At 37.4% G+C, this 72,089-nt stretch overlaps 3 protein-coding genes and 1 non-coding gene across 4 annotated transcripts; 2 read left to right on the forward strand and 2 right to left on the reverse strand.

Annotated features, from left to right (window-relative positions):
- Positions 1–26,043: 26,043 nt before the first annotated feature.
- On the forward strand, positions 26,044–26,150 carry LOC136221014 (small nucleolar RNA R71). Its single transcript, XR_010684807.1, has one exon. It is a non-coding gene; the product is annotated as a small nucleolar RNA R71 (small nucleolar RNA).
- An 8,924-nt stretch (positions 26,151–35,074) lies between these two features.
- LOC136218361 (NPL4-like protein 1) lies at positions 35,075–37,603 on the reverse strand. The gene is made up of 2 exons (XM_066005183.1): positions 36,455–37,603; positions 35,075–35,489 (listed from the first exon to the last, which is right to left on the reverse strand). Exons 1-2 carry the CDS (start codon positions 37,436–37,438, stop codon positions 35,238–35,240), a joined length of 1,236 nt encoding a protein of 411 aa, XP_065861255.1. The 5' UTR covers positions 37,439–37,603; the 3' UTR covers positions 35,075–35,237.
- A 12,886-nt stretch (positions 37,604–50,489) lies between these two features.
- LOC136220746 (peroxidase 27-like) lies at positions 50,490–51,605 on the reverse strand. The gene is made up of 3 exons (XM_066008531.1): positions 51,411–51,605; positions 50,981–51,338; positions 50,490–50,896 (listed from the first exon to the last, which is right to left on the reverse strand). The coding sequence occupies exons 1-3, from the start codon at positions 51,603–51,605 to the stop codon at positions 50,490–50,492; spliced, it is 960 nt and encodes a 319-aa protein (XP_065864603.1).
- Positions 51,606–68,177: 16,572 nt separating this feature from the next.
- Positions 68,178–71,150, forward strand: LOC136218362 (rho GTPase-activating protein 2). The gene is made up of 4 exons (XM_066005184.1): positions 68,178–68,614; positions 69,316–69,436; positions 69,521–69,871; positions 70,009–71,150. The coding sequence occupies exons 1-4, from the start codon at positions 68,292–68,294 to the stop codon at positions 70,642–70,644; spliced, it is 1,431 nt and encodes a 476-aa protein (XP_065861256.1). The 5' UTR covers positions 68,178–68,291; the 3' UTR covers positions 70,645–71,150.
- The last annotated feature ends 939 nt before the right edge of the window (positions 71,151–72,089 follow it).

The following is a 72,089-nucleotide window of genomic DNA, read 5'->3' on the forward strand; positions in this document are numbered from 1 at the left end:
TGGGGGAGTTTGTTGAAACACCTTTCCACATAATTTTGATTTGACAAAATTGTTTAAGTATAATTGAAAAACATATTCTAAACACACTAAGTTTAAATGCTTTGATTTATTCTACTAATGTGTTTGTTCAATGTTGAGTTAAATTGTTTATAAGACACAAGAATTAAAAGGCCCAAGCCCAAGTCAAACAACTCAAGACAACTCGGCCCGCGTTTATCAAAACGATGTCGCTGTGTACAAAACGCAACTCAGCAAGAGAAGGATCTAGAAGACCTTCAGGGAACAACTTCGGAACGAAGCTGCTGAGTTGATTCGACAAAGCGTACAAGACAGCAGCTGGCTAAGGAAAACTTCCAGACAAAGTATTTCCACTTCGGGTAAAGTTCAGACGACACAGTATGCTGTCCAGTTGACTTTACCATAAATAGTGAGACACTCTGCCGAGCTGACCAAAAGCTGACCGAGGACAGAAGATACACAAATCTGATTGGCCGAGAGCTCTGAGCAAGTCAGGATGACAACGACAGGAAGCCGTTTCCCTCCAACGGTTATTTCGAAATTCGAAATAACCGATGCCTCAAGACATCTCTATAAATAGTGCCATCAGAAGCTTCATTCTACATAGAACTTGATCAAGCCATTACGCTGACCAAATTTCTACGCAAGTTCTGCAAGCAAGAAGCAAAGCAAATCTTACACTACATTTCATATATTTGTGTAAAAGTCTAGAGTGATTATTCAATCATCTAAGGTGTCTTAGCAATCATTGTTTAGGACACACACTTATCATTTCTAGAGATTAGAAAGGAGAGGCTGAGTACTCGGTTATAGTACTCAGCGAGAGATTAGGATTGAGTAGAGGTATAGAGGAAGGTACTCTTGTTATACTCAGTTGCTAAGATTGTAAAAGGTTTGAGGCTCTACCTTTAAAGAGCTCAGTAGAGGATTCAAAATCTCGGAACGTGTTCCGGGGACAGGACGTAGGCTTAGAAGAAGCCGAACCTGGATAAATCTGCTGAGTAACGTATTTCTTACCTTAAACTCCTTATATATATTGCTTGCTTAAATAACCAAAAACTGACCAAGTAAAGAGGTCAAGCTGAGTTGTGTGCATCGAACATCTGAGCTCAGGAATAGACTTTAAGTGCTATCTCCTGACTCAAGTCAATAAACTGACCTAGTCACTAGTTGACTAAGCCAGTATCTTACTGATTACTCAGCGCCGCCGTTAAACCTTCTCTCTTGAGAAAAGAAGTCTGCTCTAAATCTTTAAAAAGTTTAAATAGTTCCTAACCCCCCCCCTTGGAACTATACTTGTAACGTTATAAGGGACCAACAAAGACAATATGCACTAGCCCTCTCATGAAGAATCATCGCATTTCCATGCAAATGTAGGCTCAAGTTCTCACATTTCAGGGCTTTTGCATTGGAGCAGGAGATTCTTTAAGTGAGGATTGAGTTAAAACTTGAAAATTTTCAGAACTTCACGATTTAAAAGGGAGCTCAAATAAAACAAAACTAACACCTCACATTTGCAATCACAAAAGCACAATCAGTTGCGAAAAGGAACAGAAAGTGAAATGACTATATAAACACATTATGCGATTTGCTTACGAGGACGTCAAGATTTTATCAGAAGGAAATTTGCTTAAACTTATCATACTACAACAACAACATGCTTCATCTTTCTTTATCATGTTATGCTCAAGTAGTTTTGCAGTAGTTTAAACACATGCAATCCACCCCCAAATAAAAATTAACATTGTCCTCAATGTTACTCTAACAACAGGATAAAAGAACCATAACATGATAACATGGGAGTGTAACAATAAAAACAAAGAAGGGTTATAAGTGTTACCGGATGCTTGGATAGCGACAAGTTTGAGGTTTTTAGACAAGAGGGGAACGAGAGGAATCAACCTCTCGATCCTTAGCAGGAGCAGCACCATCCCCTTTCGAGGAGGTAGCGGCATTTGTTTCAGGGACAACATATTTCGCTCTTACCGGACTTTTAATCGAGGCACCCGAAGGACTTTCCCGCCCATGCTCTTCTACACAGAGGTGCTTCAGCATATCCACCTCACTTTGTAGAATAGCAGTTTTATGCTCAAGAGCATGGATCTGGTCTCAGTTAGCCACATTCTGTGCAAACAAAGCATCGAACCTACAAATAATATCATCATTGGTGAGCTTTGCACATTTCTTGTAAAAAGCGAGGTCTTTTTCGGGCGCAATCTGCTCGGACTCAGAGGAAACAGACACAGTAGGTTCACTCTTTCTCTTGCGGTTTTCAACTCTCATTGATTCAACAAAGTCTGCCATCCAGACCCACTTCCCATTCACCATTTTCCCAAAACACATGCTCTGTAAACTCCTTAAATCAATCTGGTCAGGGTGGTTTACAACAGTGAGCCGGGTGCGGTCCTCTGGCTTAAAGACTCCAATTTCTGTTGCAATCCGAGTCACGATGCTCCCACAACAGATGACCGAGGAATTATTCTTCCCAAAGTTGGCAATGTTCTCCCCAAACCAATAGCCTAGATTCATTCTGGGCCCAGTTGTCATGCTCCATAAAGCCGTAAGGTCGGCATGGGGAATAGTGGCCTGGTTTTCACGGGCAAAGATGGTGCCAGAGACCAGTTTATGGAGGTACTGGACGACATAGTCATCAATATTTGAAGCCTTGGAAACACTACCGTCATACCTCGGCTGGTTCGCAATAGATTTCCAAAAGGCATGTGGGTCAAATACATCTGGGGTTTGCGTGAACGCCTCCTTGTAACTCTCCGACTCAAGGTCATCGTCATCCGTGGCACCTAATAGACTGTTGAACATGTTCAATGAAGGCCGCTAAGTGTGAGTCATTAGCCTGAAGCTAAACTTGCCTTCCTCGTCCGGGTCAGTAATCTCGGAATGGTGCTTAAATGTAGCCAGGAACTCCAGCGTGAGTTCTTTGTAGGCCGGCTCAGTCATATCAAAGAAGCAACCGAAATGGCCTGCCTCCATGAGGTTCCGCACCCGCTGGTCAAGTTTGATCCTTTTCAAGGTGTCCCAGAAAACAGTCCTTACAGGCCCGAATTCTAATTGCGCAAGTTCCTCGTAGTATTTCTACGTGGCTGCATCCTTGAACCGAGCAAGATTTTTCACCAATTTTTCATCCGGAACGAAAGCAACTGATCCTGCCCCCGTCATTTTTCCTTTAGCTTTTTCTTTCTTCGATGAGCCCTCGATTTTTACTTGCTTACCAGAGCCACGAGTTCTCATGTTGTGTTGAAGTTTAAATAGGGTTTCCCAATGGTAAAGAGCACAGAGCATGTGGTGACTAATGAAAAGAAATATATGAAAAAGAAAACAAATCGAGCAAGGGACCGTAATGAGATAGGTCTCCTTAAGTAGGGAGAGATGGAACGGTCTGTTGCCAACTCGTCTTTATGAGGGCGGTTGTAGACACCGAGTCGGAGGACCTGTGACGAAAACCTGAAAACAAAACAGTTGAAGCGATTGGTTCCGGAAGTTTTTGAAAAAATATAAAGAATAATAAGCAAAGAAAATTAACGGCAGGGCACGGGTGCTTAGCGGCATCCTGCACGCGGACGACAATGGTCGAACGCCCGCTCGGCGGCACGGGACGTGCGCTCGGCGTTCGTCGGACGCATCGCGAGTGGCACGCCCCTGACGTCCGAATAATGCCCGGGTCTGGTGGCACGGTGCGCGCTCTCGTGGGCCATTGAGCGTGCGCGCGTTCGGCGGTCGCGACGTGTGAGCGTCCGACGGTGCGAAACGCGCGTTCGGCGGCCGCGGGGTGCGCGTGCCCGACGGCGCGAGGCGCGCCCCGAAGGTCGTCGGGCGAGCGCCCAACGAACGTTGGGCGAACGCCCAACGATGGTTGGGCACGGGCGCCCCAACGTTGCGTTGGGCGCTCGCCCAACGCCGTTGGGCGGTAGCCCAACTTAGTGTTGGGCGGCCGCCCAACAACTTTGGGCGACGCCCAATTTTATTTGGGCGTCGCCCAAAGTTCCGAGACCCGTTTCCCTATATAAGGGCACGGATCCCAAGGCAAAAAGGGGGGGGATTTTTGAGAGAGCTTTCTCACACTAGATATTTTTCTAGGGAGAGGAAGTGGATTTTTTGGGAAAAAATATTTTTTTTCCTAAAAATTGAAAATCTCTAAATTTCCTAAGTTCAATTTTTACTAAATTTTCATTAAAAAACGGAAGCTCGCGGTTCGTGGAATCAATCGGCTTCGACTGTCAGATACCGAATTTAAAGGTATTATCCGAGGACTAGACTCTTTATTTTATTTAATTTATTTCTCTCCTTCTATTTATTTTTTATGCTATAGTTTTTATTCCTTTAGTCATTTATTTATTTTGTCGCGTTTTATTTAGTTAGCGTATTTATTTAATTTTCGTTTCGTGTTAAATAAAATTCGGTTTTGTTTTAAAATAAAAACCTCGTTTTGATATCCCAATACGAACCGTGATCCGATAAAAAGGTAGTTCGGGTATCGAAAACGTTGTAATTATAAGTTTTTAATTTGAAAGATGTTTCCAAATAACGTTTTAAAATAAAAACATCGTTTTAGGAACTTCCGTTTTCGACTATGATCCATCTTTGGTAGTTCGGAGGTCCAAAACGATTGAATTAGATTTAATTTAAAGCTTTTGAACAAATCTGGAAAATATTGGAGTGCTGCTGTAATTTGCCAATTCTGTCTAAAGGCTGTTTACCTACGGATTTTCCGTCGGTAAATCTGCCAAAATGTAAAAAATGCCATTTCCGTCCCTTTTTCTTAACTTTTAGACTTTTAATCCCTAGTATATATATATATATATAATTATGTAATACATGTTTTTCAAATTATTAAAGAATTTTAGTATATATATTTATTTTAGAATATTGGTATATCATTTTTATTTTATTTTATAATATAAGTATAAATATATATATAAGTATTTCCTTTTTATTAACTTAGGCTATGTTTAAATATTAGTTATTTGATATTTTGAGAAACAATGGATGGATATTAGTATATGTCATTTTTGGTATTTAAACTATATTAATTATGTATATATATGTATAGTTTTGGGAACGTTTGGGTTATTTTGTTGATTATTATATGAAGTTATTTTGGATAAAGGTTATTTTCTTATTTAGGAGATTTATTTACTATTTTCACATCTTTAAAATATAAATGTATTTTATCTAGCATTTTCATATATGTATTATATAGTTTCCTTTTATTAACTCTTATTTTCTTATCTTCTCCTTTTTGATTTAAATGTATATATATATATATATATATGTCTAAACTATTTTCTTTATTCTTTTGGCCCATTCATGGGTCCATGTTCCAAGAAGGCTTTATTTGAGTGTGAATATTAGTTTAAATAAGTTTATTGTTGTAAGTATAATAATTAGAGAGTCCATTAAATAAGTGGGGAAAATAAATCACAAAAAAGAGAGTTTTCAATTGAATTGTTTAAACTAATGAGTTTTTTTTTAGATTTCTAATGTAAATAAATAGAATCATTCTTGTTAATATTTCAAATCATCTTCAAAACACCACGTTTTAAAACCTTAATCCGTTCCAAAGGCGGATTAAAGGATCATTGTAATTAAAACCGCTTTCGTTGTGAATAATAGAATTTTCGAATCACTTTCTTAAAGAATTTGTACAAAGTAAAATTGACTTGTATGTTTAACCATGTTTTCTCATTAAAAGGTTTTCATCTCAAACGTTTTCAAATACTCGAGTCGTTCCAACGGCGATTCGGGTAAACTTCATCAAACGGGGTTTTAAAACGCACCTAAATCGTTCCAACGACGATTAAGGTGCGAACCATGTAAATAAATCCGTTTTGGGGAAGTAAGTTAGTGTAGAATAGACACACAACATAACCTTTAAATACGGTGGTAAATAAATCACTTCTTTCTCCCCCCTCTCTGTGTATGTATAAACATAAATGGGTGATTCTTTACTGATATGGCTTTTCAATATCATATGCTCAAAACGGTTTCCAAAAAGAGAAAGAAAAGGGTTTCAAATGAATTTTAAACTTAAAGAAGTATACGATTAGTCCATTATCGCCTAACATGCTGAGTAGGAGGCCGGTGGTTCATAACCGGGCGATGTCGGGGTGCCTAGTAGCCTTTCTCCGAAAAGGAGCTAGCCTTCTCGGCTCGTACCTAAGTTTCCCGAACCCACACCGGTCTCCCGCAAGGGATCGGTGTTCATTTTCCCATTCGTGGGTGGCGACTCTTCCATATCTCCGAGCTCCGGTCCTGCCGAGCAGCTTGATTCCACGATTGGTTGCTTTCGGCGCCAATCACCGCTTACGTCGCCATGAGGTTGTCCACCCCCCGGTCCGCCCGGGAGATTAGGCCGCGACACCTCGTCTAAACAAGTGGCGACTCTGCTGGGGAAGCGAGAAATTTGATTCCGGAAGGCGTGTATTAAGCCCTTAACGGGGACGGATCGTTTTACTTCTTTTCGTATGCATACATGTGCATTATTGCAAACCCTTTGGGTAATTTCCGCGAAACCTCTAGCGAGAGTCCATTCGTCGCTCGAAAGAGGCTAGCGTAAGTTCCCCCTTACAGTAAGGCGCCAGAGGGTCCCCATCCATTCGTTAGGGGCGAATCTGTGCGGTCCTGTGAGGTCCCGTGGTCAGCCGTGTCAGCATATAATAGCCTTAGAAGTTTCCATAGGATTACCCGTTACTATTTTTGATGTGATAAATGAATCGGTTCGTGTTTTCAAACCGCCATGATACGTGTCTAATCCTAAATTATGTAAAGAAAATGAGACGATGCGTTAATATATACTCATGAATCGACATACTAATTACCCTAAAACATCGAAACGATTTGAACTAAAGACGACTTAGTCATCTCGCATGAATGAACACGTGCGACCCGCTTTGTCCCTTTCGGTGTCCCGACGAAGGCACATGTTCAGGAAATGCGTTATGACGTAAGCACGTATTAGTATGAATCGGTTTGGTATTAAGGATAATTACATTTCGATACAAAAGACTGTATTAACAGTAGCCGTTATTCACATTCTTTAAATAAATTGGGATGAAACAAAATCATGACGAAACGAAAACAAAGAACATTTCTGTTTCGAACAACCCTGTTGTAACGTAAAAAGTTTCGCACAAGTAGCCCGTCCCTTCCGAATAAAAGACAAGCTTTTACGTTACACCTCGAGTTGTTCTTAAGAGAAATGGATGTGTCCGTACAGATGACTAAGAAGATAAAAGAAAAGAAAAATGAACTAAACGACCAAAATTCATTCCGAATCTACGATATATATCAATCCCGAGGGTAGTTAAAGAAGATAAACCAATGCCGTTGAATACGTGCCTCGAACGAGTGTATACCCCGTTTAAAATCTCGAAGCCGAATTGAGCCAAACCATGTGATTGCGCCATATGGACGAGACTGTGGGTTTTGACTAACGACTCGATCATTTCGACCGTTACTAAAACTGCAAGAAATATGGCCCGATGTACGAGTTTGCTTAAATTCGCGCCTAAAGGAAAGAGAACGGTGATATCCTTGCTTCGAATAAACACGCGATTCAACGAAACGTTGATTTTCTATAACCACACTAAGGTCATATATCCTGTGAATTGGAAAGAATAAAGTATTGTTGTTAGCCGAAAGATTACCGTGCGCTCAAATAAGACTCACCATCTTTTCACGTAACAAAATGAGCAAACGAATTCTCGACGCTAAAAACAAACACGTTACGCGATGAATCCGTTCCCTAAAATAAAATCCAAAAGTGATTCTATCACTAAATAAACGCATGGTTACGTCTCTCGATAGATCCAAAAGGATCCCGTTGTAATCCAAAAATACGAATCCATGTGAATAAAAAGGGAACGAATCATAGACGATAACGAACGATTGGACTGAAAAGAACAACTCGAACCACATCTAAAAACCGAGATGCGCTCAAAGGGAGTCAAAACCCGAATTAATGAGTCTCGCAAAAGGACGAAAGACGAGTTATTCTGAAAGGACAATCCGACTTGGTCGGTTTCTTAGTCACTGAACGTGGATACGTCAAAACGAACTGTATTGTCTGATGGATAATTTATTCTTCCGCAATAATCGATGGCATCACGTGTCCTCTGGACCACGATGTGAGCCCATACCAAAATCCTAGGAAAGAGACTTGGACCAACGAGTGTGTGGAGAAATAAGGATGGAAGAGAGATAATGTGATGATTGTGATTGTTATCTAACGTTTTCTTTCTCTTATTGCGATCTACTTACGCATTATGTACGATTTTCGCTAACTAGTTTGTTTGTATAGATTTATGTCTTGTTGTACATCAGTCGAGTCAGATTTAAGTTATAATGTGTTCTCTGCTTAACGAATCATTGCAATCCTACCATATAGAGCATTGCATGCTAACCGCATTGCGTGCAGCCATTCTAGGTTTCATAGATTTAGGACGTGTTTATTAGGAAAGTGAGAAAGAGTCGACCCCAGCGTCGCGTGTCATTCAGGAGGCATACTAGTTATGTCGTGACGTATCCCCTACATCTTTGCCTTGTCATACCTATGTGTTGGGACGCATCCTATGCGTCCTTGGCACGTCTCGCGCGTCTTCACCGTGTCGTTTGTATGCTAGCTAGGAGGCATGTCCATTATGTCGTGACGTATCCTATGCGTCTTTGCCTTAGCATACCTTATGCATGGTAGCGTACCTCATATGTTTCTTCAGTGTCGTAGGCACTAGTCGGAAGGTACAACCCTTATGTCATGGCATGTCCCATACGCTTTTGTTTTGGCATACCCCGTATGTCACGGCACCTCCAATATGTCCTTACCCTGTCAAGAGGCGTACTGTTCTCTCGTGACGTATCCCCTATATCCTTGCTGAGTCATATCATCACGTGTCCACCCGTCGTGAGTCCCACCTGTCATGGGATGATGTATTCCTTGCATCTTTACTTTGTCATACTCCATGAGACGTAACGCACCCCATGCATCTTCCATTAATCATTCAGACACCGATCAAGAGGCGTACCCGTTATGTCGTGACATATCCCATATGTCTTTTCCGTGTTGTGCCTCGTATATTATGACCCATTCCTTGTGTCTCTACCATGTCATTACACACCAGTCAGAAGGTGTACTATATGTGTCATAACGCATCCTGTACATCTTCACCTCATTCCTTGTGCCAAGCGAGGGGCATGAGTTGCATGCCCCATATGTCAGGGCATGTCAGGTGCTTGTTCACCATGCTATGTACGTTAGATGAAAGGCATACCATTTGGGCCGTGACATATCCCATACGTCCTTACCTCGTCCCATCTTCCATATCGTGAAAGGTCCCATGCGTCTCCATCACATCAGCTATAGACCAATCAAGACGTGTGCTCGATGCACAACTGTGCATCATGTACGTTCGGGTATTGTCAAGGTCGTACATCACGATAGGTCGCATATGCAGCTTCCATATCAGATACACTAGTCCAGAGCCATATCCCGTGTAACAGAAGACATACCCCGCATATTGTGATGTGTCTCATATATTAGTCCGAAGGAGCACCTTTAGACCTTTAGGTATTCCCTATGTCTTCGCCATGTTATACTTTGTGGGGGATACACCGCACATGTCTTTATCATCCTGTTCATACCATTAGAGAGTGTACCTGGTGCATCGTGACATGTCACATGCGCCTTCACCGTGGTGTTTACATCATCCGGAGACATATCCCATATGTCGTAATGTATCCTGACATTCGCATCTTGGGGAAAGTCCCGTACACTGTCTGCACGGTCAACTCAAGACGTACTAGGTGTGTCGCCATGTCACCGACAATATATCGGTTGTTCAAAAAAAAAAAAGAAAAAAATTATCACGACGTCGGTTCCCTCGAGACTCGAATTAACCATTCATCACATGTCTCACACACGTCCTACTTACGCCTCAAGACATACCATGTATGTCGCTATGCCTTAGCCAACACATCTCAAGATTATGACTGGTACCTTGATCTCAAATAGAACCATAATCTCACGGGTCGTCGTCACCTCCCTTTCGTATCTCAAGACATACCCACGGATGTCGCCACGCTATACACCATGCCTAGGTGATTCCAAATTACGTTGTGGTATTATCCATGCCCCTCACCTCGTAGGTTGCCATCATGACCTTCGCACGCTAAGACATGCCACGTGTGTCGGCGCGCCGTGCACCTATACTCCAAAGTTACGTGGTTGTAAGATCGAAACCTTAGGTGCATATCCCACGCTAAGACATGCCACGTGTATCAGCTTTCGGTGCATATCCCGTATGTCACCGCTTGTGCCTTAGTCATACGTTGGGCCTTGTCAAAATGTGCCCCACATGTCGTCTTGTCATTGACAATATTTGTAGCCCACGAATATGTCATTAGGCTATCCAATTCTGGACCGACCTTTGACGCGTGTTCCGTATGTCATCCCTCGCACCTTACTCACATATCAAAGACTGAGTCGTTTATACCATCCAGTCAGGGTTAAGCTTGTGGCACACACCCACATACGCGGTTCGGTACGTCCTATTCGCATGACAAATGTCGAGTCACTCATGACATTGAGTTCCAATCGAATCTGGGGCAAGTTCATATATGTCATCACGTGCATCTTGCTTACACCCCCAACGTCGAGTCATTTGTATCGACAAGTTCAAGTTGGACTTTTGGCCCGTACCTGTCATATAGAGTGATTCATGTCATCGAGTCCAAGTCACACCCTTAGGCACGTACCCTATGGGGCCGTCTCGAGCATCCCGCTCATACCTCGACACACTGAGTCGTTCATGTCGTGAGGTTCCTATCAAACTCTTGACGTACGCCCTGTAAATTGTCACTCATATCTTGAGTACGCCTCAAACAGCGGTTTGTTTATGTTGTCAAATCCTCGACACGCTCCCCTTACACCCTTGGTATTATTGTCTATGCGCCCCAAACTCTGAATTACCTTATTTACGAGTCTGAGACATATGCCCTATGTGTCGCTATTTGGGTCTCGCTCGTATCAGTAGTATCGAGTTGTTCATACCGCGGCTAAATCCAACATTTGGCACTTACCTTGAAGGTCTTGGTGTGCGTCCCCGTTGCTCCTCGAGTTGTTCATAGTAATAGGTCCTAGTCATCTCAAATATCGGTGATGAACCCTATACGTCGTAAATATCCACATAAGATCTTTAGGGATTCTCATAAAACATGTCATCATCAGGTTTGCGCTATGAAACAAATTGACCTTCGACACGTACCGGGTAAGTCGTCGTTTCCGTCTCGTTGATACCTCGATCGAATTAGGACACTTCTCATTCTACCAAACACACCGATGTCCGCAAATTCATCGAGGTATTTGGGGTCTCTAGCTTAAGTTAATCCTTAGGCTGCACCATGCGTGTCGGTATCGTGTGTAGCTGACACTTCCAATGTTGTTAGAAGGTACCCCTCGAGTCATCTCTGTGCTTCATCTATACCCAGAGTTGGTCAGATAATACGTGTGTCGTATGTGTACCCTATTCGTGTCTCGTACCTAGCATGTTGGATTTCCCCCACGATGGTCGAAATCCCAAAATCAAGCCATCACATCATTCGTCAGTTGCGTATAAGTCAATCGTGGGGGCATATTAAGTGGGACTCCCATCCGGCCGTTTGGCTACCTCTAAGGCATACAACGTACGTCACCGCATTTCCTAAATGCACCATGTTTCGAACCACTCTGCCCAAGCACTAGTGAGTCGAGTAGGAATTAATAATTGGCACATGCCTCGATGTTGACATATGCATCCTATTCGAACCTCGAGTATCAGGTATTCCGTGTGCATTATCCCGTCAAATAATACCCGTCATTGCAATAGTTGCTTTCCAAGAGAAGCTGACAATTGGCACACATCACGTATGTCACTCGCGTCCTCCTTATGCCTTAACCTGTTTGAGGCACGCCCCGTGTGTTACCACTTTCTGCATAGCCCGCCAAGGTTCCGTTGGTACGTCTACGCATTTGTGTCTTGGGTTTAAACTAACCATCGACCCACACCCCATATGTGGTGGCCTCGTCCCGCTTGCTTCTAGTTTAGGACACACCCTCTATGCCGGCCTATTTCAGGAAACTTGTGATTCCCAGAAAGACGTTTCCCTGTTATCAGTATCAATACCAAGTAAACTATGGACAAGTGCCCCGCATGTCTCCGTCACGGTCTGTTTGAGTCTCGGACATACCATGAGCGTCATATCAGTCCATGTAACACCGCGTATCTTCGAAGTACGTCATTACTACCAGGGAGGGCAATCCCTCACCTACACCTCATGCATGATCGCTTAGGTTGTTCTTTTTAGATCGTGAGTCGTATCAATGTACCAAGTATGTCATTCCCACCGCTCATGTCGCTACCCCTCCAATGTATCTACACGTCACGAATATCATCGGGGTACACTCTCATTTACCTAGCGCCCTAGGGAATTTTACTTATCATGAGGGTCTCTCAATCTCACAAGTGTCAGTCGTGTCAAGCGTCATTCAACATTGTACATCTTATAAAGCATTGCAAGGTAAACTTGTAGGGTTCGTACTAATGTGTGTATAACAGTTGAAATGGTTTCAAGCATCGGCACTTCCAAACAGGTAAGTTAGCACAAACGATCGAAGTACTGCCAACGGCTCTGGTAAATAAAAAGAAAAAAGAAAAAAGGGGTTTAGCTCCAGTCAAGTCGTGTTTATGTTGTGAGAAATAAAGCGCAGATCACGAATCATGCATACATCCATCTATAGGAGGCACAAATAGATAGCTTTAGCATTCGCATCGCACGTGCATTGCATCATCAAAATTCATAATGCCTAAAAAGCTCCACTCATCGATCCTTTCTCTTTCCTTGTTAGAAACCCAACTCATGGCCCAGTCCAACAATTCAAACCATAATCTTGAGAGCCGTGTGCAAGGGGCTTTAGCCAAATACATCTTTTCTAATGAGTTCAAACGTGCTCTTAATGATCCGGAGAATGTTAAGCATAAGGGGGTTGAAAATTCCCAGGAGATGATAGGAGATTTTAATCTCAGAGTAGAAATCGAGCGAGTTCTTCCTGATATCCTTGCTTCAGATGAATTCAAGATAGAGCTGAAAAGGTTGTCAGGGAGGTCCTGAGCGAGTCACTAGTCGCGGAGATCCCGAAAGCTGCTATGGAGAAACCTATGTTCCAGCTCACGTCACAAGTTAATCCACAAACATTCACTCCACCAAGGGTAGTCTCACACCATATTTCACGAACACAACAAGATCCACACCATCGGGGACATGAGATTACCAGGGTTGTTCGCCCTCCATCGCCCACTCAGTATAGGAGAGAGGGAAGGGAATTCTCCACTTTCGCCCAACCCTTGTTTGAAGTGTTGGAGGGTCTACGAATGCATGACATACTTCATCCTCTACCAGCCACGAGAGATCAAACCACTGAATTAGTCAAACGCAGGGGATACTTCCACTTCCACCAGAAATATGGTCACGAAACAAGCACTTGCATGAGGTTGAAACATGAAATCCAAGATCTCATTGAAGCTGGAAAGATAAGTGATCCAGATCTTTCTCAACAGATAAAGCCTTCGACTTGTTCCTTGAATGGCAAAGTCTACAACGGATCAGGATAATCTAAAGAAGAAGTTCCCGAGATTGAGGACACTTATGAAGCAGGAGAACTTGAAGCTTCCTGAAGTAGTATGAGAGAGAGGATTGCACTTGTAGTCTTTATCCTTGTCTTTTATTTTATCTTCTATTCCACAAGATGTTATTAACCTCCTTTTGAATTCAATGAAATTTCGTTTCCGCAAATTTATCCTAAGCATACGTACTTACATTTGATATCTACTCAATTGAGATATCCCCGCTTCTATCATGGCACGGACGTAAGATCTAGAATATACTTATTGCTCAGTACTTAACCGCTGAAGAGAGAAAATTAAGAGGGTAAAAAAAAATAAAAAATAAATAAGTCAGGAGAAGCGATTCCTTGACTCTATGATGATAAGTCGGGCGTAGACCCATCAAACGAAGGGTTCTCACCGGCTTTTGCCAAGAAGAAGATCGAGCGACAATCAACAAAGTCCAAAAGAGAGAAAAAGAAAAGAAAATATGGAGCAAGCGACAAGCCCTCAGAGCCATACTTACACTGAGGCACCGATAAAGATTTCTCCCTCCAAAGGGATACACAAATACAGGAGTGCGCCATTCAGAACGAGGCAGGGGCAACTAACCTATCATCGATAAAATATTTCGTTCCAGGATCAACGAAAGTGTTTAGACCTATGATGACTCAAAGTTAAACAAGGAAAGAAAAAACGATGCTAAAAAGGCCCAGCGGCAAAGTCCAGTCAATCGGAAGTAAAAGAAAATAAATCAAAAGCTGACGCGATCAGCCAAGAGGCGTCAAGGTGGCAAGAGCGGTTGACATTGCCCAACAAATGTGTAATCAAACAGAAGCTCACTGTAATGAAGGAAGATCAAAGACGGAGTCAAGTGAAGTCGAAGGCGGCGATAAAGTTCAGATCTTTAATCAATCTCAAGGGAACCGAGGAATCCTTCTCATGAAAATTTGAAAAAAAAGAAAGAAAGAAAGAAAGAAAATCCCGATAGGTTGAAAATCCGCAAAGGGCGGCCTATGCAACAATAAGGGACATCCCAATAAGTGAAAACCCCACGGGGCGCTTGTTTGAAAATTCCGGGGTAAAAGGAGAGAGTTAAAATAATTGAAGTGGGAAAACCCGAAAGGGCATACTTCGGTGACAGTGGTTAATAAACTGAGCAGTAAACAATTCAATGTATGTTTGCCAAGTGCTTTATTTAAGCTAGACGGTTGCATTTGCAATAAAAACACCCGCATCAATAGACACCCCATCTCAACTAAAGTCGCCTCGACACCCATGAACCGATCCAAAATCTATAAAAAAAAGACTATTCTTCTCTCTCATGCTCCATGAAGTTTTGTTCCTTTGCTCCTCTGTTGTCCTCTCACGAGTCAAACTTCGACCGAAGCAACTACTCTCGAACGGCAATATCTCTAGCTTGAGCGCACGTGAAATTTCACCTCGAGTTGGCAGGGGCATGCGCTCGCATCAACTTCTAACTCACACCAAGACGGTAACTCCAATCGCAGGCACGACCATACAATCAGATCACCATCCATCTTGCTCCGAAAGCTTCTCCATTAACGAAGGCATCAGGCATGAACTCATCATCAAATGCTCAGCATAGAAGCGGCCCGTGGATATGAATCCCCTGTGCTATCCGGTATCATTCACAATAAAAAAATTGAACAAAAAGGTTGGATTGAAAACCTCAAAAGAGGCGATCCAAGCAAAAGGAGAGATAGAGAAAATCAGTGAGATATAGAAAAGATAAATCGAAAACCCCTAGGGGCGATTCATGCAAAAGGAGAGATAGAGAATATCGGAGAGATCCCGTTGAGTTGAAAACCCGAAAAGGGCGGCTCAAGCAAAAATTAGGGAAAAAATGAATACGTCAAACTCTGGTTAAAGGCGAGAGCCCCTTGATGCAAGCTCATCAAAACCAAATCCCCATCCTTATAACCATTGGCTTCAAACCTGTACTCGCCCTCATCCTCGCCCTGAAACATCATTTCTCGATCTAAAGCTACCGAAATCCTTTAGTCTATGAAAAGGGTATTCGCCCGACCACCTCATCCATACATACGTAGTCTCCACACGCACGTACGCCCACATAAAGCTAACCACATAGGTCACGCTTACGCGCATACATAGTTTGCATACACACATACATCCACGCATCTACATGAAGCAAAACACATAGGTCACGCATACGCACAGTCAGACACACGCACGGTCACCTGCACACACACACATAAGTGTTTACATGCATCCATAGACTAGGCTACATTCACCCATCCATATGCATCACTACACGCCTGCGATCGATTTAGGGACTAGGGTCGCTAGAAAGAGCTATCTTACCTGCGGTCGATTTAGAGACCAGGGTTGCTTTTGAGCCATTTTACCCGCGGTCGTGGACCAGGGTTGCTTTTGAGCCATCTGACTCACGGTCTCAGACCGGAGTTGCTTTTGAGCCATCGGACTCACGGTCGCAGACCGGAGTTGCTTTTGAGCCATTTGACTCACGGTCGCAGACCGGAGTTGCTATTGAGCCATTACGCCTGCGGTCGATTTAGAGACCAGGGTTGCTTTTGAGCCATTTTACCCGCGGTCGTGGACCAGGGTTGCTTTTGAGCCATCTGACTCACGGTCTCAGACCGGAGTTGCTTTTGAGCCATCGGACTCACGGTCGCAGACCGGAGTTGCTTTTGAGACATTTGACTCACGGTCGCAGACCGGAGTTGCTTTTGAGCCATCCGACTCACGGTCGCAGACCGGAGTTGCTATTGAGCCATTACGCCTGCGGTCGATTTAGAGACCAGGGTTGCTTTTGAGCCATTTTACCCGCGGTCGTGGACCAGGGTTGCTTTTGAGCCATCTGACTCACGGTCGCAGACCGGAGTTGCTTTCGAGCCATTTGACTCACGGTCGCAGACCGGAGTTGCTTTTGAGCCATTTGACTCACGGTCGTAGATCGGAGTTGCTTTTGAGCCATCTGACTCGCGGTCGCAGACCGGAGTTGCTTTTGAGCCATTTGACTCACGGTCGTAGATCGGAGTTGCTTTTGAGCCATCTGACTCACGGTCGCAGATCGGAGTTGCTTTTGAGCCATCTGACTCATAATCACAAACTAGGGTAGCTATTTAGCCATTATCCCCGCAGTCGTAAAACAGGGTAGCTATTTAGCCATTATCCCCGCAATCGTAAAATCAGGGTAGCTATTTAGCCATTATCCCCGCAATCACAAACTAGGGTAGCTATTTAGCCATTATCCCCGTAATCTTGAAATAGGGTAGCTTTTTAGCCATTATCCCCGCAATCTTGAAATAGGGTAGCTATTTAGCCATTATCCCCGCAATCTTAAAATAGGGTAGCTGTTTAGCCATCATCCCCGCAATCTTGAAATAGGATAGCTGTTTAGCCATTATCCCCGCAATCTTGAAATAGGGTAGCTTTTTAGCCATTATCCCCGCAATCTTAAAATAGGGTAGTTGTTTAGCCATTATCCCCGCAATCTTGAAATAGGGTAGCTGTTTAGCCATTATCCCCGCAATCTTGAAATAGGGTAGCTATTTAGCCATTATCCCCACAATCTTAAAATAGGGTGGCTTTTTAACCGTTATCCCCGCCATCTTAAAATAGGGTAGCTGTTTAGCCATTATCCCCGCAATCTTGAAATAGGGTAGCTGTTTAGCCATTATCCCCGTAATCTTAAAATAGGGTAGCTGTTTAGCCATTATCCCCGCAATCTTGAAATAGGGTAGCTGTTTAGCCATTATCCCCGCAGTCGTAAACTAGGGTAGCTGTTTAGCCATTATCCCCGCAATCTTGAACTATGGTAGCTATTTAGCCATTATCCTCGCAGTCGTAAACCAGGGTAGCTATTTAGCCATCATCCCTGCAGTCATAGACTAGGGTAGCTATTAAGCCATCATCCCCACAGCCGTAGACCAAAACGCGTTAGAGCCATTCTCATCGCAGCCAGCCAACGTAGGCCGGAATCGAAAAGTGGGATATTCGCTAGCAGCCGATTCAGAGGCAGCACGGTGCAACCCAAAGCAGAGCCTGAAGGAATCAGAGGACAACGCCGGAGCGCGCAGCGCAAAGGTCATGTATGCTCCCTCCTACTCTTTACGTGTCTTTTACTTTTATATGTTTTACATTGCATGTGTTGCGTTAGCAAAAAACGTTTTCGAAACACACACATCACTGTCAAAATAGAAAAGTAGGGGCAACTGTAGACACCGAGTCGGAGGACCTGTGACGAAAACCTGAAAACAAGACAGTTGAAGCGATTGGTTCCGGAAGTTTTTGAAAAAAATATAAAGAATAATAAGCAAAGAAAATTAACGGCAGGGCACGGGTGCTTAGAGGCATCATGCACGCGGACGACAATGGTCGAACGCCCGCTCGGCGGCACGGGACGTGCGCTCGGCGTCCGTCGGACGCATCGTGAGTGGCACGCCCCTGACATCCGAATAATGCCCGGGTCTGGTGGCACGGTGCGCGCTCTCGTGGGCCATTGAGCGTGCGCGCGTTCGGCGGCCGCGACGTGTGAGCGTCCGACGGCGCGAGGCGCGCCCCGAAGGTCGTCGGGCGAATGCCCAATGAACGTTGGGCGAACGCCCAACGATGGTTGGGCGCGGGCGCCCCAACGTTGCGTTGGGCGCTCGCCCAACGAATGTTGGGCGGCCGCCCAACGCCGTTGGGCGATCGCCCAACGATTGTTGGGCGGTAGCCCAACTTAGTGTTGGGCGGCCGCCCAATATGCCTTGGGCGGCCGCCCAACAACTTTGGGCGACGCCCAATTTTATTTGGGCGTCGCCCAAAGTTCCGGGACCCGTTTCCCTATATAAGGGCACGGATCCCAAGGCAAAAAGGGGGGGATTTTTGAGAGAGCTTTCTCACACTAGATATTTTTCTAGGGAGAGGAAGTGGATTTTTTGGGATAAAACATTTTTTTTCCTAAAAATTGAAAATCTCTTAATTTCCTAAGTTCAATTTTTACTAAATTTTCATTAAAAAACGGAAGCTCGCGGTTCGTGGAATCAATCGGCTTCGACTGTCAGATACCGAATTTAAAGGTATTATCTGAGGACTAGACTCTTTATTTTATTTAATTTATTTCTCTCCTTCTATTTATTTTTTATGCTATAGTTTTTATTCCTTTAGTCAATTATTTATTTTGTCACGTTTTATTTAGTTAGCGTATTTATTTAATTTTCGTTTCGTGTTAAATAAAATTCGATTTTGTTTTAAAATAAAAACCTCGTTTTGGTATCCCAATACGAACCGTGATCCGATAAAAAGGTAGTTCGGGTATCGAAAACGTTGTAATTATAAGTTTTTAATTTGAAAGATGTTTCCAAATAACGTTTTAAAATAAAAACATCGTTTTAGGAACTTCCGTTTTCGACTATGATCCATCTTTGGTAGTTCGGAGGTCCAAAACGATTGAATTAGATTTAATTTAAAGCTTTTGAACAAATCTGGAAAATATTGGAGTGCTGCTGTAATTTGCCAATTCTGTCTAAAGGCTGTTTACATACGGATTTTCCGTCGGTAAATCTGCCAAAATGTAAAAAATGCCATTTCCGTCCCTTTTTCTTAACTTTTAGACTTTTAATCCCTAGTATATATATATATATAATTATGTAATACATGTTTTTCAAATTATTAAAGAATTTTAGTATATATATTTATTTTAGAATATTGGTATATCATTTTTATTTTATTTTATAATATAAGTATAAATATATATATAAGTATTTCCTTTTTATTAACTTAGGCTATGTTTAAATATTAGTTATTTGATATTTTGAGAAACAATGGATGGATATTAGTATATGTCATTTTTGGTATTTAAACTATATTAATTATGTATATATATGTATAGTTTTGGGAACATTTGGGTTATTTTGTTGATTATTATATGAAGTTATTTTGGATAAAGGTTATTTTCTTATTTAGGAGATTTATTTACTATTTTCACATCTTTAAAATATAAATGTATTTTATCTAGCATTTTCATATATGTATTATATAGTTTCCTTTTATTAACTCTTATTTTCTTATCTTCTCCTTTTTGATTTAAATGTATATATATATATATATGTCTAAACTATTTTCTTTATTCTTTTGGCCCATTCATGGGTCCATGTTCCAAGAAGGCTTTATTTGAGTGTGAATATTAGTTTAAATAAGTTTATTGTTGTAAGTATAATAATTAGAGAGTCCATTAAATAAGTGGGGAAAATAAATCACAAAAAAGAGAGTTTTCAATTGAATTGTTTAAACTGATGAGTTTTTTTTTAGATTTCTAATGTAAATAAATAGAATCATTCTTGTTAATATTTCAAATCATCTTCAAAACACCACGTTTTAAAACCTTAATCCGTTCCAAAGGCGGATTAAAGGATCATTGTAATTAAAACCGCTTTCGTTGTGAATAATAGAATTTTCGAATCACTTTCTTAAAGAATTTGTACAAAGTAAAATTGACTTGTATGTTTAACCATGTTTTCTCATTAAAAGGTTTTCATCTCAAACGTTTTCAAATACTCGAGTCGTTCCAACGGCGATTCGGGTAAACTTCATCAAACGGGGTTTTAAAACGCACCTAAATCGTTCCAACGACGATTAAGGTGCGAACCATGTAAATAAATCCGTTTTGGGGAAGTAAGTTAGTGTAGAATAGACACACAACATAACCTTTAAATACGGTTGTAAATAAATCACTTCTTTCTTCCCCCTCTCTGTGTATGTATAAACATAAATGGGTGATTCTTTACTGATATGGCTTTTCAATATCATATGCTCAAAATGGTTTCCAAAAAGAGAAAGAAAAGGGTTTCAAATGAATTTTAAACTTAAAGAAGTATACGATTAGTCCGTTATCGCCTAACATGCTGAGTAGGAGGCCGGTGGTTCATAACCGGGCGATGTCGGGGTGCCTAGTAGCCTTTCTCCGGAAAGGAGCTAGCCTTCTCGGCTCGTACCTAAGTTTCCCGAACCCACACCGGTCTCCCGCAAGGGATCGGTGTTCATTTTGCCATTCGTGGGTGGCGACTCTTCCATATCTCCGAGCTCCGGTCCTGCCGAGCAGCTTGATTCCACGATTGGTTGCTTTCGGCGCCAATCACCGCTTACGTCGCCATGAGGTTGTCCACCCCCCGGTCCGCCCGGGAGATTAGGCCGCGACACCTCGTCTAAACAGCGGTCCAAAGGACGCCACCTGGACAAATTGGCAAAAGGCGCGTACCTTGGAATAGACCACTGGGTGATGAACGATCACGTTTCAAATTTTTGAATTTACTTCGCCCTATCTGTTCGATTGCATCGAGAAAAAGAGAGCAAACGAAATAAGAGCCTAGTGACATAGGATTAGACGTTTTTACTTTTCAGGCTTTTATTTCGCTGCCCAACTTCCAATGATAGCCCTGTTTGATGGGAAATCAACTCCCTATTTGAACAAGTAAGGTCGTAAAACTTGACCCTTATGAGAAGGTGCAAGTTTTACAACTGTGCTTATTCCGGAGATACTCACTACGGACCACTGCAAAACACAAAATGGATCTAAACTACTTTTGACATTACTTAACAAAATTTGAAATTGAAACTAATTTAAATGCAATGTTACTTGTGCTACAATTGTTGTTTGTAGCGAACACCCTGTTTGTGCTTCTACTGGCTTGGGGGGTCTTGGAAGTGAACTGTATCGATCTTCCTTGTGTGATCGTTCTCTAAATAGGGTTTCAATCTTTGCCCATTCAACTTAAAAGGTTCCTGACCTTCCTTGCCAATTTCAACTGCACCATGACCAAACACCTTGTTCACCAGATAAGATCCCGTCCATCTTGATTTCAGCTTCCCAGGAAACAAGCTGAGTCTCGAATTGTACAAGAGAACTCTTTGACCTTCGTGGAACGTCTTTGTCTAGATTTTTCTATCGTGCCACACCTTTGTTTTATCTTTGTAATTCACGGCATTTTCATACGAGAACAACCTGAACTCTTCCATGTCACAGAGTTGAAGTTTTCGCTGATCTCCAACAGCCTGTTGCTCAAAATTTAAAAATGTTAATGCCCAAAAAGCCCTGTGTTCCATTTCAACCGGCAAGTGACAAGACTTTCCATATAACAATCTAAACGGAGACATCCCGATTGGTGTTTTATAGGCCGTCCTATACGCCCAAAGAGCATCGTCAAGCTTGTTTGCCCAGTCTCTCCTAGAACTGCCAACAGTCTTTTCTAAAATTCTTTTGATTTCACGATTGGAAATATCCACCTGTCCACTTGTTTGTGGATGGTAAGGTGTGGCAATTATGTGAGAGACTCCAAGCTTGCCCATTAGCTTCTCAAATTTGGCATTGCAAACGTGGGTTCCTTGATCACTAATGATCGCTTGTGGGACACCGAATCGGGCAAACAGCCTTTTCAGGAATTTTACAATCACACGGGCGTCATTGGTGGGACTAACCATTGCTTCAACCCACTTGCTCGCATAATCTACAGCCACTAAGATATATTTATGCCCAAAAGATGTAAGGAATGGACCCATAAAATCTATTCCCCATATATCAAAAATTTCACAAACAACTATGTTGTTGAGGGGCATGGCATTTCTAGCTGAGATATTGCCTGTTCATTGGCACTCATTGCAAGTGCGAACGAACAGATTGGCATCCTTAAAGAGTGTTGGCCAGAAAAAACCTAATTGAAGTACTTTTGCTGCAGTTCTGCTGGCGCTGTGGTGTCCTCCAGCTTCTCGGTCATGACAATGGCTTAGAACAGCCTGTCCCTCCTCTTGAGATATACATCTTCGAATAATTTGGTCGGCGCATAACCTGAAAAGATAGGGGTCCTCCCAGAAATAATATTTAACTTCAGCATAGAACTTCCTCCTCTGATTAGTGGACAGGTTGTGAGGCTTAAGCGAACTTGCTAGGTAATTAGCAATATCGGCAAACCATGGCGCAGGTTGTGCGGCGTATAGACGCTCGTCTAGAAATCTTTCCAAAATCTCTGGTTGTTCCTGGCTGCTTTGGTGAGAAATTCTTGACAAATGATCAGCCGCGACATTTTTCGTTCCCTTTTTATCCCTAAATTCGAGATCAAACTCTTGAAGCAGCAATAACCAGTGGATTAACCTAGGCTTAGCATCCTTTTTCGCGAACAAGTAGCGCAGCGTAGCATGGTTTGTGTGCACAACAACTTTGGACAGCACCAAGTAAGGTCGAAATTTGTCGAAGGCATACACAACTGCAAGAAGTTCCTTCTCTGTAGTGGTGTAGTTCTGTTGGGCCTCGTTCAATGTTTTGCTTGCATAATAGATAGGCCGAAATTTCTTCTCAACCCTCTACCCCAGAACAGCTCCCACACAAGTATCGCTTGCGTCACACATTATCTCAAACGGCTGTTCCCAGTCGGGTCCTACCAGTATAGGTGAGTTGATCAGCTTGCTCTTTAATAGTTCGAACGCCTTTAAACAGCTTGCATTAAAAGGAAATTCCGCTTCCTTATGAAGTAATGCTGACAAGGGTAGCACAATCTTTGAAAAATCATCTTTGATAAGCCTTCGGTAAAACCCTGCGTGCCCCAGAAAACTTCGCACATCTTTTACATTGGCCGGAACAGCTAGCTTTTCTATCACTTCCACCTTCGCTTTGTCCACTTCCATCCCTTTTTCTGAAATTTTATGCCCGAGAACAACTCCACCCGTAACCATAAAGTGGCATTTCTCCCAATTCAAAACCAAGTGGGTCTCCTTGCATCGCACAAGTACGGCTTTGAGGTTGTTTAAACAGCTCTCAAAAGAGTTTCCATAAACAGAGAAGTTGTCCATGAATATTTCTACGGTCCGCTCCACCATGTCATGAAAAATGGACATCATACATTTTTGGAAAGTGGCTGGAGTGTTGCACAGTCCAAACGACATTCGTTTGTAGGCATAGGTCCCGTAAGGACACGTGAACGTTGTCTTCTCTTGATCCTCACTATGAATTGCGATCTGGTTGTATCCTGAATAACCGTCAAGAAAACAATAGAAGGCATATCCCGCTAACCGCTCCAACATCTGATCAATGAAGGGCAAAGGGAAGTGATCCTTCCTTGTGGCTTCGTTGAGCTTTCTGTAATCCACACAAACTCGCCATCCTGTTATTGTTCTCGTGGGCACCAACTCGTCTTTCTCATTGAGGACTATGGTTGTTCCTCCCTTATTTGGTACAACGTGAACAGGGCTGGTCCACACACTATCAGAGACTGGGTAAATAATGTCGGCATCAAGAAGCTTGATCACCTCTTTTCGCACAACCTCCTTCATGTGGGGATTCAGTCTGCGTTGCGGCTGGACAGATGGCTTGTGCTCCTTCTCCATCAAGATTCTGTGGACACAGACTGCCGGACTGATACCTTTGATATCATCAATTTTCCATGCGATTGCGTCCTTGTTTCTTCGTAAAACTTCCATGAGTTGCGCTTTCTGATCAGGAGTTAACTTTGAGGATATAATAACTGGACTCCCACTGGGTGGTTCCAGGAAGGCATACTCGAGGTGTGCAGGTAACGGTTTCAATTCTGGTTTAGACACTGGCACAGTTGGTATCTCCGATGGTTCTAGATGAGTAGGAACAGTAGGATCGAAAGGAGGTGTCGGTAAGTTAGATTCAATGGAACAGCCTGTTCCTTCACATAAGTTCACTTCTTCTCCCAATAGAGTCTCCAGAGTGTCATGTTCCTGCAAAGTAGAAAGACTTTGAAACTCATCCAAGAAACATCATGTGTCATCATTATTGTTTGCACGTCTCATTGCCTCGTTCATTTTGAAAATGACTTCCTCTCCATTAATCCTCAAGAATAATTGTCCCTCTCCTACATCTATCAATGCTCTACCCGTGGCTAAAAATGGTCTACCTCGGATAATAGGAACATGCAAGTCTTCATCAATGTCCATTATAATGAAATCAACAAGCAATATGAATTTTCCTACTTTGACTAGCACATCTTCCACAACTCCCCTAGGATAGCATACTGAACGATCGGCCAACTGAATTGACATACGAGTAGGTTGGGGTTCTCCTAATCCAAGTTTAGCATATACCGAATAAGGCATTAAGTTTATGCTAGCTCCTAGGTCACATAGTGCATTTTCAATATTTAGCTTTCCAATTGAGCAAGGAATAAAAAAACTCCCTGGATCTTTTAGCTTTTTAGGTAGCTGCTGCTTGTTTTGGAGTATTGACGAACAATCTCTGTTGAGTTGGATCATGGAAATGTTTTCCAACTTCTTTTTGTTTGACAGGATATCTTTGAGGAACTTTGCGTATGTCGGCATTTGTGCCAATGCTTCTACGAAAGGAATGTTGATGTGCAACTTCCTTAAGATGTCCAACACCTTAGAATTCTGTTCTTCCAGCTTTTTGTTGATCAACCACGTTGGATATGGCACATGTGGAACATACGGCGGAGGTGGCTTATACATTCTTTCACTTTCCCCCTGATCCTGCTTACCGGTAATGGTTGTTTTCTTGGTTTCTTCTTCACTGGGAACAACTTGTTCCTGCTCCCCTTCAGCTTCTTTGGATGTTCCTGCGAATTCAACAATTTCATCAGTAGAAATAATGGGTTGGGTTTGCTTACCAGATCTCAGAGTTATCACCATGACATCGCCCTTTGGATTCGGCTCTGTGTTGCTTGGCATTATTCCCTTCCCTTTTGACGTAGATGCAGCTAACTGATGGACTTGTGTTTCCAGATTTTTAATCGAAGCTTGTGTCTGTTTCATGAACTGCATCATCATCGTCTTCATATCTGGCTCTATATCTTCCTTTGGTGGAACAGGTTGTTTGTAATGCTGCTGAGGTTGTCTCTGGTAATGTCCTCCTTGCTATTGTTGATATCTCGGTTGTTCCTGCTGGTTCGGCTGGCCTGTCCATCCAAAATTCGGATGGTTTCCTGTGGCAGGATTATACGTGTTGGAATACGGGTTATGTGGATTCCTCTGATTATACCCTGCATAATCACATTCTGCCTGTGTGCCCTTTCCATGCTTAACTCCGGGACAGTTGATGCCAAAATGAAGGCCTCCACAAAAATCACAAATGTCAATGAATGGTGGTTCGTTGTGGATCGAGGACACATTTATCTTGCCGAGCTGTCTAGCAAGCTGTTCTACCTGACTTGTCAATTTTGACACAACATCTTCATTTCCCGCTCTTTTTCCCTCACTTCTAGCAGAGTGCCAGTTATAACTTGTGCTCACTACTCTCTCAATAAGGTCGTACAAGGCCTGAGGTTCCAGATCTTCGGGATTTCCATTGGCAATAGATTCGATCTGGATCTTATAGATGTTGGTTACCCCATTGTAAAAGTTCTGCATCTGCATCCACATAAGAATGCCATGATTGGGTACTCTTCTTAGTAGTTCCTTATACCTTTCCCATGCTTCGGCTAGGGATTCATCTTCTTCTTGCACGAAATGGGAAACCTCGTTTCTGAGCTTAATGGCTTGTCGTGGTGGGAAATATTTCATTAATAACGCACCAGCCATTTCTTCGCAAGTGGTGATCGTTCCTGGTTGCAAGCAGTTTAACCAAGTCTTCGCTTTGTCCCTTAGGGAAAAAGGGAATAGCTTCAGTCTGATTACGTCGTCAGAAACGTCCCTGTTTGATCTGAACGTGTTGCACAGCGTGATGAATTTGAGAATATGCCCATTTGGATCTTTTGATTGGTATCCGTTGAACTGTACTGCGGCTTGTAACATTTGTATCATCGACGCTTTTACTTCGAACATATTGTTCCCCTCGTTTGGCAAGACGATACATGATGAATGTCCTTCCGTGGTTGGCCTTGAATAATCTCTGATTCGCATGACAGGAGGGTTGTTATTCTCCCCTTCTTCTTCTTGGTTTGGTTGAACTGGTTGTTCGGGTGGTACCCTTCCAGCCATTCTTCTCTCTCTTTGTCGTTCTCTTTGTCGTGCACGTCGAGCTCCTGCTCTGTTTCGTCTACACGTTCTCTCTAATTCGAGATCGATAGGAAAAACAGGAGGTCCAGCCCTGCGCATAAACTGATAAAGATTCCTTCTGACTGCACTATTTAACAAACAGATTAAAAACACCTTGTTTCACAGAAAAGTTCGTATAAACTTTGTTGCTTTCAATCCCCGGCAACGGCGCAAAAACTTGTTGTCCTCAGAATAGACTCTAGCAAGTGCACTAGATACAAGTAATAAAATGATAAGTCCAGTATCGTATCCACAGGGATTGAGAATCAAAGTTTACAAGAAATACTTTGTAGAACAGGGTGTGGTGTGTGTCAATTCTTTAATTTGAGAGGTGTTGTTCAAACATAAACAAGATCAAATCTTAAGTTGATTTCAAGGAGTACTTAATGATAAAAAGGCAGAATAGGTCAAGCACAACAGAACAGGTTACTTTCAGTCTCTAAACACCCTATTTATTCATGAATGACGTAAAGTGATGTCAAGGTCTCTGCTTTAATGCTCACTTAAGTCAACTCTCGTGTGTTCTTAAGATTCTAAGAGGTACTACAACTTTCAGCGTCCCTACAGTTGGTTCATTCTTGCATTACGATTGAAACATCATTTCTATTTAAGAAAACCCTTGATACAACCTCCTGACATCTCTGTTTCGAGGTTGAATGCTTGATAAATAGTTCCGTGAAGATGAAAGCAGTTTCCTATCATGCATCTAACACCAACATGCATGCCTTAAGCAATGGAGTTAAAAGTTTATCAAGCACAACATAATATATCACCATTCATTCATAAATAATATAATAGAAGACTTACATAACCGGCCCTAACTGGCCAAACCCATTCAAAATGACTACTCACTCATGGTAAAGAGTGAATAGCCTGAGTTAGTTCCACAGACCTCCATTGGAGGCGTCATCGTCCTAAGAGAGCTTCGACTCTCTTCAAAAGTTCTCCTAAAACTAATTGTCTTTCAAAATAAAAAGGTGGTCCTTTTCCTTCCCTCGACTACGTCTATATAAAGGAAGAAAAACGAACCATGCACCAAAATATTACAAAATAAGATTGTTTTCCTACAGCTACTAAAACTAGGGAATGATTAATTTAAGTTGACCCTTGAACATTCAAGGGGTGATCCATCTTTTTATCATGTTGCTTTCCTGCCTCCCTGCGTACTCTGCTCCTGCAACTGCTACCACGCCGCACCTGTCACTTGTTTAGTCGCTATCCTTCATCGGGTACACAGCGAAAATCCGCTGGTTCAAAGGGCGCTCAACTCCTTATGGTTTGTTGCAAAACAGGCTGTGTTATCGCCCATTTTGACTTGATCAATACAATCTGCATAAAACACTTATAAGACCATATATTTCGGAATATTTTGCCTGAAATGCACATAAAATGTTATTAAAATGCTGTTTAATTGTAGTCATATTCATGCCTAACAGTCACTCTCCCAGCCATAGACAAACAATGCCCTTTCCATTTAGCAAAGTGAGCAAGCACCCTATCCATCAAACTAGTCAGATGTCGTGTCTTTAGTAAACCAAAAAACAAAGGGACTCCAAGATAGCGAAATGGAACAAACCCTTGACGAATACCAATAATATCAACAAGATGATTGCCACGTCGAGAAGAAACAAAGGAGCCCAGAAATAATTCAGATTTGTTCCAACTAACACACTGACCCGAGATAGATCCATACAACTCAAATACACCCTTAATAACAGCTAGATTACCCGAAGAGGCCCTGCAGAAGAGAAGAATGTCATCAGCATAAAATAAATGAGTCGGAAACACCTTTGCAGAAGTATATTGCATTGGAGCAAGTCGCCCAGTATCCACGAGGTGAAGCAACCAACGGCTAAGAAACTCCTCGGCAATACCAAACAATATAGGAGACAGCGGATCGCCTTGTCGAACCCCTCTTGAACATCTGAAATATCCACTAATGGCTCCATTGTTCAAAATTGAAATCTGAGATGCAGATAAAACATTCAGAATCCAGTCTCTGAATTAAATAGAGAAACCAAAAGCGTCCATCACGACAAGTAAAAAATTCCAATTTAAAGTGTCAAAAGCTTTCCTGATATCAACCTTCAAGGCTAAGTTCCCTCCAAAACACTTTTTACGAAGCATATTAGTGCCTTCAAAAGAAAGCGAAATGCATTGGTGAATATTTCGTCCATGAATAAATGCAAATTGATTCTGAGAAACAATACGAGATGCAATAGAAGCGAGTTTATCAACCAAAATTTTTGCAATTATTTTAAAACTAAAGTTGCTCATTGCAATAGGCCTATACTGATCAAGAGATATCGCACCCTCCACCTTCGGGATAAGGACCATAATACTAGAGCACAGGCCATGATGTATCATACCACTCATAAAGAAGCTTTTGACAACAGCAAACACATCAGCACCAACAATATCCCAGAAAGACTGAAAAAAGACCCCAGAAAACCCATCAGGTCGAGGAGAACTACTGTTATCCATTGCAAAGACTGTCATACGAACTTCATTCATATCCGGGCAACGAGTAAGCAAATCATTATCCAAGTCAGAGACAAGATGTGGAACAACCTCATAAACTAGATCATAATTCTGCGGCAAGACCTCATCATTTTTAAAAAGACTTGAATAAAATTCAGCAATATAGTTAAAATTATACTATGTTATAAGATTAAATATGAATAGAAATATAATTTGCACATGATTTTTGAATACTGGTTGAACCCCGGTTAAACCTCAAACCCTTAACATTTTATCTTTTCCGGTTCTTTGATCGGTCCGGTTTTGACAACCATGATTTGTTCATGTGACAAAAAAACTTTTCGGATGAATGTTTAACGTTTCACTCCAAACCATAGGAAATATAGCATTGTATTAGGTTTATATAACTGAGCATTTAACATTTTCTCTGAAAATTACAACGTTAAAGAGCTTTTCATGAAAAGCTCGTTTTGAAGTTTTTCATGAACAACGTTTTGTAGTTATTTGTTATTGACAAAATTATCTTTCTTATTTCCATAAAATATGTTTCTTCTTTAACATATTTCTATTTCTATAACATAATTGCCGAAAAAATAAGGTTTTATTGCGTTTAATAAATTTTTTTATTTTTTTATTTAGATAAGTTTTAGAGAAAAGTACAAAAATAAATCTTGTGGTTACACCCATTTTCGAATAACACCTATATGGTTTAAAAGTTTGCAAAGTGGTACCATGTACTTCATTCCGTTAGCAAACACATACCAAATTGACTAACGGTGTTAAAAGTCAAAGGGAAAAGCGTTAATTTGGTCCTTATATTTATTTATTTTTATAAATTGACCCTCTTATTATCTAATTATCACAAACAAACCCCAAAATAGAAAAATAAAAATTAATTATACCATCTTCTCTATCTCTTTAATTTCTTATTTTGTTTTCTTCTCTCTCTTATCTCTTAATTTTTCTCTCTCTAACCAAACAAACACCCCGTTATTCTACCTCATTATCCCCTCTAAAACTCACCCATCTTGCTTGGCCAACTGAATTTGAATACGATTCTTATTTTACAATTGAGAATTCTAGCAACAATTCTGAATCAGTTATGTTTTTCAACCAATCATCCTCTGATATCTACTTGATGACACAAATGGAGAGAGCCTTATTACACTCCCATGGAAGAACGAGAATGTAGCACCTAGCATAGCTGCGAACTATTACCAAGCAACACTTGATTATACCGGAGTTTTCACTGTCTACACGTATCCTAAAGGAGCCATCGGTAATCAAAGCTGGTCAATTGTGCAGTACCTTCCTCAAGATATTTGTTCTGCTATAGGCGATAGGCTTGGAAGTGGTTCATGTGGATATAATAGCTACTGCAACATAATTGAAGGGAGGCCTACATGTAAATGCCCACCTGGGTACTTATTTATAAATGCAAATAACCAGTTTCGAGGATGCATACCGAATTTTCTTGTAGGATGTGGTGTTCAAGATGAATCTGGTAATCTAGAAGATTTATACGAACTTCAGTCAGTTCCGATTCAATCTGATTCAATTGATTTCAATACTTAATCTCAAAGGGACCAAATGATGAAATTTCAGTTCCTATCAGCTTTATTTCAAACAAATTTCACAAGCTGTTATTCTTAATCTGCACAGTAATGTGGCAGAAAGTTGAAATTAATTATAGATTTTAGTAGGAATCTGCTCCACAACCCCACCTTAATTCGCTTTAATTTGCGTTAATTGAAAACTAAAATAGTTATAAGACATACCTTTGTAGCTGCTACTGAATGAGCAACTTCGATTTCTTTGCAATCTTCAAGAAATGCAGGGATATACACAATGAGCATGAAGAAACGATATTAAGCAACCATTGGAAACTGATTTTCATAGGTTTTGATAGGATTAAGGGTTTGGAGAGGTTAGAATGAGAGAAGTTGCAAAGGTTAAAGAACAGATTTTATAAAATTTATTCTAAAGTGTTCAAATTTATCTCTAAATAATGAGGTGGAATAAAGGGGTGTTTGTTTGGTTAGAGAGAAAAATTAAGAGAGAAGAGAGAAGAAAAAAATAAGAAATTAAAGTGGTGGAGAAGATGGTATAATTGATTTTTTATTTTTTTATTTTGGGTTTTGTTTGTGATAATTAGATAATAAATGGGGTTAATTTATAAAATAAATAAATATAAGGACCAAATTAACTCTTTTTCTTTTGACTTTTAACACCGTTAGTCAATTTGGTATGTGTTTGCTAACGGAATGAACCTCAAGGTACCATTTTGCAAACTTTTAAACCACATGGTGTTGTTCGAAAACAGGTGTAACCACAAGGTTTATTTTTGTACTTTTTCCTAAGTTTTATTAATTTATGTAATACATTTTTTACTTTATAACTTATTTGTTGATTAATTTAAAATATATCCATACCACACAATTTAAATACTAACAACATCAGTTCAATATAATTTTACAAAACACTAAAACATCTAATAACAACGACAGCTCTTAGCTAACAGCTAAACCAAACATACCCTTAATTAAAGAATATCTTAATTATACAAGATACACTTGTCATTTATATAAAATTTATAGGTATAATAATCAAATAGTTAATTTTGTCAAACCTCAAACTCTAAAGCTTGTTTTTAACTCGAACTCTAAAGTTTGTTTTTAAAAATATATAAACTAATAAATTATTTACCCCGAAAACAATTTCAAGGGAAAAATACAAAAATAAACCTTGTGGTTACATCTGTTTTTTATTGTAACATTGTGGTTTAAAAATTTACAAAATGGTAACCTGAGGTCCATTCCATTAGTAAACACATACCAAATTGACTAACAGTGCTAAAAGTCAAAGAAAAAAGAGTTAATTTGATCATTATATTTATTTATTTTATAACTTAACACCCCTTATTATCTAATTATCACAAACGAACCCCAAAATTAAAAATAAAAATCAAATACATCTTCTCCATCCCTCTCAAATTTCTTATTTTTCTTGTTCGTTCTCTCTCTTCTCTCTCTTCTCTCCCTAAAAATACACTAATCAACTTCATAATCCCCCAAATCGTATTCGGTGCTTGATATACATTTTTAGCAGCGAGAACATGTTACCGATTCTAACAAAAACAGACAGGGCAAACACCAAAAACAATACAAATCGTAAATCTCGGCTTTAAAAGTCTATAAAGCAGTAAGAACCACAATCTTGAAGAAGAACTAACAGTATATTACATCAAAATAACTAAGAGAAAAAGAATCCGCGTAAAAATAAAAGTGCATGAACTATCATGATCCAACGCAGAAAATCGAAGAGAGTAAAATGAAAAAACAGAAAGCACTGAATCAAGCTCGAAAGAAACCCTCGTTTACAAAACAATATAAGGCATAGAGTGAAGGAGAGCAGAAACCGAACCTGCTCAGGAACACCGAGAGGAGAAGCTGTGATGTATGTAATTCTTAAATCATAAGAGACAAAGGGGTCAGCCGCAAAACAGAGGCTCGAAAACAGGGAAATGTGGATCAGAAAGAACAGGGAGAAGCGAAACTGAGCCATATATAAGAAAATGGAACTATATATTAAATGTACCGATGTATGAATTCGAAGTTCTGAGAATTCCTGTAGCGGCGATGGACGCTTGAATGGAAATTTTTACATATTCGAAATTTTTTTGAGTTGATTTTGTATTTTTAGGGAGAGAAAGGAGAGAAAGAAAAAAAAAATTAGAGAGAGATGGAGAAGAATATGTATTTGATTTTTATTTTTAATTTTAGGGTTTGGTTGTGATAATTAGATAATAAATGGTGCTAATTTATAAAATAAATAAATATAAGGACCAAATTAACTCTTTTCCCTTTGACTTTTAACACCGTTACTCAATTTGGTATGTGTTTGCTAACGGAATGAACATCAAGTTATCATTTTATAAATTTTTAAACTACAAGGCTGCAATCGAAAACAAGTATAACCACAAGATTTATTTTTGTATTTTTTCCTAATTTCAATTAAGAGTACAAAGTTTGATAAAATATCTCTAGTTGATTTAATACAGAAAATATCTTGTCCCTAAAAAATTATGGTATATATATAGAGGTGCCTTCTATATTTACTTTGTTTTTGACAAAATAAGTGTTACTTTATTTATTTTTTTTTACCATTAGATGATGGTGAAATTTGACAAAATAAGTTTATTCAAAGATGTCAAAAACAAAGTAAGGTTTACTTTATAAAAAAACAAAATAAGCATAGTGTAATCATATATATATATATATAAATTTCATCATTGATTCCATCAATTTTTGTGTTTTGAACTTAGCAAATTAACTTGCAAGCATAGATAATCTTATATAAACAAACATGTTGACATTCTCTAGGTAGGAGTTTGTTTGGTGTAGAAGATGAAACATGGGGAAAATTATAAAATTTGGTCCAATTTGACATATTTAACTCATTTACTCAATCTACTACATATTTAAATTGATTTTGTGTGACTTTTCCAAAATACCCTTAACCTTTCATCTCCCCCATTTTCCTTTCTCTTCCTAGGCGAACGGTTTCTCTTCCCCGTATGATTTCCAGACCTTTGATCTTCATCTCTTCCTTTATATTTCGCGAAATTTGCACCATTTCTCTATATCATCATGTCTTTCTGTTATTCCTCTCTTCATCTCTTGATTCTTCATATTCCTATTGCTAGAAAACGAAGCCATGGTTCTTCATCTTCATGTTTCTGCTCGTCTCTTGGTTTCTTTCTTCTTGTGCGGATTGAAGAAATCGTTATTCTACGTTATTTTCATCGTTTTTCCCAGTTTATCATATGGTTATTGACGATTTTAATGGTGAAAGGCGGAAAAAATGTAAGTATCTACTGTTTTCTCTTCATTTTTTTTAGAAAATCACTTCGTGTAATCTGGTTTCGCGAAGGTCTGCGAGGAGAAAGACCTGAAACATGACGATTTGACTTCGCAAAAACGGATTACACGGAGTCTGCGAAGAGAAAAGTTCATGATTTTTCGCGAAGTAAAATCATCATGTTTGTTCTCGCGGACTTCGCGAAATCATCGTTTCGTGAAGTAAGATCATCATCTTCCTTGCACATTTCTATTCGCATACTTCGCGAATCCTCTTTTCGTGAAGTCAAATCATCTTTTTCTATCTAACACGATTAAATTTTTCTGAAGGTGGTTGAATACATAACATCCCTTTCACGGTGTACCGGGATGCAGAGGAGATGACTTTCCTTCTGATACAGGAAGAAAATCTCATCAAGATTGGTCGCATTGACTTTGAAATGATTTGTTAAGAGTTTATTGTGGCAATCTTGTTATGGAACATGTGAAACATCCATCCCAAAAGGTCCGGACTTCCATTTCTCGTCCCAAAAGGTCTGAACTTTCAAAACACATCCCAAGGTCTGAACTTCCAAAACAGGGAGAAATTTCCATCAATATTAAGCACAATGACCTTAAAATGATTTGTTAGGAGTTTATTGCGTCAATCTGTTGTAAATTTTGATAATGTTATGATTTTAATGTTAGAATCCTTTATTGTTGTGCTTTTTTTTGTTATAAACCATTTTGCAAATTTTGTTAAAAACACGTCTTTTATCTTCACAGACTTCGCATATTGCGAAATCTGTGAATTAAAATCATATAATGAACCAAACATTATCTTTGCAGACCTCGCATATTGCGAAATCTGCGAATTAAAACGGGAGGAAAACAGACGGGACGTAAAATTACAAACATATTAAGGGTATTTTGGGAAAGTCACACAAACATAATCTAGATATGTAGTAGGTTGAATAAATGAGTTAAATATGTAAATGGGTCTCTCATTTGACCCAATTTTGTAATTTTTCCTATTGAGTATGATGATGCTGATGCAGCCATTTTATTCCTGTTAATCTCTGAAACTAGTGCAAATACCTCAGATCTAGAAATGGGAACACTATAAACATCAAATCAGATATCCTAAAACACTTAAATATGAAATTGATAAAGTGGCAAGTACATATAGACAGTGTATGAATTGAGTCAGAAGCAGAAATAAATGCAGATTGCTCCAGACCTAATCAGACAATGCAGAGTTTGATCAACAAGTAGTGGCCATGGATTCAATTAGGAGCTGGTACCCTTCTGGTACTGCTGTTTGTGTTTGAACATACTGTGCCAGTGCAGGAACATCCGAAACATCTAATAGCCTGCCCACAAACAGCAGCAGATGAAAATCCGCAATTCTTTTCACAAATGGAAGACTCTTTGTGCGGTCTAGATGATTCTTCAGTGCCCTTGTTGTCACTTGCACTATCCTGTTCTCTATCGGAAAGGATGACGTAAGAGGACCCTGCAACAATGCATTCAAATAAGTAACACATAATGAACAGCTCAGCTCATTCAAGCTCTGCAACATGCAAAGTACATTCAGTATTCTCAATTCTCAACCCAAGTGAATGCAATCAACTATACTATACAAGTTTGCTCGCCTTCCTATTGAAAATTACAACAAAAATGTCATTAGCTCAGTATTTGTAGCAGTATCATATGCAGGAAAATGTACTATGGATGCAGGTGAATTTCAATGCAAATCCAGAGAGCTGCAACCAACTTTATTAGACACGATCAAATAGCAACAAAACCTGTCTAGGTTAAGATGCATCCTGAAACATCATTATTGAATTATGATCCTATCTATACAGTTCTTAATGCAGAGATTGGATGCTTCTAAAGGCAGCAGTTGCTCATGTCAAGGGCCAATATCCAGCTTAATTTGCCCAAAGAACTTGATTTCTTCTCTACATGGCAGCTAAACATATTTGTGCTACATTTATGAATCCAATTCTGCTAATAGCACAATGACAATTTTCAACAACACAAATTTTGTCATGCATCAGCCTGTCATAATAAGGGCCAAATTTTTGTATGTGATTCCCAAACCAAGAAATGAACTCAAATAGTTGAACATGAACTGAGATGATCTTGGCTGTAAAACAATATAATCTACATACTGAAACAGAAGTTGCAAACTATCATTCCTAAAACTCATGTGTCTTTAGGAATGTAGAACTTATAACCCCCAAAAAACTATTAAATTCCAACTCATTCTAGGCATGCTCATGTTAATCATCTAGCCCTGAACTAATCTAAAAATAGGATATTATTAATAACAGTTGATTATCTCAATGAAAGTGGTATCTACCTCTATCTTAATCATCATTAATCTAAAACTACTTATCATCCTAAAGAACATCAAATAACCATGGACAGCAGAATTCAATTGCAAAAAGAGAAGCACAGAAAAGTAAAACATACCAGGTGATCCAAAATCTTGACGACGACCAAGAAAAAATCATTATCTACTTCCCTAACATCCTTAACTCCAACAACAACTTCCTTGTTCATTTTAGACAATTTAGGATCCATATCCTCTCCAATCTCAGTCTCAAACCACTTTTCCTTAAACAGTCTAATGCACATATCACTCATCTGAAAAGCCTCAAAATGAACATCGGCGCCCCCATCCTCATTCACTTCCAGCTTCACCAGCGCCGTTACCCACTCTTTCAACTCACTCTCGGCATGAAGTTCCGCTGCCTGGAGAACCTCACGGTTCGACAATGTATAGTCTTTTTTGTCCTGAGTAATAGTTTGAGTAAATATAAATCCCACTTTCCTCATCCCTAAACCAACTGCGATTGCATCCACCAGTTTCTCTTCCTGCGGATCCCTCAAAAGCATCAAATTTTCTTCTGTTCCCTGCTGCGGCGGCTCATATATAAAATCCACCTCCACTTTCCCCTCATCCGACACCGTTCCGTACATAAACCCACCCCTTTTCACCGCAAAAGCGAGCGTCTCATTAACATACTGCTGAAACGCATTAGCACTATCTCGATCAAAAGACACCGACTCACAATGAGGGCTTTCTTGTCTGCTAACTCGCATTTGTTTCGCAATCAGGTCGTCCATAGTCATCTTCCGGCCAAACGAACCCGCGGGCTGAACGGCAGGTCCGCGAATCGTCCTCTCTCCTTCGTAGGCCAAGAATATAATGGAGCCATGAGCGATGTTGAGAGCCGAAATAGGGATAGTAGGGTCAGACATGTCGGTGAAATTGAGGAGATCGGAAGGGGATTTGGATAAGAGGAGATTCTGGTTAGTAGATAGGGTTTGGTTATGGATTGGGATTTGAAGCTGGTTTTGGATGAGGGTTTTAAGCTGGGAGATGGTGATGTTAGGATTATCGAAGGAGACGCGCTCGAGGCCATCTCTGCTACGGATTCTGAGCATCATCATGTTGGTGGTGGAGATGGAGAGATGGAGAGATGGAGATGGAGATGGAGAAGCGAAGAGACTAGAAGAGAAATTAGGAGGGTTTTATGGAGAAAATTGAATACAAGTGGTTCCTAGAGTGCAGAGTAAGAGAAGTTATTGCTATGGAGTTTGCTTGATGAGGAAGACGAGAGGAGGACACGGAAATTATATTATTTTCTTTTCCTAGTGAATCAAGGAAACGATACCGTTTCCGATTGCGATTGGTATCTTGCTATTTGCTATTCTCGTAGATAGAATAGAAGGGTAAATTACACAGTGATCATAATTAATAAATTATTTATAACTGTGTCAGACTTTTAAATAAATTTATTTAAATGTCAAATAAATTTATTTAAATGTCATATTTGGTGGTTTTTTTAAAACTGTTTTTATTTCCTGCAACTGAATAACTGAAAATTTGATAAAAATAGAAATAAAATTATGATATTTTGATATTTTAAAATTTAAAATCATATAATGATAAAATACATAAAAGCGATTTTCATAATTGTAAATAGTTTTTAAAATATGAATTTCTGTGTAATTTTCTCTAGATAGAATTCCTTTTAAGCCCAATCTCTTGAACTTCGAATCGGATCCAAAATGAAGTTTTTTTTTATGTGTGCATGAGCCCTCTTATTACCTTAAGGGCTTGATTGGATGAAGGGTAGAGAATAGTTAATAAATGAATGGTAAAGAATGGTATGAAAAGGTAAGGAACGAGAAGGAAGGGGAATGAATGGTAATTTCTAACCCTTCCAAACCCACCAAATTGGAGGGTTGAAAATTGGATGAAATTTCTTAAAAAGAAACATTTTAAAACCCCTCCAAACTTTTACCCTTCTAATTTTTGTGTGTTCCAAACATGAATTTATAGAAACCCTTACTAACGCTTCTCCCTCTCAAACAAGGGTTTCTATCAACCCTTATTAACCTAACTAAACCCTCTATCCAATCAAGCCCTAAAGAGGGTAGAAAGATAAATGAACAGTGAAGTAAACAAATGAAATTTAACATCCATAATATATTAAATCTTTAAGTTTAACTAATTATAACAAATTAATTTAATTAGAACAAAAGTTATAGAGGAATTTCAGTATACATTTCAAAGCAATCATCAGTGGAGACTTCTGAACTCTGCCTGACACCCTTTCTTCATCATTATGGGTTATGTCTGTGTTCCAGCATCTCTACACACTTCTTGGATTCTTCTAAAGGATAACTATTGATGCTTTATAACTCTTAATATTTTCAAACTAATATGCTATACGGAAGTGAAACTTAAGTATTTAACAACTATGAATGTTAAAAGGGGGAGTTTAGAAATCCATGGATATAGGAGAGAAAGATAGAGTTTATTACTCAAAGCAAGTTATGTTTCATATATTAGATGTCTTCTCTTTATATAGGTACAATATCAAAGGATAAAATTACCAAAAGGAAGATTACATCATTACAAAAGTTAAAAGTACAAAATTTTAGACTACACTTGTCTAATTCTTCTTATCTTGCTCTTTCACCTCATGCTTTACATCTTGGCACATGTTTCTTCATATCTTCATGTCTTGACACATGTTGATCTTATTGCCACCTCACTCTTGGTTATTGCCACATCGTTCTTATTTTCCTTATACATTTTTATCTCTTTTTCTAAATAAATGGATCCTCCTCTTTTCCTTGATGGGCTTTTTCTTTGGGCCTTATAGAGTCAATATTCATGGGCTCAATTCTAATTAAACATGATTTCCTTGGTCCATATACGGATTCATAATGGGCCAATGTTTCTGAACTATGCTTATATTTCTTATCCATTAATTTTATATGCATTTATGTCAAAATCTGTTGACTTGTTTCATCACCTATTTCCATTAAATAATTGATAGTTATCATTTCTTCAACTTCTCCATGATTCGATCTAGCTATTATCGCAACCTTTTTTTATTTCTAATATAGTCTTCTAGTCTGCACTTGATCGTATGGATCCCATGTGCTCGTTTTTCTCCTAACCAAGATTTAAAATTTTCTAATTTGCATGGAATTTCCTATTGATGGTCCGAATTATCTACATCAATCTTAGTATTCCTACCAGTTTTAAAGATCTTAGCAATTATTCTAAGTCCATAGCAGCGTTAAAAATTTGAACACAAAATATTCCTCTCCCAAATCTTAATCTAAGTTCGTCAATAGATCTAGGTATTATAGATGGTAGTTTTGAAACACTATTAAGGTTCTCATCAGTCATGACTTTGTCCAGAAATCCATATCTAAATAGTTTCTGAACAACATTTGGACTGCAGTCTTTTGAGCATATATACCTAGGGTATTTAGTCATTTTAATGGTTCTATATACGGTTTGACTCTTCTTATATGTAAAAAATTTCATAATATTCTTATATGCTTCTGTCATTTCTGGAGGAAATTGTAACACCTGAGAGGTTGTGATTTCTGATGACTTCTAATTAATCAGCTTAGAATGGTTCAGGGTGGTGGCTCATGAGAATCCACTCGATGAAGTTGGTATATCAATTGGCTTCTTATGAAGATCTCCTAACAAATCATAAGACGGTCTAGGAGTCATGGTTCTTATATTCTGATTATTCTGAGACTGGAGTTTCTTGAGTTCTTCCTCAAGGTTGTCCAGAAAGTTCTCATGATTTCTAATCATTGCCAGCATCTGGCGGTTCTGATTTCTGATATTCTCTGGAAGATTGTCTCCATTCATGCTCAAAAAATCAGCTAAGATATTTCGTTTTCCAGAAATAGGCTTAACAACAAAATTATAGCAATTGAAAAAACTCTGCCAATGCCTTCTTTTGTTAAGTTCTGGTATGGGATCTATTTTATTTCTGATAAATGCTCTTACTTGTGTATTATTTGTTCTTATTATAAATTCTATGGGTAACAAATGATATCTAAAGCCTTTAATTCCATTTTTAACAGCTAGTGATTCTTTTTCATTAATATGATAAATGATATCTAAAGCCTTTAATTCCATTTTTAACAGCTAGTGATTCTTTTTCATTAATATGATAATTTTTCTCTGATGGTTTCCAAGTTCCTGATCTATAGCCACATATTAAAGGAGTTTCTTTGTCGATATCTTCTTTTCTATATGCTATGAGGATTGCTCCCCATCCGATATCACTAGCATCTGTATATAATTCTAATTGATCATTATCTTTAGGTAGTCTCAATTTTGGAAGAACTTTTACTGCTTCTTTTATTTTTCTTATAGTATCAGTATGAGTTGTCGTCCATTCAAATGATTTATGTTTCTTAATTAACTCTTGCAAGTGTTGTCGTAATTTTGGTAAGTCTTTTATATAATCTAATGCATAATTTATTATTCCTAAAAATTGTTGGACTTCTTTCTTAGTATCTAATTTTTCTTTAAAATTTTCGATTCTAGTTATTATATGATCTTGTAGTTGTAATCCTTCACTATCTATTATATATCTTAAATATTCTATTTTATTTTTAAAGATTTTTTATTTCTTTTCGGATAAAAGGATTCCATGTTGTCTTACCGTTTTTATAAATGCATCTAGGTGTTGTCAATGGTCTGCTATATTATTATTGTAGATTAATATATCATCTACATAAACTACACATAATTCATTTAATTTTTTAAATATCGTATCCATTCTTCGTTGAAATATCTGGGGTGAATTTTTGAAACCAAAAGGTAACACAATCCATTCATAATGTCCTTGTGGTGCATTAAATGCTGTTAAAGGTCTTGATTCTTTAGTAAGTTTAATTTGCCAAAATCCACTTTTACAATCAAATTTACTGAACCACTTTTTTCCTAATAATCTATTAATTAAATTTATCTTATAATGTAAAAAATATCCATCAAAAATCATTTTCTTATTTAGTTCTCTATAATCTATTACCATTCTCGCTTTGCCTCTCTTTTGTTCGCTATGTTTTCTTACTAAGAATTCTGGGCTTCTATGAGGGCTTTTACTTTTTTGAATTAATTTTAAGTCTAATAATTCTTTTATTTGTATTTCAAATTCCTTTTGATCACCAGGACTATATTTGATTGGTCTGGTTCTAACAACATCATTAGGGTTTATGAGTTCTATCTTAGCATATATATTTTCTTTTTCCCACAAGGTTATGGGGTTTTCTCCAAAGTTTATTTTTAAATGGTCTAAATATTTCTGTTTTAAAAGTTCTACATTAATATCTATGTTTGTTTTGATATTACGTATTGTTAGTGGATATAAAGATAGGACTCGCTTAAGGATAATCCATTTATTACAAGGAGTTAAAACACTTATTGTTTCAGGTTTTATAAGCTAGATTTTAAAGAAATCTAGGAAATTATTTTCTAATAATATATGTTGTTTCATATTATTTTCTTGATAAATTATGGATAACCTAAATATTGTCTTATTAAGTATTAATCTCATATTTTCGGCTATAATATCTAATTCTTTAACTTGTTCATTAAATCCTGTAACTCTGACCTTATGACCTTTAGATCTTTTCCATTTATGAGAAACTAATACATCTTGCTTAGCTAAACATATACCAGCTCCACTATCTATAAATATACGGCGTTTTATAGTCTTATTAGGTTTATATTCTACTGGTGCTTCTACATATATGGCTACCATTAGTTATCAGTTTCACTATCTTCATATTCTATTGGTTCTAATTCCGAGTTATCATCTTCTATTTCAGTAATATAAAATTCATCTTCTTTATGCCATTTATATCACTTGCTCTTATTTGTTCTAGACTCATTATAAATTCTGTTGTTCCTATATATTTTACACCTTTTTGTTTTGATTTAGGACATTTATTAGCATAATGTCCTTTCTCATTACAGTTCCAACATTTACATTCTGTAAACTTAGTATTTTTATCCCTTAGCGGTCTTTCTCGTCTTTTCCTAAACTTTCATTTATATTTAAATCTGTTCCTATTTTCTGGATTATTTTTATATCATCTGAATCTTTTTCGTCGAAATCGTCCATAATCATACTTTTTAGTATAAGACTTCTTATATGTAGGATTATTTCTATAATTGCGATTAGGATTATATCGTCTATATTTTCTTCTAATTTTATCATCACAACCAAAAACTAACCGCTTTTCAGTGAATCCACATATTTCACGTAATCCTAGTTTCTTATCCTTTTTAACCTTTTGTTGAACTCTATATTCTTCACATTTTCTCATAAGATAAGCTCGTAGCACTCTAATTCTTTCTCCTAATGTATTTTCTTTTGGTTCTAATTGAGTATATTCTTTTGAAACTTCTTGTTATATGGGTTTGGTAAGTGGTCATAATATAATTGTTGATATATCAATCCTTCTTGTGGTAAGAATCTAGCTTCATAAAAGAACTTAGTAAAACTGATAGTATATTCTGGTAATTTACTAATTTTACAACATTTCATGTTATTCAAATTCATTATTATTTCAGCTTTTTTTTCAGCAAATACTGTTTCTCTAGCCACTAACCATCTTTCTCCTAAAAATTCTCTTTTTAATACCATATCAAATAATAATAACATTGATTTCCAATCATGAGCACAAGCTTCTATTTGTGGTCTTAACCGATGAGTTATTGATTCCATCCAAAATCCTACTTTTCCTATCATTGTTTTAGATATTAGGTCATACATATAATCTAAATTTTCAATATGAGATGAATTCATTAAGGTTATATACATTCCTAAATTCCAATCATTTATTCGTCTACTTATTTCTTGTTTTGGGGTCTATCATTTCTTCTTCTGGATAATTATCGGCATCTTCGTTTACTATATTTTCTGATCCTATATCTGATTCTTCATACCTAGTGTATTCGTTATTTTCTATATCACTTTCTGGTTCTTCTTCTATTATTGCATTAATGTTTTTCATTTCTTCTAATGCTTTCATTATCTGATAATTTTCTTCTATTAATTTTGTTTCATCTTTAGTTTCTTCTATGTATCCAATGATTTTTAGTTTATTTTCACTCTGATTATCTGAACTATCGGAACTATCACTACTACTATTACTGGTGTGAATATTTTTCCCTTTTACTTCTTTAACCATTATTATTAAGACTCTTACTTCTTCCTTTAACTCTTTTAATTCATCTTTAATGTGGATTAACTGTGTTTTTGTTTGTTTTAGTTCTAACTTTGTTTCTTTTAATTCTTTTTAGTGTGTTTAAACTTATGTTTATATTTTTTTATATTTTTTGACCCATTCTGTATTCGAATTTATGACTAATTTTATATTTTCTTTTTGCATGTCTTTTATTTCTTGATTTTGTTTTTCTATTTTTAGTTGAAGATATTCTACTTCGGTGTTTACGTCTATATTGGATGTTTTCGCATCATGTTCTTTGAGTTTTCTATTTTTTAGCGGTTCATACTTTTATCTTTCTTTTTCAATAATTTCTCAGGCGTGATTTTTAAGAAATGTTATTACACTATGTTCTTGTCATTAGAATTGTCCTTTTTTGTGTAAATGTGTTAAAAGATCTAAGGTTTTATTTACTTTTTCAGGGATTTTAGGTTTTATTTCACTTATATCCATCATTATGGGTTTCTTGCTTCGTCTCCAAGCATCTATTGGTACTATTTCTGGAGTTTTAGTCTGTGTTATAGTAACGTTTAGATTTTCTCCTAAGGTAATGCTAGAGCTTTCTTCTAAGGGTCTCTTTCTTTTGTCGATATTTGCTACTAACATGTTTAATTTTTCCAAAATTATCTTAAACGTTGGTATTTCCAATGTATTCAATAATTTTGTTAATTCCTGTGTTATCATTTCTTGGATTTGAATCTGATTTTCTTGTATTAAACTAAGAGTATCATTCAATTGTTCTTTTACTACAATTTCTATCCATATTTGGTCCAATTTTTTGTTAGGATCGCTCATCTTTGTAAATTCTTTTTATCCATCCGTCTTCAAGTTTGATCCATTCTTTCTTAGGTTTCTCTAATAAAGATTTTAATTGTTTGATCTCACATTCTAATCGTTGTTGTTTAGATTCAATTTCTAAATATTTTAGTTCAGATTCTATTATTGTTTCCGCCATAATAGTTTTTATTATTTGTAATTTTCTTTTTTTTATCAAGTTGTTGTCGTATGTTCATATTTTTATTTATATACTGTATTTTGTTTTGGTCTTCTATCGTAATTTTTTCATTATTTATCTTATATTTTATTTTATTTAAAAAGTCGTATCCTAATAATAGTGCATATGTACTATCATATTCTGTTACTCCTACAATTATCTCATATTCTAGATCTTGAATTTTAAATCTAATTCTTATGCTTCTAGTTATGATTATTTCTCTAGTACTATTCGACAATTATAAGTTTGTGGTTCTATTAGTTCATATTTATTTTCATTTATTTTGCTAATATGTACTAAACTTTTAGTTCCAGTATTAATTTCAGCTATACATTCAGTTGATAGGAGCTCATTAAATAATATTACTTTTATTCGTAACTTATCTTCATAATATGTATGTAATAAATCTAAGGTTCTCGGTTGTCTTATTATTTATTTCTTAAAACTTAACCTTCTTCCTTCTATCTTAGGTAATAATTTTTGGATTGGTTGTATTTTTCTACAATTAAAATATATACATATTTCTTCTGGGATTGTTATTAGTGAGTTTTCTTTATGTTCTAGTGGTTCTAATATTTCATGGTATAATTTTGGTACTAATATATCCCTATATTTTGTTTTCTTATATGATGATTACCTGTAAGGGCATATATCATTTTTGTTTCTATACTAATTACTTTACTTCCTGGGGGCATTCTTATTCCTTCGAATTTATAATATAGAGTTAAAGCTAAATATTTATGTTTATCTTTTAATGATACACTAAAATCTGGTTGAATTGTGAATTTAAGTTTCTGATAAATTAAATTTCCTCTTACTAATGGTATTAAGGCATCTTGTATATTATCTAATAATGAGGGTTTTCTATATAAAAAAACATAATTAAATATAAAATTATAATTTTTTATTAAAAGAAAACTCATGTATTACATAAAATCATAATACAAGGTTTAAACAATGAAATCTGGAGGACTAGTATGCCACTTCATCAGTCCTGGCATATAATAAGATGCCCTTGCAAGTTCATGGGCAACACTATTCGCAGAACGACGAGCAAAAATGATACTAATGAATCAACCTATTACAATCATCAATAACAATGTCGTAATAAGACTTGAAGGCATGTTGATTAAAATTTAAAACCACCATCTTTGCATCAGTTTCAATAAGACAGTCGTCCATACCCTTTCTGTTGAGCCAAGTTAGAGCTTCCTGAATGCTCATAGCTCGCACAAGTGTGGAAAAAGCTCCACAAAACTTGTCGTTGCAGTCCCGTAGCATCGCCCTTAAAACCAGAAGACCTGACCCCGAGATAATAGAGGCATCCACATTCAGTTTAAAGCAAGCTAGAGGATGTCGTAACCAGCAAATCGCACCCCGAGCAGACCCTGCCCCACCTGGAACAACCTGGGAACCAACATTCATCCCCTTTGATTGAGTATCCTGCCACTCTTTCAACCCAATGCACCCTAGACGAAAACAAACATCTACATAATTCCTTGAATTATTCCAAATAGAATTGTTTCTATTCAACTACATATTCCACACAACCATAGCCTACAAAGATCAATTCTCAGCACTAAAATTCGTAAGAATGAATGCCAACCAATCTTTAAAGTAAAGAAAATCGCCACCCAATACTCTACCCAAACAGACTGAGCATGAATGCAATCTCGAATACAGTCTCCCATACAACACCAAGAGAGGTTAGAAGACGAAGACAACATCCTTAGAAGATTTCAAGAATCAACACGCTTTGATCTTCCAGGGAAACCGTAGCACCCTGTAAATCTCCATGTTTGATTCACACAAAGGTGTATCTCTACATCAATAAAATTGCGGCTGGAATCCCTAATATTCACTATCCTCTCTTCAATCCAAATAAGGGTCAGGTATGTGTTGGTCCCTTGTGAGATAGAATCTAGTTCCAAAGGGAGGGTGAATGGAACTATTAATGAATTTAAAACTTTATAAAATTTCTCACAATTAATTCAATAGCACAAGGCTGCTCGGAATCATAGGCAAACTTTGTTTGTTGTATTCAACAGGAACAAAGCTTGATTCTGCTTCTGAACGTTATGCACTAAGCCACACAACTGGGGTAGCCTCTGTGTGACTTGATTAAATACACTATTGAGTACAATAGTCAGAAGTGCAAGTTATATAATTTTAAGCACAGAAGCAAGCAATATAAATATATCAAAAGGAAAGGGTTAGAGAAATTGTTACGCAGTGATTTATATTGGTTTGGCCTCCTGCCTACATCCAGTCCCCATAATACCTTCTTCCAGGTTTTAATCCACCAATGAACTTTTTCCAATAGGTAGAGCATAAACCCTTACAATAGATACAAAGGCTCTGTAAAGTACATTCCTTTACACTCAACACTCAGCTATCTATCTACCTCTCTTGCTGTTCACTTATAACCGAAGCAAACAGAAGAGCTTCTGAACTTTTCTAAGTTATTAATGGTTTTGTTCTTACTCATAACATAATTAAAGAACTTAGAGTTATTACACAAATGAATACAATGAGTGTGTATAGATTTTTGATTTGCTTTTTGGAACTTCAATAATGATTCTCTCTTGAATTCAACGTTAATGATCAAGTGCAAATGAAGCAATTGATGGGGCTTTTATAGTGACACTTTGAGACTGATTATTTCGAAATTCAAAATAACCGTTGGAGGGAAATGACTCTTCTATCACTTTCATCCTCAGTAGCCAGTGTACTTAGCCAATAGTTATTCTGCTTTTTTCTGTTCTATCTTCGAGATGCCACGCTTCTGAATCTAGACAGAGGCAGTCTGACTGTGTAGCCAAATGAGGCAAAGATTCCAAGTTGACCAGGGGACAAGCTGTTTGAAGCTTCTACTTCTTTCCTTATTTGGTGATGCATATGTTAAAGGTCCAGAGTCAATGTTGATCTTGTCTCTTGTGCCTTTATCTTATGTCTTCCGGAATCATTCTTTATTTAGGCATGGCTTTTAACTTCTGGATCCTTCTAGCTATTGGGTTGAAGTTCATCTTTGGGCCTTTGATCCATTCTTAAGGCCTTTGATTATTTCTTTCTTAAATACACTTAACAAACGCCTTAGTCCAAATAAATCAACATTTAATTTTAATGTGTTATTAATTTTGGGAATATTAATTTCTTTAATTTTTTTGTCATAATTAAAATTAGTATGAAAATTATGTTTCAACAAATTCCCCCATTTTGATGTTGGAAAAAAATCAGAGGTTAAGAACAATATGATTAATCTCCCCCATAATAGTTGGACTTACTTTGCTTCTGGATTCTCCCCCATAAGGTTTGAGCTACTAAAAAGAATTTTACTTAAGATTGAAAAGATGTTAGACATCATAAGTTCAATAGTAAAATTAAGTTCAAAGTCAGAAGCATGGTAATCATAGCGAAATATATCAAGGGAATAGAATGTCATAATGATACTGAGTTATGGTCCTTGACAAGGAATCAAAGTTACATTAATAGGATATTAGAGTTAAGTAGTAACGTCCTTAGTATTATTTATGTATCAGAGCATTTTATGTCTCGGAGCATCTTTTATATCGGAGCATCTGAGTTCAAGTACTCAGGGCGTTTGTTCAGTGATTTATTTTTGTTTAAGTGTTGGTTGATCAGAGCTGGTAGATTATAAGTGTGAAAGTTATTAAGTCAGAATGAAAGACATATATTAGAAGCAAGTAATAAGATAGAAGCAATATTGGAAAAGATAAGAGTATATATAAACATCTCAACATACAACAGATACGACTTAATAGTCTATAAGCACAAAAGAAAGCTAAGCATACAAGTTCATATCTACTTAGGTGGTTTAAGGTTCACTTGAACTACATTAGACTTTCTAGTTTTTGATGGATGTTGTTGCTGAGTTGTTGCTACTGAAGCTTATCCCCTAGAGGTTGCGGCATTGTCTTGTTTGGCTTTTTGTTCAGCCTCAGAGGTTTTCTCCCCCTTTTTGTGAGCATCAGTGATGAGGAAGGAACAAGGAGGATGGCCATGTCTAGCAACGCTTCTGGAGTTGAGTTGTTCAGTATATGTCTGAGGTCAGAACATTGAAAATTACAGGACCAGTACGAGCAAATTCTGTAGGCACAGAACCAGTGTTGCACATGTTTTTGATGAGAAATTTGAAGGCTTTGGAGCTCCAAACAACAACGATAGTCATATATACGTCCTGTCAAACAACAACTATAATCATATATACGTCATGTCATCTGATGATTATGTACCTTTTTAATTAAAATCACATTTTTTAGGATAACAAACATGTGTCATCATAATGCCACGTGTAATTTGAGGTTGTTTGCATTTTAGCTTTCAGATGATAAAATTTTAAAATAGTGTCGCGAAAAACATTCAGATGACACGTAAACAAATGTTTGTCATATATCTTGTGTCATGTAAAAGGTAAAATGGCATAGTGTAGCTGCCAACATCACACTAGTGCACTTGAATTCTTTGGTCAACTATTTTAGCACCAATTGAGAATCTCTCGTAAAAATGGCCTCCTTTGAACATAAGTCTTTCAATATCTCCAGTCCAGTAATGAAAGCTTCATATTATATTAGATTGTTAGTGCAATCAAAATCCAAATAAAAAACAAAGTTGTTTTAGTATTAGAGGGAGAAATGATTACAACATGTGCACCTATCCCTTTATCTGTACTCGAACCATCAAACTTCACATCTCTTACTCTTAACTTATATCAACACCTGCACCTATTCTTGCTTCTTATCTCTTAATTCGCATATTATCTCATTTCACTAGATTCTATTCTTTTTCAAGAAGTTCACCCTCAGCTGAATTCAGATATATGGGTGGACCTGCATGGTTTGGGAGTGCCTCTATATGACTCCCGAATCATCTCAGACATTGAGCGTTTAGCTACCTCATAGGTCAATAAGCAAAAACATTTTTGTAAGGAGGTAGAGAACAATATTGAAAATTCTTGCAACAGATGCTCTTTGTAAGTCTATTTTGTCTTTCGTCTTCATTCTTTTGAATATCCTTTACCAAATATAACTTTCTTTATTGATACATGCTCTTCCTTATGCTAAGGTGGCAAGGGGACATATATGTTTCCATGAAGAATATGGTTGCTGAGTTGGAGAAAGAAGCTAAGAGATGGAAAGAGGACGAGGGATGCCTTACTTAAGATTTAAAAGGGTGTTAGATTTGAAGGTGCCCAAGGTTCGAGCCAAAAGGGAGGCGTATGACCAAATATTAGCTGATGTGACCTGCATGAGTGCTGAATTGACAAAGGCAAAGAAGCTTCATGTTATCAATTTTGGATGACATTACTAGTTTTGCTTGTATTTATTAATGATTCAAACACATTGTATTTATTTATAAAATTGTAAAACCACCTGGACCGTGTTTATATTTTCATCAAATCATATTTTTTTTACATTTCCCCATTTTGTATTTAGTAGCATCCTTTATGTAGTAGTATAAATTAAGTATTGAGATACTCTGAAGTTCAGTTTCAAAAGGTTATGTTGTGATATGGATCATTAATTACAAAATTAATACTAGTTAAAAATTTAATTGCTAATTAAATTTCATAAATTAATTATTTATTTATTAAGTAATTAAAATGTCAATTGTTGATTTTTTAATTAATAATGTAGATTTATTAAATATAATCCAATGGTGAAAATACACCAAGTAATGGTTACTTTGTCAAAAACAAAGTAACCATAGAAAGCATCCAAGTTGAAACCCAACATAATAATAATAATAATAATAATAATAATAAGACACAAATCCATAAATTAAATACTCAAACTCATATAATTACCTAATAACATATTCAATCCATAGTGATAAATAAAGTTTTATTAAGCAACAATAAAAAAAATTAATTGAGAGAAAAAAGAAGGGAAATAATCATAGTCTTACATAAACCTTGGGAAATCATGAATTAATAAGATTGCATTTGTTCCTGATTTCTCCTTGAGTGCCAGTAAGAACCTGAATAGCTCCCATTCTGACCATTGACTGTGCGAATTCAGTGAAGAATTTAGCTGAATTGGTTAATTCTCCCACTATATTTCTAGAAATTTTGGTGGTTAGAAGGGTAGCATCAGATTGCAATAGACCCTTGTTCTGTTTTAGTATAACGTAGTAGTCCTTGTCAAAGGTTAAGGGGGTTCGAGGATCCAAGTCAACAGTAGTGGTAGTATCAGTTAGGGTTTGGCATTTGGTCTTAAGGAAAGCAGCATATTTTGCATCTAATGAAGGGTCTTGGTCTCCCCTCCCTGTGAAATTGTATAGCCTGTTGCTGAACACGTTGCAGTGTGCTACTCCTATGCTGTGTCCGCCTGTTCATTCATAGTATAGTATAGTAATTTTATTATGATCCGGGTCCATTGAATATTAATTAATTATAAAAGTATAGAATATACCTGACAAAACGACAAGATCATGAACGGTGAGTTTCTTGTTCTTGAAATCTTGTAAAAGGGTGGAGAAGTTGGAGAAGGGCGAAGGAATATTACCGAATACCTCTGAAGCAAGTGATATTTTACCATCTCTTCTTCCGGTTAGCACTTTCCACAATGGTTTTTTCCCCATGAAAGAAACAGAGTCCCTAGCAGCCAACGCCAATATGTCAGCACAAGAAACTATTCCAGGGCATGCCTTCTCAACTGCTGATTTAATATCCTCAATGACATCAAATCCAGTCAAACTTAGGTTTGGAATTGAATCTTTCTCTGCAATACTGTTCGTTGTTGAATCTATTAAAACCGAACCATCGCATCCCTGAAATTCAACATCAATTTTAAAAACATATATATGTATGCATGGAGAAATAGTATTAGTATAAATACGTACCCTAACAAAACAGTCATGAAAATGCATTCTCAAAAACTTAGCAGGCAAGACGGGATTGGTTGCCACGTGGCTCCATGTTATGTTTCTAATGATATCTTCAGCTTGGGGACATGTTTTTCGATAGAAATGCTTCCTCAGGTTACCTCCTTCACAAACCCCAATCACCAACACTAATACTAGTAATAAAGCCTTCATGTTTCTGTTTCTGTTTCTGTTTCTGTTAAAATGAACACAAGTGCTTCTTCCTTTTATACTTGTGTGTGGTGTGGTGCCAGCTTTCCATCAATTATTCTCTGAAAATTTCAATCATTTGTTTATTTCCACACCATAACCATTACTACTTTTTCAGCCTAATCATGAGTTGTATTAATTTCAATTCAATATATACATATCCGATAAATGATTCATCCTAATTCATATTCAAGTATTCTACTGCTTTACAGTTTCTTCTACCTCGTTAAAAGGCAAAACTTGAAACCCTATAATACTCATTCATTGCTTGCATGTTCTGTCACAAATTCATTTTATAATTAATGAGAATGTTGACCTTACTAAAATATTCTCCCAAATTATCAACAAATATAAGTCAAACTGGCACATGGAATATTCTTTCATTTCTTAACGGTTTTATAAGCAGCAAAATTATATTTATACAAATTAATATGTCCCGGAATTTCAGCACTAAACTATTGCCTTTAGTCGGTGCCTACCTATATATATATATATATATATATATATATATATATATATTATGATATTTTATGTGAATTTCCGTTATATAGGTCTTCAAAGTTACTTGCCATCCGAATGCTTTCATATAAAATTTGGAAGATGTCGGTTAAAGACAGTCAAAACACGATAAAACAATGAAAACTCCTCTTAATCATTTATTGATAGTCTCTAATAGAATTTTAGGATGTTATTTTCCTATTAGAGGATTCATATCCCAATAGGAGGCCTCCCCTGTATCACATTTTTTTGGTTGTGTTCACATTGAACCTAGACGTATGTCTTTTCACCTTCATTCGTGGTCAATTATCTGAATCCCAATCAAGTGACAATGAGACATTCAGATGATCGCTTATTAGTTATTGTTCGTATCCTTGACACACGGTCTAGCTATACATGGACATTCCTTCATCGATCTTATTATCAGAATTCATGTCGGGCGATTCTAAGACATCCGGCCAAAACCTCCCACTGAAGTTTCAAGAATAACATTCGTGTAAGGTACATTGTCGTTGCATACCCTAATTTTGTACTCTATAGTACCATTCTCCTTTCGCTTTGCTAACTTAAACATCTGAATGTGGATCTTTCTATCTTATCTCAACCACAAGAAGTGTTGAAAGTAGTTGGTTTGAGTTAGGATTTGTCTGTTAGAATAAGATCCTATTGTTTAGGATAATTTGATTTTGAATTTTCTGTTTTGCTGTTACCCAAATCACGTTGTGTATTTGGTTCCTATTTTTTCTCTGTTTCAGTTTTCTGTATGGCTATATAAGCCTTTGGTATTTATTAATAAAGCTCAGATGATTGAGTCAAGTGAATTCTCTTCTATTTGTCTCTACAATTGGTATCAGAGCCTAACCAGGGCCTGATCGTTGAAAATTGAGTGTGTGAGGTTAGGAACTGCAGTATCCTAACGTAAGGAGAGTGAAAACACCTTTGAGTGAAACACATGTGTGTGAAACATTGAGAGATGGCAACAGAAGCAAATGCTAGCTTTGTTCAAGCCAACATTCCTAGGTTTGATGGAGATTATGATCACTGGAGCATGCTGATGGAGAATTTCCTAAGATCAAAGGAGTACTGGAATCTCATTGAAACTGGGTGTGATGCTGAAAATGAAGAGGGGACTACTGCTGCACAGAAAAATACGTTAGATGAGCTCAAACTGAAAGATTTAAAGGTAAAAAATTATCTCTTTCAGTCCATTGACAAATCAATCCTGAAGACCATCCTTCAAAAGGATACATCCAAACAAATTTGGGAGTCAATGAAGAAGAAGTTCCAAGGGAATGAAAGAGTAAAACGTGCACAACTTCAAGCACTTCGACGGGACTTTGAAGTTTTGGAGATGAAAGTTGGAGAGACTGTCTCTGACTATTTTTCAAGAGTGATGACAGTCGCTAATAATATGCGAAATTATGGAGAAGACGTGGCTGATGTTAAAGTAGTCGAAAAAATTCTTCGCTCTTTAACAGAACAATTTAATTACATTGTTTGTTCCATTGAAGAGTCGAAGGATATCGATTCCCTCTCGGTTGATAAGTTGCAAAGCTCTTTGATCGTACATGAACAAAAATTTCGAAAGAAAAATGGTGAGGAACATGCTTTGAAAGTAAGTTCAGCTGGAAATTTTTCCACTAGAGGACGAGGCAGAGGCACCTTCAGAGGACGAGGTAGAGGAAGGGGAAGACATGGCTTTAATCGAGCCACAGTTGAGTGTTACAAATGTCATGATCTTGGGCACTTTCAATATGAGTGCCCTTCATGGGACAAGGAGGCGAATTATGCTGAGGTTGATGACAAAGAAGAGATCTTGTTGATGTCATACGTGGAGATGAACAAACCCAAGAGAGATGAGGCTTGGTTCCTTGATTCGGGATGCTCAAATCACATATGTGGAGAAAAGTTAAATTTCAGTGAGATGGATGATTCGTTCAGACATATTGTAAAGCTTGGGAATAACACTGAAATGCAAGTGCTTGGAAAGGGAAATGTGAAGTTGATGTTGAATGGAATAGCTTATGTGATCACTGATGTGTTTTACATACCTGAACTTAAGAATAATCTCTTGAGTTTGGGCCAATTGCAAGAACGAGGTTTGGCTGTCCTAATTCAATCAGGGATGTGCCGAATTTATCATCCTCGCAGAGGTTTGATTATTCAAACGAAGATGACAGCAAATAGAATGCTCGTATTGTTTGTTCAAACCCAAAGTCAATCATGTTTCAATGCTACTGCACCAAATATCAATGAACTATGGCATCGTAGATATGCTCATCTCAGTTACAAAGGCTTGAAGATACTGCAGACAAAGGAAATGGTTAAAGACCTTCCTGAATTTCCAGATTCTGCAATAGTGTGAATTGACTGCATAAAGGGTAAACAACATCGTGATTCCATTCCCAAGAAGAGTACATGGAGAGCAAATCAAAAACTTCAACTGATCCACGCTGACATATGCGGTCCTATTACTCCAGTTTCAAATAGCAACAAGAGGTACATATTATGCCTTATTGATGATTATTCGAGAAAAGCATGGATATATTTTCTGTCAGAAAAATCAGAAACATTTTATTTCTTTAAATGTTTCAAAACTCTTGTGGAAAAGGAAACCAGTTTGCCTGTTAAGTGTTTGCGTACAGATAGAGGAGGAGAATTTAATTCTCTGGAATTCAATGAGTATTGCCAGCAGAATGGGATAAAAAGGCAGCTAACCACAGCTTACACTCCGCAACAAAATGGAGTGGCTGAACGCAAAAATCGAACTGTGATGAATCTTGTTAGATCAATGTTGTCAGAGCAAAGATTGCCAAAAAGTTTCTGGGCTGAGGCAGTTAGATGGGGCGGTGTATGTATTGAATCGTTCGCCTACGGTAGCTGTGAAAAACCAAACGCCAAAAGAGGCTTGGAGTGGTGAAAAGCCTTCGGTAAGACATTTTCGAGTATTCGGATGTGTGGCACATGTCCATACACCTGATGCTAAGAGAACAAAGCTCGACAACAAAAGTGTTAGCTGTGTGCTTCTTGGTGTGAGCGATGAATCCAAAGGGTACAGATTGTTTGATCCCATTGCCAAAAAAATTATTGTGAGCCAAAATGTAAATTTTGAAGAAAATAAACGATGGGATTGGGATGCAAGTTATGAAAATGAGATGTTGATGGATATAGAATGGAATGACAACGAACATGTGGAGGAGGAATATGGAGAAAATACAGAAGAAGAGGAGGCTGGAGCAGGAGAATCTGAAAGTGAAATTGAAGGAGCTGAAGCAGACGGCACTGAAAGTGAAACTGAAGGAGCTGAAGCAGACGACACTGAAATTGAAGAACTCATTGAAGCTGAACATGTCCCTACCAGCACCAACAATGAAGAAAGGGTAAAAATAAATCAACGTCCTCCCTCGTGGATGAAAGATTATGTTGCAGGAGAAGATTTATCTGAAGAAGAGGAGATGAATTTGGCATTTAATGTATCTTCAGATCCATTGAATTTCAATGAAGCAGTAAAAAGTTCAAAGTGGTGTTTGGCTATGGATGATGAAATTAAGTCCATTGAGAGAAATCATACTTGGGAGTTAGTCGATTTACCAGCTGGAGCGAAAAAAATAGGAGTAAAATGGCTCTTTAAGACTAAACTCAATGAGCTTGGAGAGGTTGATAAATACAAAGCGCGGCTGGTTGTTAAGGGATACTCGCAGCAACATGGAGTAGATTATACAGAGGTTTTTGCACCTGTGGCCAGAATGGACACTGTCAGGCTAATCATAGCACTTGCTGCAAATAAAGGCTGGAAACTCTATCAACTAGATGTCAAATCTGCCTTTCTACATGGAGAGTTAAGTGAAGAGGTTTACGTGGAGCAACCCTTGGGATATGAAAAGAAAGGAAGCGAGCAGAAGGTCTACAGGCTACGCAAAGCTCTTTACGGACTAAAACAGGCCCCAAGAGCTTGGTTTAGTCGAATTGAGTCTTACTTCATCAAGTAGGGGTTTCAGAAAAGTCACAGTGAAGAGACTTTATTCATCAAAAGGAACAAAGGTAAAATTCTCATTGTGAGTATTTATGTTGATGACCTGTTGTTCACTAGTAATGATGAAAATATGTTGTGTGAGTTTAAATGCTCCATGAAAAGGGAATTTGATATGAATGATTTAGGGAAAATGAGATTTTTCCTTGGGATTGAAGTGCTGCAAAGAACAAATGGCATTTTTATATGTCAAAGAAAATATGCAGCTGAAATATTAGATCGTTTTTGTATGAAGGAGTGTAATTCAGTCTGCAATCCAATAGTTCCAGGTCACAAATTATGCAGGGATGAGAAGGGAATCAAAGTTGATGAAACGTTGTACAAACAAATTGTCGGAAGTTTGATGTATCTCACAGCAACACGGCCCGATCTTATGTATGTTGTAAGTTTGATTAGTCGCTTTATGTCTAATCCAACTGAGTTACATCTACTAGCAGCAAAGAGAGTTTTGAGATATGTAAAGGGAACCATGAATTATGGAATCCTATACAAGAAAGGAGGAGATGATAATTTAGTGGCTTTCACAGACAGTGATTATGCAGGTGATATGGATGATCGGAAAAGCACATCTGGCTATGCCTTTTTGATAAGTAAAGGTGCAGTAGCCTGGTCATTAAGGAAGCAACCCATTGTTACTCTATCAACAACTGAGGCTGAATTTGTGGCAGCAGCAGATTGTGCATGTCAAGCAATTTGGATGAGAAGAGTGTTGAAAGAACTTGATCACCCACAAGAAGGAAGCACTGTGGTGCAATGTGATAATAGTTCTACTATTAAGCTTTCAAAGAATGCAGTGTTACATGGTCGATCTAAACACATAGATGTACGATTTCACTTCCTCAGAGATCTCACCAAAGAAGGGGTTATTAATTTAATTCATTGTGGAACCCGAAATCAAGTCGCAGACCTGATGACAAAACTGTTGAAGCTGGAAGATTTTCAAAGATTTCGTGAAGAACTTGGAGTTTGTATAGTTCCAGATATGAACTGATTGTTTTAGAAGCAATAAGTTCAAGAGAGGGATTGTTGAAAGTAGTTGGTTTGAGTTAGGATTTGTCTGTTAGAATAAGATCCTATTGTTTAGGATAATTTGATTTTGAATTTTCTGTTTTGCTGTTACCCAAATCACGTTGTGTATTTGGTTCCTATTTTTTCTCTGTTTCAGTTTTCTGTATGGCTATATAAGCCTTTGGTATTTATTAATAAAGCTCAGATGATTGAGTCAAGTGAATTCTCTTCTATTTGTCTCTACAAGAAGGATCCCTAAAAGCCTATCTTAGACTATCCCTTATGCGAAGAGCGTTGATCGAGCGAACATATTTATGGCTCATCTAAACAGTGTCTTAATCCCTTCAACCTTGAGCCCTTCTTGACAGTCTAGAACCCTCACTGGTGCAAGTCGCAATTCGATCGGACCTCTTCAAGTCACCCCAGACCTAGATCGACCTAATGAAAAATGTTTGGGCTCGCTCGAGCCTAAATAGAGGAAGTTCATGGAGGAAATCACCAAGCAACTACTATACAATATGGGATACATTTAGGAGGAAATAAACACAATCAAAGATGAGCATTCAATATAGATGACAGAAGAGAAAAACTCAAAGAAGTTGAGGAAGCTATCAAATGATAAAAAAAAAGTAATATTCCATCACATGTTCTACCGGACATCACATTATTTGTATTTGACCTCTTAAGAGAGACATGTCTCCAGTCTCTCGGTAAGAAGATTCATAGGGCCAATCTAGGGAAAGGGAGTATAGCCCATGAAAATACTGAAACCACCACTTTAGAATGCGTTGTAGGGCTCGTAACAGCAAGGGATCTAAGGAAACATACTCCCCTCCAAAGGCCATCTCAGAGGCGTCAAGTTAACTACCAATCTCGTCAATGTCCACAACGAGATCGTGTTGACAAGTCAAGATCTCCAAGATATAGGAGAAGTCTTAGACAAAGCTATGTCGAATCCTATCCTCATAGTCAACACGAAGACCAGAAGAAAACTATTGAGCCAAGATCTAATGATAGATGGAAACCTTAGGAATGACAGTTTGAAGAGAAATCCAAAGTCAATGAAACACCCATTGACAAGGAATATATGTACAATCTTATTAGTAAGGAGCTTAAGAATGTCAAGACTGATGCAGACATCGATGCCCAGATCCCTGAAGTGACTGATACTAGCTCAACACTTGGTGCAGATATACTGATGTAGACACTCGAGCCGATATCCCAATAATAAAAACCTTATATTGTTTTGCGGGAAATATGCGATAATGTTTAGAGGAAAAAAAGTCCTACAAATTTAAAAGTCGGTCAATCGTAATTGAGTTAAACATCAACCTTTCAATCAAGGCCAGTTAGGTCATAAGAATCTACAAGATCAGTATTACTCAGGATTAGTGTTCCAATGCAGCTGATTAAGCTAGATTGAAATCTGTAACGAGCAAGTTATGATCCTTGAAAGTTTGAGACAAAATTGAGCTTTGATTGATATGTTGATTTGTGTTAGAGTTAAGTTTTACCTTATAGCCGCAAAGTGTTTCATTATGAACCCAAGGTAACTGGTCGAGTTTCAATTAAACTTTTGGTTTAAGAGTTACGGTCCATAGAAATTTGTTGGCCTTGAACGGACCGCCTAGCATGGTTTTTAGCCCTCGAGACCATGTATACTATGGCACTGCTTATACGCAGTCCCATGGGGCGGCCATGTGTACCAATTGGGACTATGTATACATGGTACATTAGTCCTGGTTGTTGGACTACGTGTATAAGTTCCCTTATGTTAGTGTATGCCCTAGCCCCAAAGACATTTTATATTTATTTTCATTTAATAATAAGACAATAACCTATTTTGTTTGAATTTACTTATGCAAATTAACTTAATAGAGAATCCTAGAATAATTGTTTGGTCGTGATTTTAGACGCATGATCTATGCATTAAAACCTTGAGCACATCAAACACTTCTAAAACATCCTTATCCTATTGTTAAAACCCCAACACGACCCAGTTGAATGAGTCTAAGTGTCATAGTACTTGGAATATGTCTTGCCCTTCATCTCCTCTCTAGTAAGTGATACGAGTAATATGGACAAGATTATGAGGCTAAACGTTCATAGAAAAGAGCTTCAGTAATTTGAAATACCCACGACGGTTCACTACCTCTCTCTTTCCAAGTTTAAAAAGCCCACCTTTTATGAACATACTCCATTTCAAACTGTATTCTCTCCATCTCTTGGTTTTCTTTCTCTAACATACCATGGCTCGTAAGAACACACGCTCTGCTACAGAAAACAAGGGAAAGGAAAAGAAGCATGTCGTGAGCTCAAGCATTCAGGACTCTCTAGTACTATCAAAGCAATTACTCGCCTTTTCTGACGAGATAGAGCAGAAAAATTTCGAAGCTTTCCAAAACACAGAGCTCTGCACTACCAGGAAAATCTGTTGGGATAGTCTGAAGGAAGTGGGGCTGGACCAAGAAGTAAAAGCATTTGTGGAAGGAGCAAATTTGGCTAAGTTTTTAGCCATCGATGAACTGACCTATCATGAGCTCGTGATGGAATTCATTTCTACCTTCCAGAGGGATGTAAAGTACAGTAGGCATTCTGTAATTTTCTGGAAAAGTAGTGAACTTCTCTTTTCCCAATAGGTAAGTATCCTATCGGTCTTGCCTACATCAAAAGTGTAGTTAAGAGTGTTTTTCTTAGTCCCCCCTTTTGGATGGCTTAAAATGAGTTGGGCATACTTTGGCTCCTTTGTTTGAGAGTTCTACTACTGCAATTTCATAGTGGTTAATATCATGGAAATAGGACCCTATTAATGTCTTCTTTTGTAGTTATCTTCTCTCAACAATTCTTCATATTCGGAGACATTGGCAGCAAAAAGTCTCGATTATATTCCCTGGAACTTCTTATATAGTTCAATGTATAAACCTTATTAAGTCCAAACAAACTCATGGTTTGGAAGATTCACCATGCATATACTTTTCATCAATTTGAAACGAGCAATGTATGTGTCGATCGTCTCCACTTCTTTGAGACATTCAGGATAACTCGGTCACACAAACTTCAGGCTCTACATGGTAGAATTGAGCATGGAACTGCCTTCCTATATTTTTCCAAGTAAACACTAAATTACAAGCTAAGGATGAAAACCAAGTAAAGGCCAAACCCATGAGCGAATTAGGGAACAACCATAATTTGAAATAATAAAAATTGGTGAGATTTTCTAGCTCCCCACATTGAATCGTAAATCTCACTGCATGCTCCAAGGTGGACTGCCCCTCCTCATCAGAGAAATTTCTAAATTCTAGGATTCGGTAACCCATCAGATAAGGATTCTCCTGATCAATAGTCCTTAGATAAGGCTTGTGAAATTATGGCATAACGACTTGCCGAAGTCTAAGGCCATAGAGTTCATGTACAATATAAGTTACAACATAAACATTTACTACTTGATTCCCAACCGAGGCTTGTTAGATATGGATTTGAGGAACATAATAACTACCACCAAGGTTGATCCCAGTTTCTCTCATCTTCACCATGACCCCAGTCATGAATCAACTCTTCTTCCCGAGTATAGTTGTGGGGTGCAGCATGCATATTGGTGTGAGCCTGTAAATGAACAACCGAAATAATAAGTGGGTTGAGCCTACTCCCATTTAGAATGAGGCTCAGAGTGTTTTGGAAGGTTTGAGAGTGTTTTACTCCTTTAATGGTGGAATTTGGTATTTTTCTACAAGTTGGCCTCTAATTTCTTCCACTGAGGCCACACATTTCGTTCCTTTTGCTGCAGAACCAACGACGCTTGAATCAGTCCAATCCTTATTTTCGCTTAGCAGGTCAATCTTGTAGTTAACCTATAAAAAAGTAACATCATACTTTTGGCCAAAGCCGCAATCACTTTGGTAATGTTGGCCAAGGTTGCAACCATAGTTAGAGAATTGTTTTCATCAAATTTGTAGGTGATGTCCCTTATTATTTTAGATTGAATGGATGAAACCCGGACCAGCAGTCCTTGAAGAAGCGTGGAGTGCTCCTTCAATTTTGATCGATATGATCAACAACTTGTCTTATATTACTAGACACAACATCTGCATCATCAGACGCAACAATAGTATTCTCGTTAGACATCTTCTTTGACGGTATGTTTGTGTCCCACCGAGTATGTCAATATTGTTTCGCCTTTTTGTTTCTTGTAATGCGAATGTGCCTGAGATTTTACAGGAAACCCAAAAAGTTGTTAAATCTAACTTCTAGAACCAAACGATTGTGTTAAAGCCGAAAGGATGTAAAACCCTTAAATTTGCAATTAATTCTACGGAACGAGATTAATTGAACAACAATGCGCCAAAATTAAACGAAGTCGAATAGAAAGAACTTGAAAACTTTGAAATTGAATTGTAGAGAATTGTACTAAAAAGAAACTTATTGGATATGAAAATAACAAAGGAGAATTCTTGGGAAATAAATACAATCAACGTAAGAACTTGCTAAATGAACATTGTAAATTTCAAAGTTAAATTTAATAGGCAAAAAGCATCCTGAGGTCCCTGATCTTTCATTGTTTGGTGCATTAAGCCCTCGATCTTTTATTTAGACACATTAAGCCCCTGATCTTTCATCATTTGGTGCATTAAGCCCTCGATCTTTCATTTAGACACATTGAGCCCTTGATCTTTCATATATGGATGTATTAGAGCCTTCCATAAATCAATTAATATATAGGTTTATTAAGGGCATGTTTGGTGTGACAACAAATGATGTTCTAAAAATAATAAATTCTAAAATAAAAAATATATTATACAAATTAATAAAAATAATTTAAATAACAAATAAAAAAAATTATTGAACACAATAAAACTTTGTTTTTCGATAATTACGTTCTAAAAATAAAAATAATGTTAAAATTGAAGCACATTTTGTGAAAATAAGAAGGGTAATTTTATCAATAACAAGTAACTACAAACAACTGTTCATGAAAAGAGCTTTTCGTGAAAAGCTCCAAAAGGTTGCAGTGTCCAGAGAAAATGCGAAACGGTACAGTTATATAAACCTAACCAAACATGCCCTTAATAAACCTATATATTAATTGATTTACGGAAGGGTCTAATACACCCATATATGAAAGATCAATGGCTCAATGTGTCTAAATGAAAGATCGGGGGCTTAATGCACCAAATGGTGAAAGATCAGGGGCTTAATGTGTCTAAATAAAAGATCGATGGCTTAATGCACCAAACAATGAAAGATCAGGGGCCTCATGATGCTTTTTACCAATTTAATTTTGTGTGTTGTCCTTTTTTTGACGCACCTTCCTTTATTCATATCGTAGTTGCTCCAAGTATCTGTCTTCCGCCAATCCAAAAAACTGATTAACCCATGAGCCACGTACATTGAGATTTCCTCATGATCAAAACTGCTCCCAAGCTTCAACCATTCACCTATAATTGACTCTCATGTGCTATTTCCTCTTCAGCCTGTTAACTTCTACATCCACATAGCTAATTCAAATAATTCAATTAATTATAATTAATCAAATAATTATTGATTAATTAATAATAAACCATTTAATTAAATATAAATTAGTGAAATTATATAATTAGACTAGAATTTTAATAATTTATCAGTACGACCGGATTACTCAAATTACATATTATTCTAATAGAAAAAGTAATTATAAAATTAAGGGAAAAGTACAAAAATAAATATTGTGGTTACATCTGTTTTCGATTACAGTTTTGTGGTTTAAAAATTTACAAAATGGTAACTTGAGGTTCATTCCGTAAGCAAACGCATACCAAATTGACTAACGGTGTTAAAAGTCAAAAGAAAAAGAGTTAATTTGGTTCTTATATTTATTTATTTTATAAATTAGCACCCTTTATTATCTAATTATCACAAACAATCCCTAAAATTAAAAATAAAAATTAAATATACCTTCTTCTTCATCTTTCTCTAATTTTTTATTTTTATTCTTCTCTCCTCACTCTAAAAATACAAAATCAACTTTGATTTATACAATAGGTAACATAATCTGACGGGATTAGTTTCCAATATTCATACTTGGCCTTCTTAATTTATTCAAATCATCTATTTCCACACCCATATTCCTCACACCTAACCAATATCAATCTTCTTTCTTCTTCATCAATATTTAATAAACTTCGATCAATTCTGCCCCAATTTTCCTCAATATGCTATGAAGTGCACTCCATGTGATCCAATCCCGCCGCCACCATCGCCTCTAGTACCATGTCCTCCTCCACCTGCTTTGCCACCACCATCACCCCCAAAGAAACCTCCATCTACTTATTGCCCCCACCTCTATCATTTATCCACATAATCAGTCCTCTTGGGAACTTGTAACCCGTTGACAATGATTTTGGCGGTGCTGTTGGCCGTGTCACCACATCGCTGCATTTTGATTGGATGTGGGTTGTTTGGCCTTCTCATAAGCTTCAGATTATGAGGAGATGGTATAATTGCAGAAAATCAAAATTCCATAGGTGGGCATGAGAATTTTTGTGTCCAAAAGTTGAAGCTTTTAGGATTGATCTAATTTGGTACTTAGTTTTGCTTTTATTCAATAATTCCAATTTAAACTCTTTAATCTTGTTCTAAGATACATTCATAACAATAATAAGATACTATGATTTTAATTTAATATTACCATCCATAAGATGTCGGTGGCGGAGATGCGTATGTTGAGATGGATGTGTGGTCACACGAGAAAGGACCGGGTGCGTAATGAAATAATTAGGACAAAAGTAGGGGTTACATCTATTGAGAATAAAATGAGAGAAAACCGACTAAGGTGGTTTGGCCATGTGAGACGTAGAGCGCTTGATACGCCGGTTAGGAGAACCGAAGAGTGGCAAAGGGATGTAGTGGTGAGGGGTAGGGGAAGACCTAAGCAAACTTGGAGGAGGGTGATCGAGAGTGATATGAGTTTATTGGGAATTGAGGAAAATATGGTAGTGGATAGGACGGAGTGGAGGAAGCGAATCTGTGTCGCTGACACGACTTGATTTTCACGGTTTTATATGATGGTTCATGTTAGCCGACCCCGAATCATTTCGGGACTAAGGCTTTGTTGTTGTTGTTGTTGTATTACCTATTATATAAATCAAAGTTGATTTTGTATTTTTAGAGAGAGAAAGAAGAATAAAAATAAGAAATTAGAGAGAGATGGAGAAGAATGTGTAATTGATTTTTATTTTTAATTTTGGGGTTTGTTTATGATAATTAGATAATAAGAGGTATTAATTTATAAAATAAATGAATATAATGATCAAATTAACTCTTTTTCTTTTAACTTTTAACACCGTTAGTCAATTTGGTATGTGTTTGCTAACAGAATGAACCTCAATGTACCATTTTATAAATTTTTAAACTACAAGGTTGTAATTGAAAACAGGTGTAACCACAAGGTTTATTTATATACTTTTCCCCAAAATTAATTCAATTAAAATATGAGTTTAATAGAATTTTTTCAAATCTCATGGAATTCCCTCGACGTTGACACTTTGGTTTGTGTAAGCTCTTTTTTTCTTTCGATGGTATATTCCCTCGACGTTGACACTTTGGAAAACTTGTGTTTTTTTTTATTATTATTATGAAACACAATCTTTCAATTTGATACATCAAGAATTTTCACATGCACCTTAATGAGTAAGTAAATTTGCTCATTCACCGTTAGATCTAGGCTTATTAAATCTAAATCTCATGATGTTTTGAATCTCCATTTCAGGATTCTAATAAACCTAGATTTAATAGTGAATAAATAAATTTTACATGCTCATTAAGGTACATGTGATTAATACAGTTGATATACTGAGTAATCCTATTGAGTGTCGCAACTGAACAAGGCATTTGCCCAATAATCACGCCAACCTCCTCAAAAGGAAGCCCAATTATAATAATTGGAAATATCAAACTCCAACGGTCTTTTTTCTTCTTTCCATTTGAATTCCCTCTTCAACACTTCACTTTTCTAATTTATTATTTTTATATTCAAACAAAACAAGCTCATGTCATTTCCCATATATTGGATCAAGTAAATACGGATTACTATTCTTAATTTAAATGTCCAATCCATCTCATAAATTCAAATAAAATTTCTGAACCCCACTTCATAAAGCATCATATCTAATTAAAGACAACAGAAATAGAAAATGTTTTTCATCTTTCAGTCATTCAGTAATGGTAGATAATTACTACTACTATAAATTGTGTGCCTTGTAAATTGATAGGGATGCAATAACTAATTTTAACCCACTCAGTCTCAACTTAACCATTTTCCTCAGGAAAATTATATCAATGACCACTGATATATGAATACTAAATTTAAAAATTTAATATAAAAGTCATTTAATTTCATATTTTTTAACATTATTACTACTAAACTTTAATTAACGTTTCAAATTCACTGTTGACAGCTTCAAAATAAAAATATTTCAAGAATTATTGATATTCTAAACAATTTTAATTTTTCAAATCTTCATTTCGAGGTCATTTATAATGTTGTTTCGTTAGGAAAGAGAAATCTCTAAAAATAGTGATTTAAAAAAATACAAATTTTGGTGGTAAATATTGTTCTAAATAATTTTAATTCTGTAACATTTTTATTTTAGTTAAAGTTTAATGTTTATAATGTTAAAAAAACTGTAAAGCTAAACAGCTTTTTTATGTTACATTTGAAGTTTAATAACCAAAATGAGTAAAGCTAATAAACATAGAGGTAATTTATGCTAACTAATTGACAGTGTTCATTATTTTACAAACTAATATGTTAACGATGTAGAGCTCAAATTGTTTGGACGCAAATAGAAGAAAATAAGGTATAATATGAGAAATTTTAGTGTACGCCAGGCATACCACTTAAGATAGGTGAGGTGGTATGCTTGGCCTCTTAAAATTTGACATGTGTTATTAATTAACACATAAAACATAATTAAAATTACCCTCTTTTCCTTCCTTTACGTCTCTTTCTCCACTCCTCCTCCCTCATTAAAACAATTACCAAAGGTAAAAGAATAATAAAAAATTAACGATTCTTCATTTGTTTGTTCACTGTGGTGTTGGGTTTTTTCTGCTAAATTATTTACATCCAACTCCAGAACTTCAACAAATAAAATAAGCTAAAACTAAAAGGATGGATCAATATTATCACCACAATTTAATGTAAAACTCAATCATCACAGAAAAATACAATATAATGAAAATGTTAATGGTGGATTCATCAGAATTTATATAAAAATTACAACAAATCATAGTGCAAAACCAAAGCATTCATATTCCTTTCTGGGTATTTAGATCAAATTGAAGTCAAAGTTCAGGCTGATTTCCTTTGATGAGGGGTTTTCACAAATCTGAACAATTTACTGATGGTTGCTCGCTAATATGGATGATTTCTTCAATTCCTTTGTGGCGTTGGCTTTTGGTAGAGTCAGAAAACAGATTAGACGTCGTCGGATCTTGCTTCTTCTTTTTGTGTCGTCGGCCATACGCGGTGGGTGGTTTGCTTCGACAGTAGAAGAAAAAAAGGAAAGAGCAGACCGAAGGATAAATGGAATTGGTTGTTATCGCGTGGAGATCGAATAGACCACTGACGGCGACCGGGGTGAAGGAGAACGAACGACGGCGAAGTCATACCATGAAAAATTTATACGCCGGCGAAGGACTGGAAGTGATAAAGATGAGTTTGATTTTGCTTTGGGGAAAATCTAGATGCAGAAAAGGGAGAAGGATTGGAGAAAGAGACGTGAAGGAAAGAGAAAAGGTTAATCTTAATTATGTTTTATGTGTTAATAACACATGTCAAATTTTAAGAGCACAGGCATACCACATCACTTTTCCTAAGTGGTATGCCTGGCGTACACTAAAATTTCTCGGTATAATATATGGTTAAATATTTTTTTTTTCTAAATATTTAGATCGATACTCAAAGTGCAACATTTTATTAAAATGGATTTATTAATTATTATTTTTTTTGAAATAAAATACTTCTTAATTATTAGAATCAGAAGAAAAAATAACATTGAGATAGACATCACGAACAAACTGATAATTGACCGCCTTAGCTAAGAGATGAGCGGCCGAATTCGTTGAACGTTTTACATAAGAGACTGAGCAATTGCCTAACTCTTTTAAGATACTAACACAAGACAAATGACCTCAAAAAAATATGAATTGTCCGGCTCTTTTAAGATACTAACACAAGACAAAAATGACCTCAAAAAAATATGAATTGTCCGGCATAGGGTGATTTAGTAAGTTAATAACTTGCAAGCAATCAGATTGAATCTCTACGGGTTCTCGAAATGAATTCTTCAACCACTAAACGGCTTTCTGAATTGCAAGGGCCTCAGATAGGCTGTGATCAAACAATCCGCCTATTGCTTCATGACTCACATTGATACATTTCACCCTACTAATCGTTAATGAGAAAACCGAATGAATTGTACTCTGCTTCTTTGAAGATGTCAGCATCTACATTACAACAAAATTTTCCTTCAGATGGTTCACGCTAAACTGATGTGTTTGCGGCTGTTATAGGGACCGGACTGCCAGAGGGGACTTGAGCCTTAAGCCACTCATCGTATGCCAGGAGACCGGATGACAAAATATGTATAGGACTATTCCTTTTATTTTTCCAAATAACTTCATTTTTGTATCTCTAAATATACCATAATGTAGTAGCAATTTTCGAAATCTGTTATGGGATGGAATTGAAGAGACTCAGAAACTAGTTTTTAAAGTCTGTAATTTAAAATGCTAAAGATTGGGAAATATTTTTGTATAAATCCTGTGTATGAAATAATGAACAGATCTGCCTAAAAATTAATGAAAGCAGTTGAGCATTGTTACATTAATTAAAAGAAGATAAACAAGTGTAATTCCATACAATGAAGCACCAGCAAGCAATTAAAGAGAGAGGGGTAAAAATGTCCAAAAAAGAAGATAAAGTGATGAGTCACTTAAAAATTTGAAACGAGTGGCCGTTTGAACACTAACTTCAAAGCGCTTCAAACATTCAAAAACCCACTCTTCTATTCAATGCACTATACTATTCTGCTTCTTCTTCTTCTCTGATCACCGAACCCTGATTGTTGGAGAGAATTATGACTGGCCTTGTAATGGTGACGAAAGGAGGCGGCTGTGCTGGTGGTATTCATGTAAGGGGAACCAAGGGGTCCAAAGGGAGTGAAGATGAGCAAAACCAGCTCTCAATGATAGCTATTCTCGCCGCAGCTATAAGGAAATCGTTGGTCGCTTGTCGTTTCGAGGAGAGAGAGGATGTCATTTCTACTGTTCATCATATGGAAATCGGTTGGCCTACTAATGTTCAGCACATTGCCCATGTCACCTTCGATCGATTCCATGGCTTTCTCGGTTTGCCTGTTGAGTTCCAAGTCGAGATCCCTTGTCGAGTCCCCAGTGCTAGGTAACTACAATTTTCTTCTTTCTATTTGTAATTTCATGATTTATGGGGGCTCTTAAACTCATGATGTTCCTACTCAGAAGGATTGGACTGTAACTGACGCTCAAGAAGATTAGATCTGAGGGATAGAAAAGAGCTGCTTGTGTTTGTTTATATGGTTGAGAGATAGAAAATGATCTGAGGTTTTTAATTAGCTGTAGATGGGCAATTCTTCTTCTGACTGTTACATAGGAATGAAGCTCACTGTCGTAATTTTAAGCTTTCTGACGTGAAACCAACTATATTTTGATAGTTTTCTCTACCTTGTTCTAGGAACAGAATTTGGTATATCTTTAAAGTTTTAGCATTTTCCTTCACATTAGATCCAGACAACATATTCAAATTGTTAACCCAAAGTTTTGAATATTCTAATAATCACTCTACTTTAGTTCAATAGTAGAAACTATAACAGGATTTCTAGTTGTAAGAAGGTATTTGTGGGGTTTGTGTGATTGTTTGTGAGACGGAGATTGGTTTAGTAGAAATGATAGCTCATTTTAGGTTCCCCGGTTATATAAAGCTACAAGGTGGAGTATTCCAGCTTGGACAAACTTCAATTATCTTTTGATTGGTTTAGTTTCACTCTTCAACTGGAACTGAAATACTAATTTTTGCTATATGTTTGCGATCCATGGATTTTAACCTATACGCTCATATTCTTGCAGTGTTACTGTGTTTGGTGTTTCAGCAGAATCAATGCAATGCTCCTACGATTCAAAAGGGAACAGCGTTCCTACTATTCTGTTGCTAATGCAAGAGAGGCTATACTCACAGGGAGGTCTGAAGGTATTAATTTTTCCAGCTCAAGTTTAGATGATTAATATATTGTTACCTAATGAATTGTTCTGTTTCACATGTTATTATTTATAGGCAGAAGGCATCTTTCGCATAAACCCAGAGAATGGGCAAGAAGAGCATGTGAGGGACCAGCTCAACAGGGGCATTGTGCCAAAAGATATTGATGTGCACTGTTTGGCAGGCCTTATCAAAGCCTGGTTTAGAGAGCTCCCTTCTGGAGTACTTGATGGTCTTTCCCCTGAAGAAGTTCTCCAATGCAACACGGAAGAAGAATGTGTTGAACTTGTGGGGCAGCTAAAGCCAACAGATGCAGCACTGCTAAATTGGGCTATTGACCTCATGGCTGATGTTGTTCAGGAAGAAGATTCCAACAAAATGAATGCTCGAAATATCGCAATGGTCTTTGCTCCAAACATGACTCAGGTGAATTTTCATTATATTGTGTGGCTAGTGGAATTTTTTTACAGGCAGCCAATTTTGCTTTTAAGCAAGAATTTCAGTAGGTTCATGTTTTGTCGTTTACATTAAATTTGTTTTGCTTTTCTTATTGCATTAAACAGATGTCTGATCCCTTGACGGCATTAATGCATGCTGTGCAAGTAATGAACTTGCTCAAGAGTCTAATCACGAAAACACTGAGAGAACGTGAAGAGACTACCACAGGAGGATATTCACCTATGTCATCTCATTCATATGGTCAGCAATCTGATGATGACTTTGACAGTCAGCGTGAGATGGACACCAGCTGTGAGCTGAGACAGGGACCATCAGAATATGATGATGGTCGTACCCGTTACAACCCTACAAGCGAAGAAGAAGAAGAAGAAGAAGAAGAAGATGATGATGATGGTGGTGAATTAGAGTCATTAAGTGAGATTGAACATTGCTTCTTGAGGCAGTTGGAAGAGAAAAAAACTACAGACAATATACTCTTTGAGAAAACAGCAGGCAATTTACCCAGGGAATGTGAAGGTTCCAGGATATTCTCAGGTTTTATGCTGGAATCTGCTATCTGCTCTACAGATAGCAAAAATGAAAATTCCAGTTCAGTAACAAGTGATGGAGAAGAAGATTCAAGAGCAAGGCAAGAGATTGATAGAAGGCGATACGAAAGCTGTGAAGATGTGGAGATGGTTGACAAAATAACAGAGTCCATTTTGCCTATGCATGACTTCTCTAGTGAAGAAACTGTTTGAGTCCGGTTTGTTACTTGAAGAGTGGTTAGGAGAATGTTCCTTTGCCGAATTTAGTTTGCTCTCTACAGTCACAATCTTGCATCTGTACATTAACACTGTGGGAACTGGCGTTGGAGTATAGTTTAGTGATGGAGTATTAGAGATTCGGACATGGTTCAGCTTTGGGCTGAACTTGTGCTTTGTTATGCAAGTTACAGCAAGAAGCTGAAAACTTGCTCTCTATTTTTCAGTTGTATTGTGGATTTGTTGAGCCTTGGCGCAACGGTAAACGTTGTTGTCGTGTGACCAAGAGGTCACGGGTTCGAGTCTTAGGAGCGGCCTCTTGCCAAATAAATTGGCAGGGGAAGGCTTGCCCTCAATACACCCTTGTGGTGGGACCCCTTCCGGGACCCTGCTCAGCGGGACGCGTAGTGCGACCGGGCCGCCCTTTATTGTGGATTTGTTTAACCATGACATACTTATTCATGTAGCCGGATATGCAGAATGTGATTCCGAATTTCCTAAAATTAGTTTCAATGTTCAACTTTATCAGGATAGTGTGCATGTACCTATTGATTTGCTAAAGCAGGATGATTCGTTTTCATTTATGATGAAATATACAATAAATTTTGCCTAACCTCAGAATCAAAATCTTTTTCTTTTTTTCCTAGACATCAGTTTTGCTGTATGCCTGTTTTTCTTGTATTTTCTCTATAATAATCCAATTAACAAACTAGCAGAGATGTAGTAGTTGTACAATTATTGTTTTACTTTCCATTAAATCCCAATGCGTTGTCAGAAGTTTAAAAAAAAAAACCAAAAAGAAAAAAAGAAAACCTGTGTTTGAACAATATATATACATTTTTAATTTGGATCTGAATGTGATGACTAATTAATTTTTCTTTGGTTCACATATTCTATTAGAATCGAATGGCATCAAGATCTACTATTATGAGGTTTGTCTTTTTGCTAACTGCCAATGACAATAAAATTAGCACTATCAATTTATATTACAAGATTACAAATTTTCTAAAATATTCAAGATTGATCTCCGTTTCTAACTATCAAAAATGTCGAACTATAGAAAATAACAAATTTAGATGTGCAATTATACCAAATATCTATATTTGTGTATTAAATTTATAATCTCTCACCAAGGAATTGAATTTTTGTAGAATATCTTTTAAAAAGCTATAAAAAATAAGATTTCAAATGATAATAAATAAGATACTATTTTTTTTTTTATAGTCATGGTTACTTAACAAATTTGGCAAACGCATCAATCTTCGGTGCATATGTTTGTCAACTTTTACACACCCTCATCTTCCGTCCTTTTACTTTTATAACAATTTTAATCAATATCCTTTTCTGAGTATCTGCAATGGGAGATGAGAGAATACAATATTACTTGATGATAAAATTAGTTTCTTTTGATTGTAATCTTTACCGAAGCAGATTCTATTTCA

The sequence above is a fragment of the Euphorbia lathyris genome, chromosome 2 (assembly GCF_963576675.1).
Source record: "Euphorbia lathyris chromosome 2, ddEupLath1.1, whole genome shotgun sequence".
Classification (NCBI taxonomy): Eukaryota; Viridiplantae; Streptophyta; class Magnoliopsida; order Malpighiales; family Euphorbiaceae; genus Euphorbia; species Euphorbia lathyris.

Bases quoted from the DNA above. Each gene is read 5' to 3' on its own strand.
- LOC136220746 (XM_066008531.1), bottom strand. From the start codon at position 51,605: ATGAAGGCTTTATTACTAGTATTAGTGTTGGTGATTGGGGTTTGTGAA. The intron at 51,339-51,410 runs GTACGTATTTAT...GTTGAATTTCAG, and splicing joins TTCATGACTGTTTTGTTAGG to GGATGCGATGGTTCGGTTTT. The intron at 50,897-50,980 runs GTATATTCTATA...ATGAATGAACAG, and splicing joins TGATCTTGTCGTTTTGTCAG to GCGGACACAGCATAGGAGTA.
- LOC136218362 (XM_066005184.1), top strand. From the start codon at position 68,292: ATGACTGGCCTTGTAATGGTGACGAAAGGAGGCGGCTGTGCTGGTGGT. The intron at 68,615-69,315 runs GTAACTACAATT...ATATTCTTGCAG, and splicing joins TGTCGAGTCCCCAGTGCTAG to TGTTACTGTGTTTGGTGTTT. The intron at 69,437-69,520 runs GTATTAATTTTT...TATTATTTATAG, and splicing joins ACTCACAGGGAGGTCTGAAG to GCAGAAGGCATCTTTCGCAT.
- LOC136218361 (XM_066005183.1), bottom strand. From the start codon at position 37,438: ATGATGATGCTCAGAATCCGTAGCAGAGATGGCCTCGAGCGCGTCTCC. The intron at 35,490-36,454 runs GTATGTTTTACT...GCATTGTTGCAG, and splicing joins TCAAGATTTTGGATCACCTG to GGTCCTCTTACGTCATCCTT.